The sequence below is a fragment of the Hydra vulgaris genome, chromosome 08 (genome assembly GCF_038396675.1).
Source record: "Hydra vulgaris chromosome 08, alternate assembly HydraT2T_AEP".
Taxonomy (NCBI): Eukaryota; Metazoa; Cnidaria; class Hydrozoa; order Anthoathecata; family Hydridae; genus Hydra; species Hydra vulgaris.
Window position 1 is genome coordinate 53,354,290 of NC_088927.1, and position 72,089 is coordinate 53,426,378.

Here is a 72,089-nt window from a genome sequence, read left to right on the forward strand (position 1 = left end):
CGTTCCGGACAGCCAACTGCAAATGAAGAGGATTGATTCTTGTCTTCTTGTTGTCGCGGGCAGCGTTACCAGCCTATTCTAATGTTTCAGCAGTAAGATATTCCATAACTGCAGCCAAATAAACTGGAGCCCTTGTACCAATACGATTTGTATAGTGTCGTTTGCGCAAAAACTGATGAATGCGTCCAACTGGAAACTGAAGGCCGGCTCTAGAGGATCGAGTTTTTGCTTTACCCTTAGTTTTTCCGCTTTTTTCACGCCCTGACATTTTTTATTTAGTTATAAAATAACCATATTTTTAGTTAAAAAAAACCGAAATGAAACCAATCAGTTCCAATAAATTGTTAAATTTGTTTGTTGCAATTTCTTTCGTTTTGTTTATAAACAAGCAAGTGGTCTCAAACTAATTTTTTTAAAAATCGAATTTTCAAATTATTTTTATTTCGAACTTTAACTTTTTTTTTGAACTCTTTTTGCTAGTTCAACGAAAAAAAAAACATTTTATTTTTAATTCGTTTTTATATTTTATTAAAATCAATCTTAAATCCTGAATCCAATTGTAAAAAATTATTTTATAAAAGGTCTCGAACTAAAACCAAAAAACAGCTTTTATCAAAATTGTGTTCATACACAGTGTTACAAAATGCAAATTAATTTAAACTTTGTGTGCCTCGAAAAACGTATAGTACATAAATGGGTATAGTACACAAAAACAAATTTTTGGGTATAGTAAACAAATAGGCGGTCGTATTGGTGTAAATCCTAAAATCAGACTATTTCGTCCGTGTGTGAAAAAGTGGTTTGAAGGAAAAATTAATTTGTTCTAAAGGCAAAAATAATATACAACTCTTAACCTTAAAAAAATTAAAAAAAAAAGAAGTTTTGTGCTCTAAATCCATTCATTCAAAATCGAAGTCACAAAAAAATTTTAATATACAAATAATTTCTAACAAAATATTTTTTATGAAAAAAAAGTACTTTTTTTTGTAATGAGTGTTATATGAACTGAAACATGTTTTGCCTCTTACAGGTATACGTACCGCAAAAACAACCGTACCGCAAAAACCACAATGTTGGCTTTTTTACATGCTATGTCACAAAGTGATCTAGCATGTAGAAAAAGATTCAGGATTCAAGAAACTTGATATATTATGATAGCTAATATGTCAGCCTTTAAATTAAAGCAGCTTTAGTGGTTTTATTTTTTGTTAAATACTTTGGTATTTGTACTAGAGTAAAAATTTCAAGTATAAAAGTGTGTAGTTTTTTTTGTTTTGTAGGAGCCAAGAAGCCGTATCAGATAGTAAGTTAGCAAAATATAGTTTTTCTATTACCTATGGATTATAACTAGATACTGAAAAAAGTTTCTTTTTCTAAAGTAGTTATAGATCTTTATAACACCCTCATAAAGAAAGGAAGTATTATTATTGTTTTTGAGGTACATTTTATAGAGTTCACTATGTTTTGAAATAAAAACAACAACAATAAATTACCATTGTACTTGATTTTTTTTAAAGAAAATAATATATATTTTTCTTAAAAACAATATTTGAACACAGCAGTAATAACACAGGCGTCTAAAATGGCTGCAGACTTTATTAAATTATTATAACAATAGGTTACTACAACAATGTTAAGATAACATAGATAAATAAAATAGTACTTTAACTGATTACTTTATTTCAAAAAAAGATTATTGATTGTCGTTGCATTCGTTATAATGGTCGTATATCCGATGTGGAAAAGTGCTGGTTTGCTGGTAAAAGCATAACCGGTTTAACATCATCAACTCAGCAACTCACTATGCTGTAAATTGAACGGAGAACATCAAGACAATTAGGACATTGCTTTAGGCTAAAAGCTTGACATTTCCTTTGTTTGCTACAACATTCAACTTTACATTTAATAAATTTTTTTTTAGTTTCTTCTTTCTTTCTTTTGGCTTACTTCTTATGCTATACCTATGTTATTTTTTTCTAACTCTATTTGATTAAAAAAGTTATCTTTAAACATTTTAGAGTACATTAGTCGCTTACAGATCAACCAATCAATCATTATATTTCCACCTTAATAACTGTATATAAAAAAACAAAAGTGAGGGACATTTACTAACAGTTACAAACTGATGATGCGTAAAGACCTACGATGGGATAAAAACAATTATTGTAAAAAATAAAAATAATAATAATAATAATAATGTTAACTAAAAACAATAATAATAAATACTAATAATATTAAATAAAAACAATAATAACAAAATAATAATAATAATAATAAATAATAATAATAACAATAAACAATAATAATAATAGATTGAATGAGGCAAATCATAACAGTTAGAGTAAATAAAATTAATTAATAGCAGTTAAAGTAGTAATAGTGGTTAGTAGGAAATAATAATAATATCTAAGATATGATAAGGCATATTGTATTGTTAGTAAGAAGAAGTATATTTTTTTAAATAATTTTTTATATACTTTTAATTTATACATTAAATTTAAATTTTTTGTATTTAATTAAAAATAAAATGTAATATTTAATGTGATAATATATTGTTAAATATATTAAAATGAAATTTTAATTTTTTATTTTTTAATTATGTTATTTCGATATATTTTAATCATTTTTTGTTTGTTTGTTGTTGTTATATATAAATATATAAACACATACCTACAAATACACCCATTCACACAAACATAAGTAACATACCTACAAATACACCCATATACATATACACACAAACATAAATAACACCCATACTCACAAATATAAATACAGTTATACATGCATATATACACACATATACACACACTCATACAACACATATGTACATATGCACAGATACATACACACACATATACTTATACATACTTACGTATGCATATATATATACACACATAATTAATATAAACAATCACATATATCATACACACATTTACTCTACAGAGATATACATATACATACACATATACTGATATATTTATTTTGTAGTTTCATTTGGTATTTGCCTGATAAAATCTTTTACTTGTTTAATAAAGATTTTTTTCTTTACTTGTTTGGTAGGTTTTTTAATTTCAATAGGTAGGGAGTTTCAGGAATGAATTGAACGACTTTTTATTGACGTGATGCCATACTTAAATGTCTGCTTTGATAAGATTGCTAAGTTGTTGTAAGATGCAGATTTAAGATTGTGGTTGTGGATATTAGCTGTAAACTTCAAATAATTTTTAAAGACCAATGGTTTATTTTGGTGTATGACGTCCCATGCGAAGGCACTGTTCAACAAGTAGATCATTTGATCTAATTTCATTATTTTTGTAATACTATAAATTACATCAGAGTCAAAATCATTTGGCTGAAAGTGGAATATTCTCAAAGACTTATTTTGTAGATTTATAAGATTCTTTTTATTTAAAGTATAATTCTGTTTCCATATCTGGCACCCGTAGATAAGGTATGACCCGAAAATGGCATACCAGATACATATAGAACATATCTAAATACTAAAAAACCATATAAAACCAGATTGTAAATACTAAAATAACAGATGCATACAGAACATATCTAAATATTAAAAAACAACTTTCAAGTAAAAATTTAGATTTTGCTCTAGGTTCAAACACTAAGTAAGTTTTAATAAATTCTTGCAATTATTATGTTCTAAAAATGTTATTGATTTTTAATACGTAAAAAACACGATGCAAATTTTGTTTAAAACACTGCAATGACATCTTTAATCAAGAGGTTACATAGAATCAAATATAATCATAGTAAAAAGCGAGAACACATGCAGGGGCCTGGGAAGCTTTTATAAACTGGGGGGGGCACACTTAAAAGGGCGCATTCCTTTGGTGTCCCCAAAAATAAATGTTTTATATATTTTTTTGGAATTATATATACTAAAATTACATATTATTATTTTGATTTGTTGAATAGAGAATATATGGTACCCATGTATATAGTATATTGTATATAGTATATAGTACCCATGTACTATAGAACATATTAGATTCTATATAAAATGAGAATACAAAAGGCTGATAATAACCAGAACTAGTTTATAATAGTATAAAATAGTTTAGGTTGTAGGTACATAAAACTGTATACACATGTAGTACTATAGTTCAAGTTCAAAATAAAGACACTAAAATTCGAATAAATTTGATCTATAAGGATGATACCTACAGAATTCTGTTGTCACTTTTTCAGGATCAAGTTGGTTTGCACAGTTTGAATAGATGTGTAACATTGCCAAATTATTCAGCCTCTGCTGTTTCTTCGTCGTTCTCAGAAAAGTTTTGAGTCTTCTCATTGTTGAAAATGCTCGTTCACTAACAGCATTTGTTGCTGGAGTAACTAGAATCAGCTTGAGCAATTTGACAACTTTAGAAATAAAAGATAATTGAGAAGAGGAAAACTGTGTGAGATGTGAGACAACATCACTGACATACCTTGGAATTTCATCAAACATTATTCTGTATAGCCCAAGTTGCACATTTAGTAAGTCCGTGTCAATATCTGAGTATGTCTTCTTTATCCATGCTATGGTATCTGTGACATCTTCGGAAAGCAAAAGTTTCTCCAGCTTTTTAAGTTGTTTCTGCCCTGCTTGATCAAAACGATATTTGATAGTGTCAACAGAAGAATCAATTACATTGTAGTATGTGGCACGATAGTACTGAATGGCTGTCTCAACATGATGATATGTGGAACTATAACCCTCATACCAATCCTCAATCAAAAAATCCTCATACCGTGCTGGCATCTTACTTTTTCTCGGAAGCTTGGGTTCCTCGAGGTCCGGGAAATCATAAGCATGCTTCTGAATTTTTTGCCACCACAAATTGAACCACTCCTCATTTCGCATATCCATGAGTATTTTGACAGTCAAAATTGCAATGTCCCTTACTTCAGAAGCAGACACACGTGTCTGTTGCAGGGTTTTAGATAAGTTGTCAGTAATCATAAAAATACGACAACTAAGATGTAGAGCAAAGAAAAAGTCAAACTTTTTCATTGTGGCTTGAATGCCAACGATTCTTAATCTTGTTTCAGAATCTATATTGTCTTCGAGGCAGATATTCCACAGCTGAAGAAGCAATGCATAATTTTTGCTTATTGACTTGCAACTTGATCCTTTCACAGTCCATCTAGTTGGACAAAGAATTCTAATACCCGGAATACCTGCTACATCAGACAATTCAGCTTTCAGTTTGCTTAATAAAGCATCTCGTTTTGGTGATTTTTTTATTAGTTTTGATATTTCATGAACAAAATCAAGGCAATCAGATAAAGTGGGATTTTCCTTTTTCTTGAAAACATCTTCCACAGCAAGGCTTAGAGAGTGACCATAACAGTGAGAGAACGGAGCAAGCCCTTCTGCTTTATCATTTAAACGCTTAACGACACCAGTTTTCAGTCCACTCATATTAGCTGCACCATCAAACGAAACACCTCGACAATTCTGGATGCCAATATTGCATCTTAAAAGGCTGTCCATTATAGTATTAAAAATAGTCTCTGCTTTGATATTCTCTATTTCATAGAATCCAATGAAATTTTCTGATACCTCAAGTTTGTCACCAACCAACCTCAAGCAAATTACCAATTGTTCCTTATTGTTGGTATCAACGCATTCGTCTGCCATAATGGCATACCAGATGCCATCCTTCACTTTTGATATAATTATGTCTCTGAGAATGATAGTGGACATTATTTTCAAGATTTCATTTTGTATTGTTTGAGTAACATACGCATTTCGTTTTTTTTCCAGCCAATCTGCAAACAGTGGATCATCTTTTGCCCGCAATAGACAGAGTCCATAAAAATTGCTAGTATCTTCAACTTTCCCTTGAATTGCTAGTCCATGAGAAAATAAAAATATAAGGTTTTCAATAATTTTTCATAGCATTTTCCGATTGTGGACTTTATGTTCTGATTGTTGACTGAATAATATTTCCCCCACATCTTGCTTAGATTTTGATGCATCAGACTCAACAGCGGTTCTATGGCATGCAGACAACTCATGATTTTTAAAAGCTTCAATACCTTTCTTCCAGTTAATAAATCCTTTTATGATGAACGACATATCAACTGAATAAGTTCCGATAAGTCTCTTCTCTTTATATTTAGACATGCACATGTGGCAAAGAACAGAATCATTGGCTTCATTATAACGAAGCCATGGAAAGATGAAAAACAAATGTTGTTGAAAACATCGTCTCTTGTCCTTACCAAAGGTTTTATATGGAAACTTGAATGATTGATCTGGTTGATTTTTAGGGCCTGAAAAACCTTGTACACACGGCGACTCGGGGAGTACTTCGGAAGAGGCCGAGGGTTGTTGCCAGACACCATCACCTTGAACACATTGCGACTAGAGGAAGGTTACGGAAGAAGCCGAGGGTTGTAGCACACCCTCATCTTGAACACACTGCGGCTCGGGGAATGCTACGGAAGAGGTCTAGGGTTGTAGCACAACCTAATCTTGAACACACTGCGACTCGGGGAATGCCTCGGAAGATGCCGAGGTTTGTAGCGAGAAATAATGAAGAATGTCTCTCGATTTAGATGCTTCTTTAGCTAACAACTATTATTTCCTTTTTTCACTTCTGCACCCGAAAGTTTGCGTTTTGGTGGCCTCTCTAGAATATAAATACAAATTTTAAATAATTAATTTGTTATTAAATGAAATGGGGTCACAAGTTCGAATACAACAACAGATTCAATTATTTTTTTAATTATAATTAAAAACATATTTATTTTTATTAAAATACATATGATGTATGTAATATTTAATATTTTGATTATATAAATAGGTATATACATAATCTATCAAAATAAATATTTTTTTAATATAGATTGCTTGGCTACCACTATATAATCTAAATGCTTGGCATGATAGCATATAGTAGTTACCTTTTTTTAAATAGTGACATTTAAAAAATAAAACTTAGTCAATATATAACATAATAAATATTTCTATTATATAATTATAATATATATAAAGAATTAAATCATTATTAGAAATTTTTTGCTTTAATATTTATATATATTGGAATTTTATATTACCTAATAACAAATAATTAAAATTTGATTATTCAATTCAACAAAACAATCTTGATTTATAAACAATAATTTCCATCTTAAAAAATTTCTTATTTTGAGCCAATTTTGGAAGGACTCTGATAAAAAAATAGAACAACATAATCTTTTGAAATATATGTTACTTCCGGGCATATCAGCATATGTACCAATTTTGGAATATATCGTTATAGTTATGTTGCCAAAACAAGAGACCGAATGGAATGGAAATTAACCTCGTCCAATATATCAATCATAATCTCTAAAATAATAATGTAAAGCGTTTCAAAAACTTACGTTTAAAAACTTCTCGTTTTTGTTCAAATTTGAAACAGCGCAATTTTTAAATAGATTATTTCCGTATTCGAAAATAAACTTATTTCGAATCGAATAATTTTTACTTTAGTGTGCTTGTGTGGTTTTTTCAGATAATCGGCTTTTTGGCGCCCTTTTGATAACAATATTACTTATTTACCGATAAGTAATATTGTTATCAAAACAATATTACTTATCGGTAAATACCTTGTTAATCAATTGTTACAAAATTTAACCAAGACAAGAAGACCAAAAAAAAAGTTAATACAAAAATATATATATATTTTTTTAAATAGATATATTTTAAACAATTTTTTATTAACAATTTAAAAAAAATTTTTTTTCCAGGGGCAATAATTATTAAAGGCACAACTAAAAAGGGCGCCATGATTTTTTTCTCGGGGGGCTCTGGCCCACCCGGGCCCCCCGGTTCCGAGGCCCATAACATGTATAGCCTATAAAATGTTATTTTAAAAACAACAATGTTGTTTTTAGGTATACCTATCTTGTGGTTTTTGTGGTGCATTGGGTATTTTCTCCAAGATTGAGTTAGCAGTAACTGGTTTTATTTAAAGCAGATCAAATAATATTAGGACACGCTAAATTTTAGCTTCATAGCTTCATAGCTGCAGAGATATTATTGATAAATTGAATGCGGTTTTTGGGGTACACATACAAAAAAAAACAAAAGTTAAGTTAACAATAACAACAAAACTATTTCTTAAAAATTAATCAAACTAGCTGGGAGGAACTTTAAGCAACTCTAAACACATTCAAAACAGTTTTTCTCAAAAGCAAATAATAAAAAAGTTATTGAGATTTATTTATTTGATGTTTTTGCGGTACATATACCTGTAACAAAAAAAGTTATATTAAAAACTTTTTGATTTTGTTTCTTTTTGTTGTATTGCAAATGTCGGAAGTTTAAAACAAATTAGAAAGAATTTTTTCTTAGAACAGTCGCATATTGACTCCTGTAGTTGGGCGAATCTTTATTGCTCGAATCTTTCTCATCTGAGTCTCTTCATCTAAAAGCTGTGCTGCACTTTTCATATATTCTAGTCAGCACTCGAGGGTTAGAACTTGGCTCGGAAGTTTTTTTCACAATTTTTTTGGAGTCATTTAATTTAGGGTTGATGCAAAGTTGTGTACACCACAATTTGACAATCCACTCTGACTTTGAACAATAAGGAGATTTTGAGCAGTTAAAACACATGCAGCCGGAATTCTCTCTCTACGTTTAGAAGCTCCTAAAAAAATTTTTTCGGTTTAGCTAAATTTTGTATTTTTGGGCAGTGTTAACTAATAAATAGTTATTAACTTTTGTCTTTCCAATGCAACAAATCAAACAGTCGCATGTTGACTCTTGTAGTTGGGCGAATCTTCCTTGCTCGAATCTTTCTCATCTGAATCTCTTCATCTAAAAGCTGTGCGGCACTTTTCATATATTCTAGTCAGCACTTGAGGGTTATATTGATTAGCAAAAAGTTTTTGTAAACGCTCAAACAAAAATCAGTCATCTTTCTGTTGGTTTTTCCTAAGCACAAAAAACATACAGAATTTCTCCATTCATCTTGATTCTTTAGTTTGTTTGGCATTTTGAGAGAATTAAGTAGCCAAATGTGTAAATAATATGTGTAAGTAAGCAAGATGCGGTAGTGATTTAGTGGTAGAGCACTTGCCTCATAAGCAAGGAGTTCCGAGTTCAATCCCCACCACGTTCCTGGTAGTACCGCGCCCAACTTGTTCTCCGCGCAACTGCATTGTTTGTTCAGGTTCGTGTTTTGGAGTTAAAGAGTTGAGAGAGGGTTGTAACCACAATTACAGTTGCCTCTTCGACTGTAGTGGCCTTCTCGGCTTTGGGGAGTTGAATTAACATTAAAAAAAAAAAGTGTTTCAAATTTGTAACTTACTGTGATTTAATCTACAGGGCCGACGACACCAGGGTAGCCGGGGGGCACGTGCCATACCCCTTTTTTTTAGAAAGTTCTAAATAAAGAAGACTTTTTCTTAAAATTGACAATTGTGCCCCCCTCACTTCGAAACCCGGGTCGTCGGCCCTGATCTAATAAAAAAACTAAATTCAAAGTAAACCACTAAAAGCAAATATAAAATCACGAAAGTCAAATATGAAGTAGTCACATATAAAGTCACAATAGTTAAATATAAATCAGAGCCGTTTTTTAAAATAACTTTAAACTTCAAATTAAAAAAAATTAAACTTGAAAGTATTGATTTTCATTGAAAAAAGATAATCAGTTTTTCTCTTTTATTAAAATAATATTAATACAGGATACACACTTTCAGTTATAAAAACTTATTGTCAACATGTGTCCTGTTTAAAAACTAAAACTTAAAACAGAAATTATATTTATCCGAAAATAACAAAAAGTATTAAAATTAGTAAAGTGTCAATGTGTGTTTTGGTGTTTCAATGTGGTTTTAAAAAAAAGTGGTTGTTTAGTTTTTTTTTTAATAACGTTAGTTCTGCCGTATTTCTAATGTCCGAAGGAAAAACTTGTGAAAAATTCAACAAAAAAAAGTTTCAACAACATTCCTTGCGGACGTGATAGTCTGATTTTGCGATTCATACCAATGTGACTGTCTATTTGTGCACCATACCCCAAACTGTTTTTCTCGGGACAGAAAGTTCAAATTAATTTACATTTTTTAATTCAGTGCACAACTTGTGACACTGAGTTAATTTTATGACACTGTGCAGTTTTTGTTTTACAGATCGATCTAAAATATTTTATTAAATGCTTACTTAATTAATAAATTAATTGTTTTCATCATAAACATTGATAAAATGAAAATAAAATAATTGCTTGAAAAAAATTGCTGATTATTATATTCTAAAAATCGAGGTAAAAGTTGTTTAGAAAACCAAAATTACGATTACGATGCCAAAGAAGATCAGATACAGGAAGTTTTTGTAATAAAGGGCATGAACAATCCACAGGTGTGCCGATTTTGCAGTTTTTTATATATTTGTAAAATGATGCTGAAATGCGCATATATTAAATCTGTGTATCTATTACACGGATTGATATCCAAGAGACTTTTGAGAACACCAATTGTTTTATTGGTTGCTTCTTTGGATGGTTTTAAGTTTTTCAAAAACTTGGATAATTTAATCCAAAGCCTCTATTTTTTTTAATGAATTTTTCAAAAATTCAAATCGGAGGTTTAAATTGGGTATTTGCTTTAAACAATTTTTCGTCAGTTTAGTTTAGTTCTTAAGTAACAAAATTATGTTTTCTACATTCAATCTCTATTTCTTTTCTCTCTAAAATGCAAATATAAGCTCAATTATATAACATAAGAATAAATTATATATAATAAAGATTATTATTTTTAAAAATAGTCACTTTCAATAATTATTTTTAAAGTTTTACAAAAGAATTAAAAACCTTAAGAAAAATTCCCATTTCAACTACTATCTTCTGTGAGTACCTCTGACAAACTCTTAACCTTTTCTAACAAAATTAAACAATTTAGTTTCTAAATAATTTCTAGTTTTCATTTTAGATATATTAGTTCTGCTTTGTTACTTATATTTTAAATTACAAAAGATAATAATTAGTATTTGAGACAAGAAAGTCTGTATAAATAGAAAGTCTATATAAGCAGTACCGATCTAAGGGTTACGCGAGTTAAGCGGCCGCTCTTGGCCTTGCGCTTAGGAAGAATTCTCGCAGCGAGGCCTTACTCTTATTGAAAATTAAGTAAAAGTTATGGTTTATTGAAAATAATATAATAAAAATATAGATGCATAAGATATCTATCTGATTACCCACCTAATATAATTAATTATTAATTAAAAAAAATTTGAACAAGATTCTCATTCGTACGAGATAGTAGCAATCAAAAAAATTCAAAACATCAACAACGGAAATAAACACTTTAATAATTTCTGTTTTATTGTGCTAATAAGATATATACATATTAAAAAGTTCACAACCCAGAGGTAACCCAATGTTTTAGGTTGGTAGCTCTCCTATCAAAGAACTTGAAGTTGGTGTACTGATGAGAGTTTATTTGGTTTGGTTTCACTTTTAAAATGCCACCAAAAATTCAGACATAAATATGTTACAACAAGAAATGCAAGATAAAAATAAGCAATTAGAAAAAAAAAATAGACGAGAAAATGGTTTGATAAAAAATTATGAAGGAAGAGGCAATGAAAAAAAAAATTATGATAAGACAAATCAAAAGATCTAAATAACTGGAGTGAAGTCGTAAAAAGAAAAGTTAAAACAAATCAAGGCATAAATAATATAATAAACACGGTTCTTTATGAGGAAAAAGAACTTAATAAAAAAAAAAAAATATTATTACACATGGTGTTAAATTAGTAGATCATTATAATTTTGACAAGTAAAAATCTGATGAAGATATGGTAAAAGATATTTTTGACACATTAAATGCAGACAAGGATAAAATAAAAAAAGTAATCAGACTCAAAACAAGAAACACGTCAAAAATACCATCTGTTATCATTGAGTTACACAATGCGTCAGACAAAATAAATCTATTAAAATCTGCATACATTAACAGAAACAAGATAAACAACGTATATTTTAACTCAGATATGACAGAATCTAAAAGAAATTATATTAAGGAGTTACGTAGTGAAGTTAAATTGTTGAATGCTAGCCTAAATCAAAGCAATGAATACTATTATACTATTATAAGAAATTTCAAAATTTTTTTTTTTTTTTTTTTTTTTTTTATAATTCACCTCCCCAAGGCCGAGAAGGCCACTACAGATGAAGAGGCTACTTGTGGTTATAACCCTCTCTCAACTCTTTAACTCCGAAACACGAACCTTGACGAACAAGGCCGCTGCGCGGAGAAACAAGTTGAGCGCGGTACTACCAGGGACGTGGCGGGAATCGAACTCGGAACCTCTCGCTCATGAAGCAAGCGCTCTACCACTATACCACTACCGCATAAATTAAAATTGTTAAACTCAAAAAAAACCAAAACAATAGCAATCATCATTTTATTTGTATTAACCTGCAGTATCGGCTGTTCCTTCAACAAATAATCCTGTATCTAGTTATGTTAACAAGTATTGTTATGCAAATCAGTACTAAAATATCATCAATGTTGTAAATATTCAAATGCGACTTTACTAAAAAAAAAAATTGATTTTTTTAATTAGATATAGCAGCGTATAATCCTGACAAAATTTATTGTAACTGAAACTTAGTTTAACTTATCAAGTACCATAAATGTAAACGGTTATAATGTTTTTTACAACAATCGATCAAAAGCTAACTCAACAAAATGTCACGGCGGAGGTGTAGCTATCTATGTTAAAAATAAGTACATTGCTTATACTTCTAATGACCTAGCATCTGAAGAAATGACAACTGAACAAGTCTGGTGTATAATTAAAACAGAAAATAAGAATATGTTAATTGGTAGCATATATCTTCCACCTGATACTAAAGTACTTACAAATCAAAAAATCAATAAAATAATATATATATATAGAGTAAAAAAAAATGTTGATTGCAACAAATACTCAGATTTACTTTTAGCCGGAGACTTCAATTACCCAGATATAAAATGAAATGATGATAATATCCAAACAGTGTTAAAGAATGATAGACAGGCGCAAATATTTTTAGACAATTTAAGTGACAACTTTTTGACTCAAAAAATAACAAAACCAACATTTAATTCAGGAACACTTTCAGAAGGCAATGCCTTAGATTTGATTTTAACTTATGCACCAGAGCGTATCCCGATCATAGATTATAATCCTCCGTTGAGCAGTTCAAATTATGCACATCAGATATTGATTTGGAATTACACTTTAAAAAAATCAATTACATTAAAAACTTCCTATGGGAAACCAAAGTTTAACAACGAAGCCGGAAATTATCAAGAAATCAACAATTAATTCCATAGTATAAAAAGGTCATATCTTTTCTTTACTAAAGGTGAGTGTTATAAAATCTTTGTGAATAAATATCACGAGTTATTTAACAGTTACATACCTAAAAAAGTCCATAAACACATTGCTTTAAAATCATAGATTGACAAAAAAATTAAGACTGAAATCAGACATAATACAACCTATTGGAACAACTTAATATCAAATAAATCCAATTCACCCATCTTGATTCAACAGTACAAAATACAAAGTACATTAGTTAAAAACTTGGTGAAGTGAAAACGTATTGAATACGAGAAAAGAATAAGTGAAACACAAAAAAAGATTCAAAATTATTTTACAGTTATGTTAATTAAAAAAAAAAGTTAAAGGAGGAATAGTTTTAATTTCTGATGACTGTAATAACACTGTAACAAATATTTATAGCAAATATTTTAAACAATAGTTTCACTTCAGTTTTAAAAATGAAGATAAGCATAACATACCAAATACGCCGCAGAAGACTAAAATTATTCTAGATAGATATAAACAATATAATAACTAGTTATACTATTGAAAATAAATCAAAAAATTTGATGTTTACAAAGCTGTTGGAGTAAATGGAATGAGCTCATACGTCTTAAGTAAATGTCATAGTACTCTCTGTGAACCATTGAGTTTAATATATATAAATTATTGACTGAGAAACAATTACCTGAACTCTGGAAATCAGCAAATATAACCCCAATTTTGAAAAAAGGTAATACGAACAATGCATCGAATTACAGGTCAATCTCATTGACCTCTATCCCATGTAAAGTTTTGGAATCAATCATTCGAGATAAAATGATGGATTATCTAACACAAAAAAGCTTATTAAAAGAAAATCAGCATGGACTCAGAAAAGATAAAAGCTGCGCAACAAATCTATTGTAAACTCTTAATATCATTACAGGTGCAATAAAAAATGGCTAAACAGTTGATATGTTATTTCTAAACTTTGAAAAAACCTTTGATAAAGTCCCACACTCTCGTTTGATCACTAAACTTCAATCATATGGTATCTTGATAAATTATCTAAAATAGATTGAAAACTTTTTAACGAACAGAAAACAGAGAGTATTCCACCATGACACTGTCTCAGATTGGTTTCCAGTTATCAGCGGTGTACCACAGGGATCACTTTTATAACCACTGTTTTTTTGATTTTCATTACCGATTTGTCAAAAAATTTACGCTGATGATAGTAAAATAATAAATATTATAAAAAATCCGAATGATTCAATAAGTCTTTAAAATGACATAAAAATGTTAATGGCATGGTCATCTATCTTACTCACAGTTTAATTATAAAAATCGCAAAGTTATGCAATATCGGGAAAAAAAATCCAAATGCTTCATTTATAATAAATGATATTGATTACAATTACAATTATACACTATGTAATACAAAAGCTGAACGTGATTTAGATATGATGGTTCAATCGGATCTAAAATGGCGCTCACAACTTGATTGAGTAACTAGCAAAGCAAACAGAATGTTAGGTATTGTAAAGAGAGCATCTAAATATTTAGATGTAAACATAGTAAAAGCGCTCTATACAACATTCATACGTCCACATCTTGAGTTTACGGTTCAGACACGGTCTCCATTTCTTCAACAAGACAGACAAAATTGAGATGATCCAAAAAGAGCAACCAAACTAGCACCTTCAATTAAAAATTACCCTATGTAGCTAGTTTAAATGTTACGCAAATAAAAACACTAGAATTACGTAGAATACGTGGAGATCTTATTCAACATTTTAAAATTCAACATGGCCATGATAAAATAAATTGGGTTACAAACAATTATCAAAGTACATCAAATGAAGTTTCGTATTTATAACAAATTTAAAATGAAAAAACCTTTTTGCAGAAATACCTTCAGATATCACTTTTTCCAATATCGAGTTGTAAATGCATGGAATTACTTACCATCTGAAATTGTGGAAGCTGCTTAAACAAATAGCTTCAAAAATAAACTAGAAAAATTTGAATTTTGCAGAAACTATTTGTTAAAACATAAACAAACAAAAAATGAGCTGTTACAGTACAGTACCTACTGTTATAGTACTTTACAAATGTTAACACCAGTTGTTACAGCTATGCCCAGGGGGACCGGGGATCCCTCCACCTTTTTTAAAGGACGTTTTTTTTTTTAAAAAAAAAAAAATTAGATAGGGAGGACTTTTTTACAAATTGATGATGGTGCCCCCCCTTCTTTCCCTTGACATCGAAACCCGTGTCGCCCCTGATACATTATTATTATTATTATTATTATTATTATTATTATTATTATTATTATTATTATTAATATTATTATTATTTATATTATTGTTATTATCATTATTATTATTATCGTTTGGAGCTATTGAAGCTATCCTCTTTGCAATGCATCGCAAATGGCGGACGCTTTTTTTTAACGAGTTTAAAATACTTTTTTGAAAAATAAAAAAAAATAAACTAATGAACCAGGAAATAGTAAAAATATTAATTAATAGATCAGGCATAATTTTTATTTAGTTTTTCAATAATAGAATCAATAAAATTAAGATTAAATAAACTATCCAAAAATTAGAAAAGAAAACGAACGATAAGAAAGAATATAAAATTCAAAAGTAAAGAAAAAAAAGTTTAAAAATAAATGAAAAAGAAAGAAAACATTGGAAACTTTGAAAAAGTTCAGTATACCAAGAGTTTTTATTGCTTTTATTTTTTAATATTTTGATGGTTATTTATTTTATATTATGATTTATTTTTAGTTAGTTTTATGTATTTATGCAGTTTTAGTTTAAGTTTATGATGTTATGTGATAATTTTTTCATTTCTTTAGTTTTTTAGTATAACTAGTTTTACTTATTCACAGTTAATCATTTACGGCCATATATATATATATATATATATATATATATATATATATATATATATATATATATATATATATATATATATATATATATATATATACATATATATATATACATATGTATATATATATATATATATATATATATATATATATATATATATAAATATATATATATATATATATATATAAATATACATATATATATATATATATATATACATATATGTATATATGTATAGTCATTTTTAACTTTATTTTAAAATAAACGTAACTTTAACTTATTGTAATTTATTCAGTGTTGTAATTTGTAACTTTAGTATATTTTTTCCCTTATCTCTTTTTTTTTACGTTTATTTTTTTTCTAGTATTTATTTGTGGTCCTTTTATATATATTTTTTTAATATTGTGGTTCGTTCTAAATGCAACTCAATTGATAATATAGTTTTTAACTATTTTATATCTTTACTAACATATTACGTATATAGTTTTTTTTTATGACTATAGATGTTATAATTATGTATTAATCATTGTTATGGCTTTAGTGACTGGTTTTAGTGAATTGAACTGATTTAAATTATGTCTAGAGAGTTTAAAAGTGGTTTTGAAAACAGAAGAAAAAGTAAAAACGTGAAGTTTTTAAAATCACAACAGGGCGCGCTAGTTAAATTTTTAACACAAGATGGAGCTGAACTTTAAGATCAAGATAGAGGATCGGCTGCTGTTGAGTGTTTGAGTATGGTGAGTAAGAGAAATAAATTACTTTTAGATCAATCCAAGTACAAGTAATGATAAAGAGCTAAATGATTTTTTGCCGCCTCATCCTTCTAATCCTCAAAACCATTCAATTTCTACTAGAGGAGTAGCATTTGAAGTTAAGTTTGTGCTGGAGCTGAAGGGATCGTTTCTGACATTAACAATTCAGTTGTGTTTCCTGTTTCGTTTTCAACTGCTGAATTTAATGAAATTATCCGAAATGGCTCTTTGCAAGTAACTTCTTTTAGTTTTCCTAAAAACTCATAAAAATTTTTTTTTCGCTAAGTATTTCAAAAGAGTGACGAGCTACGAAGAAGAGGTACAAAGGCAATTGCTTGAATACAGTAAAACTATTGACAAGGCGTTTTTTTTCAAATCCAAAACCATTTTACATGCCCTGCGCTAGCCACAGCCTCAACCTTTAAATTTATAACGTAGCAAAACGTTCCCGTAAATCTCTGACGTTTTTTGGTGATGGGCAAAAAATTTTGTGCGTTGTTTTCATTGCATGTTTGTCGTTTTTTTGCTGTTGTTAAAAAAAAAAAATTGTCGCCTGTACCAAAACTTAATTTTAGCAAATCCAAAACTCAATTTTACTAAAATCAAAACTTAATTTTGCAAAACTTAATTTTACCAATTCCATATGTAAATTTTACAAAACCAGTCTTAAACATATCAACAGTTTAACTTTTCTCTAAAACATGACTAAACTATTTTCTTTATAAATTTTACAAATGATCTCTCATCAGCAATTCCTGGCTTATAGTTTTTAATTTTCATTTATAACCCCGATAAAAGATAAACTCATAAACTTTCGTTTAGCAGTGTAAACCCGATATTTTGAGCGCCGAAGCAAATTTGTTTTATTATTGTTTTTTCACCAAATATTCTGATTTTGTCGGGTCTTCAATTCATTGCAAACTGTAATTCCATGGTAACGTTTGCGTGTTTCATAGTTAAAGTATTTTGTAATCGGCAACTATTTTTATTGTGTTTGTATGGTTTAATGTGTATTTGTTAATGTGTTTATACATGTTTTAATGTGAATTGTTGTGGTTCAGTGATTGTATATAAATTGTAGTAAGAACTTGTTAAAGATAAGTTGAATATATAGATAAAAGACAAATAGAAAACTAGTATTTTTATTGTTGTACTTTATGAAAGAATATTACACAAACTGTTATATAGAAGATTGCAAATTGCTTATATAGAAGATAAACATGTTATATAGAAAAACATAGCAATAACAGTTGCTTTATTTCTCAAGCAATAGGTAAAAATGTATTCAATTGCACGTATTTTTTATCCCAAATTAATCTTTATCCATAGTTTATGTTTAGCTTTTTGAAATTTAGATAATAACATTAATCGTGCAAATGATTTAGCTCTTTTTTTTTTTAAGTTTGTATAATTACTAAACTACTTGAAAACCAAAGTTGTAAATCTGATAATATTGTTAGTTAAAATGAATGTATGAAATTTTTTATTAATATTGTTTTTAAACTTTGAAGCTTGATTTCTCAATTGTATTTTTTTGTCTGACTGCGAACAACAAATCATTCATATCTTTTTAACCAGATATGCGGTTAACTTCAAATTTTTAGGGTTGTTTCTTTATAGATAGAACTGTAATACTTTGCTAGAACTAACTTTAAGCTTGTTTCTATTTGAATATATTTATATTTATTTTAGGATTTTGTATCGAAAATATCCTTTAAAATTGAAAGTGTCGCCATTTTAAAAATTAGTTTTTCTAGTAAACTTTTGTTTATTACATTATTATCTCTCAGTACTGTTTTAGCTTATATTGTCATAAAAAGGCGGAGAAAATGTTGTTTTCCTTTTCATTGATTTTTTTGCATTTTATGCTGAATAAAAAAGCAAATTAATTTTTTTTAAGCATTTTTAATTTATTTAGCATTATTTAGTCTTGCTACTACTTTTAACTTGCTACTACTTTTACCTTAAAATTATTTTTTTTTTAAAAAAAAACTGTTTACAAATCTATGTTTTGAATGTATAGTCGATATTACATTTTCACTTTGACAAATTCAAATACAAGATGTATTTCTTTAATTTTAATTTTTTGCAAAACTTAACTGTAGAAATTCTGCCTGAAGGTACACTAAATCAAACTTATTCTATGCTACATCTCAACAAAAATAAAAAAACACATATATGCAAACATCTCTTTTTGTTATTAAGAAATGCCTAAGAAGTACGTTGACAATCAATTTAATAGAGATCATGTCAGAGTTGGATTGGAACATGGCGAAATGGTTGTTAAAAAAAATGATGGAAGTGGTGACATAAATAATTATAATCTGAAGATATCGTGTTGCGAATTTACCCCTGTTCAAGAACCTCAAATAAAAAAAGTTGAGGAGCAGGTAATCCATATAAAAAGATGTTATTACAGTTAAAAACGCAAAAACAAACGAATAATTTTAGAATACTTTGTGATTATATAAAAATTCTTATCAACATTGAACATCATCTTACTTGGATTTTCTTGACGTTTAAATGTAGTCTGTTTTTTATACTTATAAACTTGATTTTTCCAAATTTATGCAGAAAATTGTAACGAACACAGAACTTTTTTTTTTTGAATTAATCCATAAACTTTTTTTTTGTTAAGAAGTTATCATACGTATCAAAGTTTAAATTGGTTCAGATAATTTCTAGATCTTTTAAAGTTTGATATTTTTATAATTTAGATTAATTTTTTACTATTTCATTGTTAATTTTTTTTTTAGTTTCATTTTCAATTAAGAACTTAATATTCTTATTTTTTTGTTTATAATGTTTTAAAGTATCTTGGATATATTTAAAACGTGCTGACTTTTTGTCTAAAGCAACGATTAATAGTTTGATATTATTATTTTTATTATACTGTCTTTGATAAAGGCGTTTAAAGTCCGATATATCTTTCTGAAAGCGTTTGTCTTGCTACTATGACTAAGCTCAATCTCCTTGTGAATATAATAGACAGAAACCTTTTGAATATTGGGGAAAAAAATTACTGAGAAAAGCATTTAGGATTTGGACGTTAGATAACATTTCACATACCATTTTAATGTAATTCTTTTAAGACTCTTAACTAACTGCACATAGCTTTCATTTTGTGATTACCCAGGAAGCTATGACCAACTGCAACAAAACTGTTCTTAGCCAATCTCTTTTTTCTATTCAAGAACTTGGCAAGCTCGTAATGTACTATGTCTTCTTGATCTATGGTTTGATAAAGAACCTTAACTTTGCACAGCTTTGTAATAGGATCTTGGATGTATTTGAAAGGTTTTTGTCTTTTTAGAACTTTTTGTCTTAAGCAATGACTAATAGTTTGATGAGGCATAACTTAATGTGTAGAGGTGGAGTGGAGCAGAGGGTGCACTTTCTGAGGTTCTGTCAGTCGCTCAATTTAAGTTTGCAAAAGAGTGAAAAGATTATCAAAAAAATATAATATAGTTGGAGGGGGAACTAAGTGAAATTTGTTTTTTTAAGTTCTTTGTAGTCTTTCAAAGTCTTTTTAGTAACATAAATTTTAACAAAATAACGCGTAACTACCATAATTTAAATTTAACCAGTCACAATCCGCTAAGCTTGGTCGAATCCATTCAAATTTGTTCGAATATTGATTTGGAAAATGAAATTTAAAGTGATCAAAATTTTGTCGCATGAGAATTATAGGGTTCAATCTGCACTTTTTTTATGTTGTAAAAACTTAACTTTCGATATTTAATTTTAAAATGTTTTAATGCTATTATTCTTTATAGTTATAAATTACAAGTCGTTTATGTTATTATGGTTTCATTATTAAAAAAATATTATTAATCATAGTATTTTTAAAATTGTTTGTTTTTATTATTAATTATTAATGAAAACTTTAATTGTTAGATTCTTTTAACATAAAAAAATGCAGATAGAACCCTATAATTCTCATGCGACGATTTGTCTAACTTGAATTTGAGTCAAATTCGAACTAGAAATTTAAATTCAAATTTATTCAAATTTTGACAAATTTCAACTTGTTCTTTTCAAATTTTGACGATTTAATATCGATATCATTAGAAATTAATATCAATATCATTAGAAATTAATATCAATATCATTAGAAGTTAATATCAATATCATTAGAAATTAATATCAATATCATTAGAAACTAATATTGATATCATTAGAAATTAATATTAGTATCATTAGAAATTAATATCAATATCATTAGAAATTAATATCAATATCATTAGAAATTAATATCAATATCATTAGAAATTAATATCAATATCATTAGAAACAAATATTGATATCATTAGAAATTAATATCAATATCGTTGGAAATTAATATCAATATCATTAGAAATTAATATCAATATCATTAGAAACTAATATTGATATCATTAGAAAATAATAACATTATAGTTAGAAAACTTTTTAATATAAAAATGTCATTTTAACTTTATATTCGTAAAATTTATAATCAAAAATTGCGCTCGAAAACATGAGCGTTGTCCGTTAAATGGAATTGGCAACAAACTATTTAAATACTAATGATGTGGCGGTGCTCAGTGATAAGACCATTAGGTCTTTTAATAAGTTTCTTAAAAAAATTGCATTGAAAAACTAGATAAAACAAAAAATTTTTTTTTTTTGTGTAAATTTTACAAAGTTTTCAACAAAATAAATCAATTTCAATGCTTTGAATATAAATGTTTGATGGGGTTCCATTTCTGAAGGTAAAAAGAAAAACTAGGACTAAAATCAAATTTGCTTTTTTTTTCTGTATTCGTTTTCTTGCCAAAACGATTTTCGGTTAAACCTTCTGCTAAGACGTTTTTTAAGTTTTTTCCTCATCAAAAACAAAAACGCTAATAAATCCTTGGAAAACAAAGGTTATTCTAAAATTTTCCAAAAAACAACAAATAGGCTTGTATAATAAGTTTATCAAAAAAAAAGATTTGAAAATGAAACCAAGTATAAAAACTATAAGCGTCTTTCTGAATCAACTTTTAGACGTTCTAAAAGAATATTATAACTCTGAACAGTTAAGTGAACACAAAAATGATATAAAAATGAAAAAGTAACTGGTAAAAAGAAGGTAATAAAAATAGCTTTCCAATCATCCTTAACTCAAATACTGAATTTATCACAGATTAGCCTTTAATTGCAGAACAATTTAATCAGTATTAAGTTAAGGGAAGGATGGGTAGGAGTGAGCCACTTTTTTTTAAATTGATTATATCAAGAAAACCAAAAGTGGAAAAAATATAGGATAAGGAGCCTAAGGTAGCGTAATATATTAGGTTTCTAATAGTAATACATGAAATATCAAAATATTTTCAGATTTTTAATAAGTTGAACAATAACGCAGGAGTTGCGAATGGTTCACTCCAACCCATTAATGGGCAGGAGTAAACCAAGCACATGGTAGAGTGAGCCATTACCTTTGATTACAAGAAAACTAAAATTAGATATTTTCTTTAACTAATTTATTGAAAATTAAGTATGTAACAAATACTTTATAATTAAACATAACATAGTTAAGTAATAATGTAACATAAATAACAATAAATTCTCCCATGACAAATGTTTATTTCCAATTATTAAGATATAATAAAAGTATCTATATGTAATGAAATTAGTATATTAGCATATAGTATATTGGCAATAAAAATAATATGTAGGAAATACTGATATAGTCAAACACAACCTAAAATTTGTAATGGCAATGCTGTCTTTTACTTGTTCCAGAAAAAGTTGGCCGATCTAGCATTAGTTAACATCTATTCTTGGGAAAGTCACAATTTCTGGTAAATTAGACAACTTAAAAATATCACCTTTGTTCCGAAGAAAACTAATTGTAACTACTTCTTTTACAGAGTTTATACATAATACCTTTCCAACATAAACCTTTTTTTTTTTTGCTGTTCTAAATTTAACCCATACAAAGTCATCTTCTTTAGGATGTATATCACAAGCACCCAAATCATCTTCTAGGATTATTAAACCTTTCTTATTTGTCAAATGTTCCAATACAGAATTGTCTTTTTTAAGTAATTTTTTTGTTAATATTCTGTAAATTTGCTCTAAATTCTTTTGTAAGTTTGACTAACTTATTATTGCAGAGCCTTTTCTCGATCCGATCTCTCTAAGGAGTGTCTGTGGCAATCATAGAGCGACCCTTCTTCCTTTCTTTTCTTTTACTTTTTTTTTCTCCAGATTTAGGAAAACCTGAATTGTTTAGGGCTGACAAAAGAATCTGATGATGTAGACAGATCAAACATTGCATCATTGGTAACTAGTTAGTTTGCATCTATAGTTAGCGGAGATGGCATTATTATTATATATATAATAGTAGAGGTAGTGGGGTCTGCATTTGATGAAACATGAGGGTTAAAAAAATTATCAGAAGTAATGCTTGCGTGATTTTTTATGCAAGTATTGTTGACATTAAAAGTTCTGTTTGTCACAGAGCTGCACATAAAGTTGATATCTGTAAACACGTTCCTGTCATAAGGAAATATACATGTCTTTTTAAAAGCAGCTATAATGTTAGAAGGTGTTATGGCTTTCAGAAAAGCAACCCCTACAGATGCAGCCACTTGGTAAATTGTAAATGTTTTTTCAGGATTGTGGAGCATCCATAAATAAGTTGCTGCATTATATGCAGTTTTAAATGGCCCCATAACTCCAATATCAAGTGATTGTAACTTGCGCATTATATGAGGCAGTAATGTCAAAATGGTGACTCATGCTCCTTTGTTAAATTTAACACTGGTATAGATATGTATAGAAATTGTCATATATTAATAATGATGGATTTTCTTTCGTACTAGACGAGAACTTGATAAAGTTATTCATAACATCTAAAAAAAGTTCTCGGTTTATCCAGCCTGTTTTACATGCGATTCCGAGAGATCCAGAAGGAGCTCCTGACAACATATGCTCCTTGAAATGCACTCTTGGAAAAATAATTACTGGTGTAAGATATTGTCCAGAAGCACTGATTATTATACCAGTTGTGACAAGGGTTCCTCTTTCAGCACTTGTGACTTTGCAGACACTCTTCACACCTTTCTTTGCAGAAACCTAAATATTTAGATGTTTTATGTAAGAAATCAATATGTCATGAAAAATATACTTATTATTGAAGATTAACATACCTTTTGTGGATTCTGCACGGTAATCTCTTTTTTTTTCATTGTGAACGTCAACGCGAACGGAGGTGTTTATGCAGTGTGGTTGTTTTGAAGTTTTAAATTATTATTTTTTTATATTCAAAATTTTTGATTGTATGGAATTATTTAAAAATGTATACATAAATATACTCGCATAAATATTCTTAAATAAAAACGTATTGGTATTTACCTTGTTAATGGATAAAAATAATAAAATGGATAAAAATAAAAATACTGATAAAAACGAAATGCAATCAAATACAGAAGCTACAGAAATATCTGTGAAATTAGTTCGTGAAATATTCTCTGAGATGTTTAAGAAACAACAAAAAGACATTCTTAAACTTATAAGTGGAAATTTAAAAATTGCAAATGACAGAATCGATGGACTTTTGAAAGAAATTAAAGAAATTAAAGAAACGTGCAAAGCTTTGCAAGCTGAAAGTAATTTGAGGAAATTTGAAATGGGAAAAATAAATGACAGACTCTCAAAATTAGAACAGACTTAAAAAGATATTGAAAACAGTATCACTTTTACACAAGATACACAGGAAGAAAAAATTAATAAAATTGAAGAAAAAATTGTTACAAAAGTAGCATTTAATGCGGAAGAAAAAAATAAGCTGCGACAACTGGAAGATCGACTGAGAAGAAATAATTTGCGTCTCGAAGGAATAGCAGAAAGTGAAAATGAAAGTTGGAATGCATCTGAAGAAAAAGTTCTTAATATCTTTGAAAACAATCTAAATGTAAGTGGTGTAGTTATTGAAAGGGCACATAGAACCGGAAAAACTGGGCTAAGCAAACCAAGATCAATCGTGATAAAACTCCTGAACTATAAAGATAAAATTAGCATATTAAAGAATTCAAAAAAGTTAAAAGGAACAGGAATATTTATAAATGAGGACTACTCCTTGGATACCCTAACCATACGGAAAAATTTCTTTGAAGAAATGCGAACTCACAGGAACAACGGTAAATATTCTGTTGTTATTTATGATAAATTAGTAGTTAAAGATTTTAAAAAATCACATAAGAATGCTTAAAGTATATTTATTTATTATATTTTTATGTCTTAAATAATATTCTTAGTTTTTATTGTTAAAATGACGGAAGCCAACAGTTTTAATGTTTTTGACATATCAGAAATGAAAAACGCACTAAACCGAATTAATGACGATGATAAAAACATGAACTTTTTTGACGAAATTTCAGTAGATACGACTTATTACAATGTTGACGATGTTAAACATGTTCTTAATTCTTCATCATCTTATTTTTCATTATTACATATAAACATCAGAAGCATAAATAAAAACTTTGAAAATTTAAAATTGATGTTAAATAATATAAGTAACAAGTTTAGTATTATCTGTCTGACAGAAACTTGGTGTCATCGAGACGCGATAAATTCTAACTTTCAATTATCAGGGTATAAACCTATTCATCAACCGAGAGAAAACGGCAATGGCGGGGGCGTATCTATTTTCGTCCAAAACTCATTGGTTTTTAAACATGTTGAAAACCTCAAAGTAAATGACGCTAATTGTGAGTCATTAATTATTGAAATAATTAATAAAACAAATAAAAATACATTTACAACTGCAATATATAGACCGCCAAACGGTAATTACAATCAATTTGAAAACCACTTAAACTATTTGCAACCAAAGCTTATTTAAAAAAATGTGTATTTATTAGGTGATTTTAATTTAAATTTATTGAATAATAAAGCTAATAACCAAGTCGTGAATTTTATAAATACACTTTTGCAATACAGCGTTTTTCCCATGATTAATAAGCCAACACGTGTGACTAAAACAACTGCATCTATTATCGATAATATTATTACTAATAATTACACAAGGACTAAAATCCAAAGTGGTATTATTAAAACAGATTTAACTGATCACTTTCCAGTTTTTCTGATAATAAATTCTGCAACCCTTGAGAATAAAATAAAAACAAAAACGGTATACGTAAGGAAAATAAATAATGAATCAATCGCCACGTTTCGTGATCTCTTACATGAAGTAAACTGGGAACTTTTAACTGATTGCAATGACGTTAATGATGGCTACAATTTTTTTATTCGCATGTTTACAAGACAATACGAAAAAGCCTTTCCAAAAATAAAAAAAATTGTTAATTCTAAAAATTTGTTAAGTCCGTGGATGACGAGAGGACTCATTAAGTCGTCAAAAAGAAAACAAAAACTTTACCAAAAATTTAAAAAAAAAAAGAACTACAAAAATGAAATCAAATACAAAAAATATAAAAATTCTTTTGAAAAATTAAAAAAGCAATATAAAAAAAATTACTACTCTTCGTTACTTAATAAAACATTTGGAAATGCAAGGAAAACATGGAATGTAATTAAAGAAATAACAGGAGTGGAAATTGTGAAAAGTGATAATCTTCCAAAAAGATTGCAAAGAGATGATAATAGAAGAGATGCTTTTGTTAATAAAGAAATTGCTGAAACATTTAATAGCTTTTTTATAAATATAGGAAAAAAGCTTGCCGGTGCAATTCCTGAGGGAAAAAAATCATTTAAATTTTTTTTGAAAAAATCTGATTCCTTCATGGAGGAGTCGGAGCTTTTAATTGATGAACTTCGACTAGCAATTAGTATGCTGAAAACAAATAAAAGTGCAGGTCTGAATGAAGTTAACCCTGATGTTGTAAAAGCGGTCTCAGATATTATAGAGAAACCTCTTTTTAAAATTTTTAATCTTTCCCTAAAAAACGGCATTTTTCCTGACCAACTAAAATTAGCAAAAATAATTCCGATATACAAAGGCGGTGATGACTCAATAAAATCTAACTACAGAACAATTTCCATACTTTCTTGTTTTTCCAAAATACTAGAGCGCATTATGCACAACAGACTGTACAATTATCTTGAAAAAAACAACATTCTTTATCATAAACAGTTTGGATTTCGCAACAACCATTCCACGGAACATGCAATAATTGATCTTGCCAACCAAATTTTAAATGGTTTTGATAACGACAGTTACACACTCGGAATTTTTCTAGATCTATCAAAAGCATTTGATACTGTCAACCACAAGATTCTAATTTATAAACTACACAGTTATGGAGTAGTTCACTCCAATTAAAAGTGGCTGCAATGTTATTTACAAAATCGTAAACAAGGAGTACCATATGACTTAACATGTTCCCCATTTGAATCAATAAATTGTGAGTTCCCCAAGGATCAATACTTGGACCCCTGCTGTTTTTAATTTATATTAATGATATTTATTTGTCCTCAAAAATACTTAATTATATTATTTTTGCTGATGACACAAATGTTTTCTTTTCTGACTCAAATTTAAAAAATATTTTTTATATTGTAAACACAGAATTAATATATCTTAATGAGTGGTTTGAAGCAAATAAACTTTCATTAAATATTGAAAAAACGAAATATATTTTGTTTGCTAAGTCATCTAAATCCGAGAACCTTCCACTCAAATTACCTGAACTAACAATTAACAATATTAAAATAAAAATAGTTTTTTCAATGAAAATACTAGGAATAATTTTCGATGAGAATTTAAGTTGGAAAAGTCAAATAAAGCAAGTCGAGAACAAAGTTTCAAAGACCCTGGGGATTATGTACAAGACAAAACATCTTTTAAATAATTTATGTTTAAAAAATTTATACTTTTCATTTATATATAGTCATATTAACTATTGTAATATTGCCTGGGCAAACAATCATTTATCTTTCCTAAAAATTATTTATACTAAACAAAAGCAAGCAAGTAAATTAGTTTTGGGCGCAAGTAGATACGAAAGTGCCGAGCCGTTACTCAAGGAAATAAATGCTCTAAATGTATACAAACTAAATATATACCATAACTTGTTATTTATGTTTAAACTTCAAAATGAAATGATTCCAAAATATTTTTTTAAAAGTTTCACTCGAATTAATCATAAATATGAAACAAGACATTCAATGAGTAATTACTACATCCCACTAACATCACTCAAAAAATCTGACTTCTCGACTATATGCCGGGGACCACGCTTGTGGAATTCGGTTCTTGACGAAAATATGAAAAAAATAAAATCTATTGCTACATTTAAAAGAACTATAAAAAAACACTTACTAAATTTAAACATTACGTACATTCTCTCATTTTTTTGAAAAAAAAAATCGAAATATTTTTGTATTTTTAATTTTTTATGTACTTTATTTAATTTTAATATTGTATTGAAGATGTATATGCATATGAAGCGAATTAAATTTTTTTTTGTTTGTTTATTGTCTTTAATATGTATACGAATATGTACAGATTTGTTATTTTTTATTTGTTATTTCATATTTTAACTTTATCTTAAATTTCTTCTTTTTTTAACTTTAAGTTCTTTTTTTTAACTTTAAGTTCTTCTTTAACCTTCTAAAATTTCTAACCAATTTTTTTTTTTTTTAAACTTAATAATTTCACTCTTTTATGTAATATTGGAAAATGTAAAATTTAATTGTATTTTTTTTTTTTTGTATTTCACAAAGGGGCTTGATGATAAGTCATTTTGACTTCTACTTGCCCCAGTCAGCTTGTAATTATATATATTTGTTTAAATTTATAGATAACATTGTAAAATGTGTAAAATGACGAAATAATGACAAAATATAATAGTTCCAGTTTCATCAAGGTTAAAAGTCCGAGTTCCATTCGCAAATGCTGGTGATCTAGAAAAAAGTTCTTTTAATTTATCAAAAAATATATTTACATTATGGGCATTAAATGATGTAGAGAGAGAACATCCTTCAGGTGTTCTAAGAGACAAATCTGGATGTTGCTTTCTAAAATTATTCATCCAATCAATACCTGCCATTGAGTCTTTGTGCCATCTCTATGGATTTTATTAATGGTTGCCATCTCAAAAGCTATACCCTGACATTCTTTAATTGGAAGGCCATATAACATTCTCGAACAAGTCAAAATATATACTTTAAATTTAATTCTGTAAATATTCTTTTAACATAATAGTTCGGGGTAAGTCTTGTATTTTCATCAAGCAAAAAATTTTTCCATTAACGAAGAAGCGTTGGATAGGATATTTTGAAAGTTATTGCAGTTTCTCTAATACTTTTTCTTTTTTGGATTAAATGTAATGCGTCTTTCATTTCTTTACTAGCCATTGCAGACGATTTTTTTATAATTTAACGAAGGATATATAATTTATATCATTGTTTTGACCTTGACTTGACCTAAGACATGAGGGGTCATATGGCATTTGAAGTTATTGAACTTTTTGTAGTGCAAAAATTGATGATTTTTTTGGCGTAAGGTATAGGGCTTAAGTACGGAAAATTTGCAGTGATATGGCACCAAAAAAGAGAGTATTTTTGGATCATATTAACTTTTAAATAACTTTTGAACTGTTATAACATTTGACTTGAATTTTTTCATATCGATTCACCAACTATAATAAAATAAGATACAAAAAAAAAATTTTGATCGTCGGGATTGCCCAGAAATTTCTATTTTACAGACTGTGGGTTTTTACTTATTTACTTAGTTTTGGTGTCATATTGACTCTTGAATAACTTTTGAACTGTTATTATTATTATTATTATTATTAATTTTTTGTTCATTTAACAATATTCTCTGGTAAAAATGTCGTTGGTACATAATATATGAAGAACACGGAAACTCGAAGAGAACCTTAAGATCCTGTCTCCGAGAACCGTTAAACAATACAAAAATTATAAACCAATTATTTCAAAAAAATATAAGATGAAAAGTAAATACCGTTTAAGAAAACCTTCATACAAATAAAATAAGGTACCTCAATTACAAAACACCGTTTAACAAAACAATAAAAAATAAAATAAAATATTTTAAATTAGTAAATACCGTTTAACAAAACCTTCATACAAATAAAATACTGGTTAACGAAACAATAAAAAATAAAAACAAATATTTTAAATTACATTCAGATAACACTTATAAAAGAGAAACAAGATCAAAATTTTTTAAAACTCTTTGGTTCCACAAATAAGCTCCACAATAAGATATAAGAGACCTTCCAAAACTTGTATGTGAATAATGTTGATAAATAAAATTGTCATTTCTTAGATCATATTTGTTTTTGGGCTTTATTGCATATAAATTTTGAAAAGGTATTGGAGCTAAGTTTATCTTACATTTAAATATATAGCAAAGAGTGTTAAAAACATTTAGTTGGTATATATTAAGATTACTCATTTTAAATAAAAGTGGTTTTGCATGAGTAAAACGATCTTTAAAATTTATTAGTCGTACTAGATGCTTCAGTTGCCGATAAAGAGGATCTAATTGACTTTTTCTAGCACTACCCTATGCGATATTTGAATAATTTAGATGGCGTTGAATAAGTGAGTAATAAAGTCGAACAAATGCGTCTCTATTTAGAAAACTTCTCGCTTTAAATAATACTCCAATATTTTTTGAAACTTTGTTGCGCAAGGTTTCAATATGATTTTTCCACGTAAGGTTTTCATCAATAAGAACACCAAGAAAAAGTAAAACTTTTGATTGTTTTATTTGAATATTATCTATATATATTTGAGGCATATCATTTGGCAAAAGATATTTTTTGGATTTTGGATGAAATAGAGTCCATTCAGTTTTTTCTATGTTAAATGATAACTTATTAGACTTAAACCGTTTTGAAATTTTATTTAGCTCTATGTTCATGTCATTTAATAGTGTTATAATATTATTGCTAGACAGAAAAAAGTTTGTGTCATCAGCAAACATTACTGTTTTTAAATTTGAGGCATTAAAAAGATCATTGATATAAATAAGAAAAAGAAGTGGTCCTAGTATAGACCCTTGGGGAACACCACATGTTATGCCTAGTAAATTTGTTGTAGAGGATACATCATTTTGCACATACTGTTTACGATCGCTTAAATAGCTCTTAAGTAATCTTAGAAAATTACCACATTTTTCTAGTTTTTTAATAATCTTTAAGAATCTCATGATTTAATAATTTTTAAAGAAATTTAATAATTTTCAAGAATCTCATGATTTATTGTATCGAAGGCTTTTGATAGATCTATGAACACTGCAAGAGTAAATTGTGATTTTTCAAACGAATCTGCAATATTTCTAGTCAGAAAAAGCACTGCGTGTTCAGTGGAATTATGTTTTTTAAACCCATATTGGGTTGTATTTAGTATTTTATTTTTAGAAAGATGATTATAAATTTTATTGTAAAGGATCCATTCAAAAATCTTTGAAAAACCAGAAAGTACAGAAATTGGACAAAAATTAGTTATATTTGAAAATCCCCCCCCCCTCCCCTTTAAATATTGGTGTAACTTTGGCTATCTTAAGTTGATCAGGAAATATACCTTGTTTAATTGAACAACTAAAGACCTGAAAGAGTATAGTTTTTATGATCTCGTAAGAACCGAATATAACATTACCATTTATTTGATCTGGGCCTATCGCTTTATTGGTTTTTAGCATTTTGTAAGCACATTTAAACTCTTTTATGGAAAGTTCAAAGTTATTAAGTATAGAATTTATCGGAAGATCAAAATCATTTATTGTTTTAGTTATAATTGGAATGTTTTTTGCTAAACTTGGACCAACAGTTACAAAAAAGTTATATATTTGATTTGCTATATCTGTAGGATTATATAAAAAATCACCATTGTTTTTAATAATTTTGGTAAGTTGCATGTTTTAATTTTTTGATTGCCAGTATTTTCATTAAAAATTTGCCATGTGCGTTTTGCATTCTTAAACTTCTCTAATAAGTTTGAGTAGTGTTATTTTTTTTTTTTTTTTTGACTTTTAAAAAGCTTTACATAATTTTTATAAATTTCCTTATTTTTATCTGTTTTTGACTTTAAATACTTTATATACAATTTTTGTTTAACTTTGGAAGACTTCCTGAGTTCTCTAGTAATCCTTAGTGTCTTTAAGCTTTTTTTGTTTAAGTTAACTTTGTATTGTGGAAAGTTTGAATCATAAACTTCATAGAATGTTCTAAAGAATGAGTTATAAACCACACTTGCTTTCGACGAAAAATTTATATGTTTCCAATGTAGTAATGATAGTTGTTCATTAAATAATGCAATATTTACTTCACTGAACCAGCGTTTTAGGATAACTTATTTTTTTATTTGTAATTGTTCAATATCAGTATTTATTGAAAGAAAGATAGAAAAATGATCTGAAACATCATTTTTAATTAACCTTTTTTAAGAGATTCTTTAAAAGTGTATGTTGTCATAATATTATCTATTAAACATACTGACTTTAAAGTTACTCTTGTTGGTTTATTAAGAAGCGGAATTGCACCGTTTTCAAATAAATCATTATAAAAACTATTAATTTTTGAATTTACATGATATTTTAATGCGTCTAAATTTATGTCACCAATTATGTAATTTAATTTTTTTTTTCTGTTGTACATTTTGTTATAATATCAGTAACTAAAAAAGATTTGAAACTATTTATCAGGCAACTAAAAATGTTCGTGCGGTTTTGCAGATCAATAAATAAATACACATAAAAACAGTTTTAATTTTTCAAGCTGGTATATTCCATTTTTATAAAAGACTTGAGTTTGGTAGCTAAAAAAATGAATTAACTCATTTTCGAGATCTTCTCTATTTCGAAAGTGTCGATTCCTCATATGATTATCCAGGGCCAAAGCGGTTTGTTTTTGGTGAAGAGCAACCGAAACTCTGTCCAATTGGGTTAAATATATCTCAGCAGTAACGGTTTGTCCACTTGGTAGCAACTCATAGTGAACGATACCTGCTGTAGTCCACCATACACACAGTAAAACCTTTTGTTGGTGAAAACAGAAAAGGTGTAGTATTCCACCAGGACAATGCCAGACCACACACCGCAAAAATCACGCGGGAAACTCTAGCACGTTTACAATAGGAGATTCTACCTCACCCTCCGTATTCACCACACCATGCGCTAAGCGACTATTACCTGTTTTTTGCTCTGGATAATCATATGAGGAATTGACACTTTCGAAATAGAGAAGATCTTAAAAATGAGTTAATTCAATTTTTTAGCTACCATACTCAAGACTTTTATTAAAATGGAATATACCAGCTTGTTTCGCGATGGGAGAAAGTTATTCTTGCTGAATGAGACTATTTTTCAGAATAAACTTTATTAAAATTGTTTTTATGTGTATTAATTTATGGATCTGCAAAACCGCACGAACTTCTTTGGTTGCCTGATATTTCACCAGATGGTGGGCGATAACAGCAACTTAAAAGTATATTTTTAGTATTTTTAGCTAAAATTTCAATTGTTAAAACCTCTTTATCAGCATCAGAAATACTCATGTCAGGCCTATTTATAAACCGCATTCCTTCACTTACATAAAAAAGAACTCCACTGCCATCGTTTTTTTGTTTTACGTGCTAAAGAAATAGGATTAAAACCTGGCAGGTGAAGATTCGAGTTAGATATAGCCTCGTCAGAACTACACCAAGTTTCTGTTAGGCATATAACGCTAATAATATTTAAAGTTTCCTCAATATTATTCTTAAAATTTTCAAAATTCTTTTTTAAACTTCTTATGTTAAAATGTCTCACACATTCAAGCGATCTCGCTTAAGAAATTCTTTTAGTCCATTGTTATAAAAATAAAAACAATTTATTAACAAAGCACCTGCTTTACTAAAATAAATTGAATCAGTTTCATTGTTTGTTGTTTGAAAAAAGTCAAAAGAACTAAACTCAAAATTATTTGTATGTTTTGAGTGCATTTTTTAGTTTTTAAAAATAGAAATAAAAGAATTTCGGTAAGAATTTAAGCTTAAGATAAATTTTAATGTTACATTCATTTAAAAATATCAAGTTAATAATTTGAAGAATAAAAAAAAATTAAAAATATCCCATAAAATATTAAGTATTAAAAATAAAAAAATTAATTTATACTTGGCGATTTTTTGCGTCAATTTTCTTATCTGCCCATTCACGAATGATAAGTTTGTAGTAGGAGATAAACGCATACTTTCCTTGTTTTCTTTCTCTTAACATTTTATCTCTTAAATCTTTTCGTATTTGAACAGTTTCGTAACAGAAATCCTCGTTGCTATAAATGTTCATTCGTTTAAGCCTTACAGATCTCTTCATTATATCAATCTTATCTTTATAGTTTAGGAGTTTTAAAATTATTGTTCTATTTTTTTTAGCATCTCTTGGTCCGGTTATATGATCTCGCTCAATTTTAACATTTTTGATTTCAAGCGTCTCCTCAAATAGTTTTAAAACTTTTAACTCACTTTCTTCCCAGCTTTCGTGTATTCTTCTCGTTTCTTTTATTCCAGTTATCCTTAAGTTATTTCTTCTCGATCGATTTTCTATTTCCCCTAACTTGTTGTTTATTTTATTTACAGCGCTTTTTTCTGACTACTTACTTTCTTTGTTTGCTCTTTTACTTTTTCAAATTTTGATGCGATTATTTCATCGTTTACATTAATAAATTTTTTAATATCATTTAACTTGTTTTCTAAGGACAATATCTTTTGATTAGATAGCTCCAAAGCTTTTGTTATACTAACAATTTTTGTTGATCTATTTATAACGTCTGTTTCAAGTTTATTAAATCTTTCGATAATAATTTTTAAATTAGCAGTCATAATTGCAATAAAACCTTTTTCTAATTCTTTTAATATCTTATGACTTTCTTCAACTATTGTGTTTTTTTGTTTTTCCAAAAGTAAGTTTATTAATTGTTCTATACTTTCCATTGTAAGATCAATTTTTAAATTTATTTATTTATTTTTTTTTTTTTTTATAAATTTTTTGTATTCATTTGCAAGAAGATAAAGCACGTCCGATCGCTTGCGTATATTGCCTATATGTATTACTACATTTGACTTGAAATTTTTCATATCGATTCACCACCTATAAGAAAATAGAATACCAAAATATTTTTATTTTTATTTAGTCGGGATTGTCCAAATTCGTCTATTTTACAGACTGTGGGTTTTAACTTATTTACTTCATAACTTATTTTACAGACTGTGGGTTTTAACTTATTTACGTCATATTGACTTTAGAATAACTTTTGAACCATTATTAAATTTGACTTTAAATTTTCCATAGTGATCCAACAAATATAAGAAAATAAAATACCCCAAAATTTTCTTCTTCAACTGACGAGATTTACCAGAATCATCTATTTTACAGACTGATGGTTTTCACTTATTTACTTAGTTTTGGAAAATAAAGTTTGGGGTTATATTATAATTACATAATTACAAATATGCATAAAATAATAATATTAAAATCCAAATCGTACATCATTTTGAAATTCTTGTATAATTTACAGACTGGTCAGTAAATTACTGCAACAGGGCATTGAAATCTGTCATAATTATTCAGAATTACCTATTTAACAGACCGAAGATCCTTCAATAAAGTTAAAATTTAATTTTTTTCGAACAGAAATGTCACACAATTGTCATCTAAGTCAAAGATAAGTTACTAACGTGTTTACGCATAGATCGCATATAATTAACACACAAGGATTATAAATCCTCTTGATCCGATTTTCGAACGGCTTGTTTTAAAGTTTAAAGAATTTTGTGAAAAGTTTGATACAAAAAAGTTCCTATAAGAATATCAAACAGTTAAAGCTAACGTATTTGACATAACTAGGTTTTGTGACCCGTTTCTGTATCCCCTTTTGCTCTTTAAATAAATGTTATCTTAATGAGAAAGTTTAATTAATTTATAGCCTTAAGTTTCCAAAACACATGAAGAAATGTTATGCAAATGTCATCTAAGTTACAGATTTCCCAGAGGGCATATGGCGTCAAAAATGACGTCTTTTAAATGTCTTTTAAACGTATTGAAGTCTTTTAAACGTCTTTTGAACGTTTTGGACCTCTTTTGAACGTTCAAAAGACGTCTTTTTTGGTCCGGTGCCCACTGGGTTAAAGAAGTTTGAAAATATAAAAATAGTTGCTGTTAAATAGACTTACCAAGATCCCGATTTTATTGGTCCGTACGGTCATATTACAAAGCACCGCGGAAATAAATTTAATTGAAAGTTCACGCCTCCTTCCTACGTCCTGGGCATGTATTGCGATGTCGCAAAACACTGCCCAGAGGTGGGGTTTGAACCATGAATCTTTTGTTTCTGAAGCAAGTGTACAACCACTGCGCCACGGCTTTGAAGTTACTTAATCAAACCGCAAACAATTTGTTGTCAGTAAAAACGATAACCAAAAGCACCTTCTAAATATTCCATCTGGTGTTACTTAAGGTTTTGTCTTGGGGCCAGTTTTGTACTTATTCTATATAAATGACTTATATAAAGCTTTAAGCTTAACGAGTAATATGTTTGCCGATAACAATTTTGATAAAAAATAATAATGATAATAAATAAACTTTTAAAAAATGATAATAAAGACTTTATTATCATTTTTTTAAAATTTTGACATTTTTAGACAGTTTTTTTTCCTCTTAATTTTTGTTGAGACAAATAAGGTAAATGATAGAACCAAAAACCTATTCCGACGTTTGGAGTTTTGTGTAAATTGATGACTGGAATATGACAAAATAAGTGTTTGTTCTGGTTTTCAAAACATTTTTTAAAACAAACTATTTTTTTAACTTATTGCCTGCTTAAACCAAAACCCTTAGTCGATGTATGTACACTCCTGTTTGAACACTCCTTGCATGTTTTACCTGTTTAAGTCAGCCTATGTGTGCACACTTCCTAATTTTTATAATAAATAAAATTTTATAAATAATATAACTTTATTATATTATTTATAAAATTTTAACTTATTAACAACTTTCATAGGCAATACAAATAAAACTAGAACTTTAAGCTTTAAAATATTACGTAGAAGTACAAACTAAAACATATGTGCATAAGAGGAATCGATCGAGCGGCAATGCAAAATTATAAAAACTTATCAGACCACACATTATACTACTGGTATTAAGTAAATTAAAAATCTATACTTGTTTTTTACGCTACGCAATTATTGAAAACAGTGATTTATTATCGGGTCATTTACACAAAATTTCAAACGTCGATCATTCAATCGATGAATATAATTCCACTTTAATAATTGCATATATATATACAATAGTGAGGGACATTTACAAACAGTTACAAACTAATGATGCGTTAAGACCTACGATGGTATAAAACAATTATTGTAAAATAGTAATAATAAAAAAATATAATTATATATATTATAAATAAATATTATATTATTATAAATAAATATATATATATATATATATAAAAATATAATTATATATATATATATAAATATAATTATATATATTATTATAAATAAATATATATATATATATATATATAAAAATATAATTATATATATATATATAAATATAATTATATATAATTAATATAATTATTAATAGTAATGATTATAGGTAATATAAGAGGCAATCATAACAAAGTAGTAAATTAAATTAATAACTAGTAATTAAATAGTAATAATAATAGTGGATTAACAGCAATAATAATAATATCAAAGGTATGGTAAGATAATATTGTATTATTAGTAAGAAGAAGACAAAATTGGTAGAAAGTTAAGTATATATTAGATTTTATGTTTTTTATTTATTTATTAGTTGTTTTTTTTTTTCAAACGTCGATAGGTTTTTGATCGAGTCATTTACCGACAAATAAAGCAACGCTTTTAAGGCGCACCAACGGAATAAATAAACTAAAGATTTAAAATACGTTACGTAGAAAAATAGTTACGTGCGTTACACATTTTTAATTATAAAAGAAATCCCATAGTGATAATAATAATAAAATGATTGTTAAAATTCCTAAATTTAATAATGTAAGACGACTTAATATAACTTTGAGCTAATAAAAGTTTTAGTTGTAGGAGATAAGAAATGTGTAGGAGATAAAAAATATGGACAAGTTTAAAGATGAAAGCACAACTAGATCGAAGATCTGAAGCATGAGGCTGTTTCGAATTTTACGAAGAAATACAGAGCTCTAAGTGCGAACTCTGTAAAAATATTTTTAAAACATCTGGCTTAACAACAACGGCTTTTATATATAAGACATATAAAAACATATAAGGTTATAAGTTATTTGAAAATGAAACTTGTAGATAAAGGTAAATTTAGTCTTACATTTAATAAGTATACTTCATTAAAAAACAGAAGATATATGAACTTAAATCTACATCAGAAGGAAGAATTCAATCGCTTGGAATGTTAAGAATCCGAGGCCAGCAACAAAATCCATTAAATTTATCAGTGATAAGCTTTATTCATTTGATTTAAATTTGGGCAAAGACATTGTAGCATCCATCAGTAACATCTGTTACTGATGGAGATAGCTTAATGAAAAAATTTGGTCAAGACACTACCAACGAACATCAAATGTATTACATCAACGCTATTTATCTATGTGTAATTGTGATGTGCTGTTTTCAAAAAATTTGATACAGATGGTTTTGATTATAACCCTGTTGATGGTTATATGGAAGCTATAGATTATGATCAAGGTTGTAGTAATGATGAACACTGGGACTGAAGTTTGGTGGTGATATTAAAACTGTTCATACATTTAGTGAAGATTATTTTCCATTATTGAAGCTTGAGAATCAAGGAACAGTTGCAAGAATAAAAAATTAATAAAGTTTGTTAGATCACCAGTGAACAATGGTAATTAACTTCAACAAAATGTAATTGAAAAGTTTGGAAAAGAAAAATCTTTTATTTGTGATTCAAGGAAAAGATGAAGCAGTACTTTTGATATGCTGCAACGCTTTTTAGAGGTGCAAACAGAAGTAAAAATAATGATTGGTATGAATACTGATTTTTCTCTAACTAAAAATAAGCTTGATGTCATTAATGAACTTTGCGTTGCTGTAAAAGCACTAAAAATGGCCAATAATGCTCTTTCAAAAGAATAAGCTGTTTTTTTGTTTTATGAAATTGTGATTGAATATACAAGAAAAAAATTTCATGTAGCTAATACACCTATAAGTCAACAGTATTATATAACAACCTATAAGTTAAAAATTTGAAAATAGAATGATTGAAAAAATAAACATTCATTTAATTCAACTTTTGCTTCTAAAAGTACTTTTCAAATCTAACTGCCTTAAATAAAGACGAAAAATTTGGCAACAATTATTTCAGCCAACTGACGATAGGTTTAATGTTGACAAGGAAGTAAATACTGATAGTATAATTAATAATGTCAAAAGTATTAAATTTGTATTGAATTTAGCTCAACAACTCAAACTTTTTATTGAACAATCATTGAAATGAGATTTGATCATCAGGAAATTAGAGCTAACCTTGTTTAAAAAGTGCTATTTTTAAAGCTAACAAAGCTAACAAAGCTAACAAAACTAACAAATCTAACAAAGCTAACAAAGCTAACAAAGCTAACAAAGCTAACAAAGCTAACAAAGCTAATAAAGCTAACAAAGCTAACAAAGCTAACAAAGCTAACAAAGCTAACAAAGCTAACAAAGCTAACAAAGCTAACAAAGCTAACAAATCTAACAAAGCTAACAAAGCTAACAAAGCTAACAAAGCTAACAAAGTTAACAAAGCTAACAAAGCTAATAAAGCTAACAAAGCTAACAAAGCTAACAAAGCTAACAAAGCTAACAAAGCTAACAAAGCTAACAAAGCTAACAAAGCTAACAAAGCTAACAAAGCTAACAAAGCTAACAAATCTAACAAAGCTAACAAAGCTAACAAAGCTAACAAAGCTAACAAAGTTAACAAAGCTAACAAAGCTAACAAAGCTAACAAAGCTAACAAAGCTAATAAAGCTAACAAAGCTAACAAAGCTAACAAAGCTAACAAAGCTAACAAAGCTAACAAAGCTAACAAAGCTAACAAAGCTAACAAAGCTAACAAAGCTAACAAAGCTAACAAAACTAACAAAGCTAACATAGCTAACAAAGCTAGGATCAAATATTTACATTTACTTTTTATAGCTCTTCTCCTACATAAGTAAAAGCCGAGAAATCTTTTTTCTAGTTTTAGACTGCAACTTTAATACGTTCGCTGCCGAGCTATTTTAAACAATGCTTTGTTTCTTTGCTAAGCCAAAATGTCTGCAACGATTAATTTTTGCGGAGGCTGTTTTTCGCGGTTTCGTTCTCATTGCCAAGGCTAGATATCAACATTTCAATAAATAAAATATTTTTAATCTAAAATAATTCTATAGTATTTTTATTCTGAGTATAACTGACAAAAAATAAGCACTACGAGTATACTCGTACTTTGGCAATGGAGAAGAAATTTTTTTCTCCAGTGCCAAAGTACGAGATTTACTCGTAACAACGTTATGAGTATAACTCATTGCGGTGACAACACCTTATCAAGATGTAATGGAGAACTTGAAAGTTGTAATTAAGAAACGTTAGATGTAATTTAGAAGATAAAAGTTGTAATTGAGAAATATTTATAATATAGACTATCAGAAAGAAGTTATTTGAATTTTTAATTTTGTTGCTTTATTTTACCTTGTAATATTAGGTTTGATCCTAATTTGACCAAAGTGGCCATATGGGTTGGTTTTCAATAAATAATAATATATTATCAATAAAATAAAAAAGTGATGAAAAAGGGATTTGTGGTTAGCGGTAACTCCATATCTTCCAAGGAAATTTAAATTTCCGCTAAGAACCCAATTGTACGCTGTCTTATATTTGACACCTAAAGTTTGCGCCAGAGTCTCAAAATGACGATTGGGTCGTCATTTCGCTGACCACATTCAATAACTCATTCGATGAAGATAAAACATAATGTTTTCTTTCAACTTATTCGGTTGTATGTATTTCATGTCTACAAATTGGACAAGGTGGTTCTGGTTGTTTCAACAGTGGATTTAAACAAATTTAGTGAAATAAATGCACGGATTCAATTTAATAACATACTTTCTGTTTGTAATGTATTGACAAATAACACAATGACCTTTCAATTCCATTACTGTATTAATGTATTGCTGATGCATACAAATGCTAAATTTGATATTATTAACTAATTAAAATGCATGTACAAGAAGATTTTTTATAATGACCTTTAAGCTTGCATTGGTAATTTGCAATAACAAATAATGTATTCTCATTTCCATATTACGATTTCTTAATTAGAACTTTTGTTTTTCCAATTACATATTGCGATTTTTTATTTACATGTTGGGTTTCTCAATTACATTTTAAAATTTGTTAATTACATTTTGTGGTTCTTAATTACATATTGTGACTTCTAAATTACATGTTGTATTTCTCAATTGCATCTTACTTTTTTTAATTACAATTTTCAAGTTCTCAATTACATCTTGAAATGGTATAGTAATGTAGCTTATTTAATGCAATATTGTTATGAACAGTGTTTCAATTTTTTTGCACATGCACATGCACATTGGGAGTATCATCGGTAAAAAAGGTAATTTATATTTTGTTTTCTTAATTCTAAATTGTTGTGTTTTTTAGACTACCCAGCAAGCACACCACGTTGAAACAACGTTGAAACGACGTTGAAACAACGTCAATCTCCTTGTGAATATAATAGACAGAAACCTTTTGAATATTGGGGAAAAAAATTACTGAGAAAAGCATTTAGGATTTGGACGTTAGATAACATTTCACATACCATTTTAATGTAATTCTTTTAAGACTCTTAACTAACTGCACATAGCTTTCATTTTGTGATTACCCAGGAAGCTATGACCAACTGCAACAAAACTGTTCTTAGCCAATCTCTTTTTTCTATTCAAGAACTTGGCAAGCTCGTAATGTACTATGTCTTCTTGATCTATGGTTTGATAAAGAACCTTAACTTTGCACAGCTTTGTAATAGGATCTTAGATGTATTTGAAAGGTTTTTGTCTTTTTAGAACTTTTTGTCTTAAGCAATGACTAATAGTTTGATGAGGCATAACTTAATGTGTAGAGGTGGAGTGGAGCAGAGGGTGCACTTTCTGAGGTTCTGTCAGTCGCTCAATTTAAGTTTGCAAAAGAGTGAAAAGATTATCAAAAAAATATAATATAGTTGGAGGGGGAACTAAGTGAAATTTGTTTTTTTAAGTTCTTTGTAGTCTTTCAAAGTCTTTTTAGTAACATAAATTTTAACAAAATAACGCGTAACTACCATAATTTAAATTTAACCAGTCACAATCCGCTAAGCTTGGTCGAATCCATTCAAATTTGTTCGAATATTGATTTGGAAAATGAAATTTAAAGTGATCAAAATTTTGTCGCATGAGAATTATAGGGTTCAATCTGCACTTTTTTTATGTTGTAAGAACTTAACTTTCGATATTTAATTTTAAAATGTTTTAATGCTATTATTCTTTATAGTTATAAATTACAAGTCGTTTATGTTATTATGGTTTCATTATTAAAAATATATTATTAATCATAGTATTTTTAAAATTGTTTGTTTTTATTATTAATTAATAATTAAAAATTTAATTGTTAGATTCTTTTAACATAAAAAAATGCAGATAGAACCCTATAATTCTCATGTGACGATTTGTCTAACTTGAATTTGAGTCAAATTCGAACTAGAAATTTAAATTCAAATTTATTCAAATTTTGACAAATTTAAACTTGTTCTTTTCAAATTTTGACGATTTAATATCGATATCATTAGAAATTAATATCAATATCATTAGAAATTAATATCAATATCATTAGAAGTTAATATCAATATCATTAGAAATTAATATCAATATCATTAGAAACTAATATTGATATCATTAGAAATTAATATTAGTATCATTAGAAATTAATATCAATATCATTAAAAATTAATATCAATATCATTAGAAATTAATATCAATATCGTTAGAAATTAATATCAATATCATTAGAAATTAATATCAATATCATTAGAAACTAATATTGATATCATTAGAAATTAATAACATTATAGTTAGAAAACTTTTTAATATAAAAATGTCATTTTAACTTTATATTCGTAAAATTTATAATCAAAAATTGCGCTCGAAAACATGAGCGTTGTCCGTTAAATGGAATTGGCAACAAACTATTTAAATACTAATGATGTGGCGGTGCTCAGTGATAAGACCATTAGGTCTTTTATAAAGTTTCTTAAAAAAATTGCATTGAAAAACTAGATAAAACAAAAAATTTATTTTTTTTTTGTAAATTTTACAAAGTTTTCAACAAAATAAATCAATTTCAATGCTTTGAATATAAATGTTTGATGGGGTTCCATTTCTGAAGGTAAAAATAAAAACTAGGACTAAAATCAAATTTGCTTTTTTTTTCTGTATTCGTTTTCTTGCCTAAACGATTTTTGGTTAAACCTTCTGCTAAGACGTTTTTTAAGTTTTTTCCTCATCAAAAACAAAAACGCTAATAAATCCTTGGAAAACAAAGGTTATTCTAAAATTTTCCAAAAAACAACAAATAGGCTTGTATAATAAGTTTATCAAAAAAAAAGATTTGAAAATGAAACCAAGTATAAAAACTATAAGCGTCTTTCTGAATCAACTTTTAGACGTTCTAAAAGAATATTATAACTCTGAACAGTTAAGTGAACACAAAAATGATACAAAAATGAAGAAGTAACTGGTAAAAAGAAGGTAATAAAAATAGCTTTCCAATCATCCTTAACTCAAATACTGAATTTATCACAGATAAGCCTTTAATTGGAGAACAATTTAATCAGTATTAAGTTAAGGGAAGGATGGGTAGGAGTGAGCCACTTTTTTTTAAATTGATTATATCAAGAAAACCAAAAGTGGAAAAAATATAGGATAAGGAGCCTAAGGTAGCGTAATATATTAGGTTTCTAATAGTAATACATGAAATATCAAAATATTTTCAGATTTTTAATAAGTTGAACAATAACGCAGGAGTTGCGAATGGTTCACTCCAACCCATTAATGGGCAGGAGTAAACCAAGCACATGGTAGAGTGAGCCATTACCTTTGATTACAAGAAAACTAAAATTAGATATTTTCTTTAACTAATTTATTGAAAATTAAGTATGTAACAAATACTTTATAATTAAACATAACATAGTTAAGTAATAATGTAACATAAATAACAATAAATTCTCCCATGACAAATGTTTATTTCCAATTATTAAGATATAATAAAAGTATCTATATGTAATGAAATTAGTATATTAGCATATAGTATATTGGCAATAAAAATAATATGTAGGAAATACTGATATAGTCAAACACAACCTAAAATTTGTAATGGCAATGCTGTCTTTTACTTGTTCCAGAAAAAGTTGGCCGATCTAGCATTAGTTAACATCTATTCTTGGGAAAGTCACAATATCTGGTAAATTAGACAACTTAAAAATATCACCTTTGTTCCGAAGAAAACTAATTGTAACTACTTCTTTTACAGAGTTTATACATAATACCTTTCCAACATAAACCTTTTTTTTTTTTGCTGTTCTAAATTTAACCCATACAAAGTCATCTTCTTTAGGATGTATATCACAAGCACCCAAATCATCTTCTAGGATTATTAAACCTTTCTTATTTGTCAAATGTTCCAATACAGAATCGTCTTTTTTAAGTAATTTTTTTGTTAATATTCTGTAAATTTGCTCTAAATTCTTTTGTAAGTTTGACTAACTTATTATTGCAGAGCCTTTTCTCGATCTGATCTCTCTAAGGAGTGTCTGTGGCAATCATAGAGCGACCCTTCTTCCTTTCTTTTCTTTTACTTTTTTTTTCTCCAGATTTAGGAAAACCTGAATTGTTTAGGGCTGACAAAAGAATCTGATGATGTAGACAGATCAAACATTGCATCATTGGTAACTAGTTTGTTTGCATCTATAGTTAGCGGAGATGGCATTATTATTATATATATAATAGTAGAGGTAGTGGGGTCTGCATTTGATGAAACATGAGGGTTAAAAAAATTATCAGAAGTAATGCTTGCGTGATTTTTTTATGCAAGTATTGTTGACATTAAAAGTTCTTTTTGTCACAGAGCTGCACATAAAGTTGATATCTGTAAACACGTTCCTGTCATAAGGAAATACACATGTCTTTTTAAAAGCAGCTATAATGTTAGAAGGTGTTATGGCTTTCAGAAAAGCAACCCCTACAGATGCAGCCACTTGGTAAATTGTAAATGTTTTTTCAGGATTGTGGAGCATCCATAAATCAGTTGCTGCATTATATGCAGTTTTAAATGGCCCCATAACTCCAACATCAAGTGATTGTAACTTGCGCATTATATGAGGCAGTAATGTCAAAATGGTGACTCATGCTCCTTTGTTAAATTTAACACTGGTTTAGATATGTATAGAAATTGTCATATATTAATAATGATGGATTTTCTTTCGTACTAGACGAGAACTTGATAAAGTTATTCATAACATCTAAAAAAAGTTCTCGGTTTATCCAGCCTGTTTTACATGCGATTCCGAGAGATCCAGAAGAAGCTCCTGACAACATATGCTCCTTGAAATGCACTCTTGGAAAAATAATTACTGGTGTAAGATATTGTCCAGAAGCACTGATTATTATACCAGTTGTGACAAGGGTTCCTCTTTCAGCACTTGTGACTTTGCAGACACTCTTCACACCTTTCTTTGCAGAAACCTAAATATTTAGATGTTTTATGTAAGAAATAAATATGTCATGAAAAATATACTTATTATTGAAGATTAACATACCTTTTGTGGATTCTGCACGGTAATCTCTTTTTTTTTCATTGTGAACGTCAACGCGAACGGAGGTGTTTATGCAGTGTGGTTGTTTTGAAGTTTTAAATTATTATTTTTTTATATTCAAAATTTTTGATTGTATGGAATTATTTAAAAATGTATACATAAATATACTCGCATAAATATTCTTAAATAAAAACGTATTGGTATTTACCTTGTTAATGGATAAAAATAATAAAATGGATAAAAATAAAAATACTGATAAAAACGAAATGCAATCAAATACAGAAGCTACAGAAATATCTGTGAAATTAGTTCGTGAAATATTCTCTGAGATGTTTAAGAAACAACAAAAAGACATTCTTAAACTTATAAGTGGAAATTTAAAAATTGCAAATGACAGAATCGATGGACTTTTGAAAGAAATTAAAGAAATTAAAGAAATGTGCAAAGCTTTGCAAGCTGAAAGTAATTTGAGGAAATTTGAAATATGAAAAATAAATGACAGACTCTCAAAATTAGAACAGACTTAAAAAGATATTGAAAACAGTATCACTTTTACACAAGATACACAGGAAGAAAAAATTAATAAAATTGAAGAAAAAATTGTTACAAAAGTAGCATTTAATGCGGAAGAAAAAAATAAGCTGCGACAACTGGAAGATCGACTGAGAAGAAATAATTTGCGTCTCGAAGGAATAGCAGAAAGTGAAAATGAAAGTTGGAATGCATCTGAAGAAAAAGTTCTTAATATCTTTGAAAACAATCTAAATGTAAGTGGCGTAGTTATTGAAAGGGCACATAGAACCGGAAAAACTGGGCTAAGCAAACCAAGATCAATCGTGATAAAACTCCTGAACTATAAAGATAAAATTAGCATATTAAAGAATTCAAAAAAGTTAAAAGGAACAGGAATATTTATAAATGAGGACTACTCCTTGGATACCCTAACCATACGGAAAAATTTCTTTGAAGAAATGCGAACTCACAGGAACAACGGTAAATATTCTGTTGTTATTTATGATAAATTAGTAGTTAAAGATTTTAAAAAATCACATAAGAATGCTTAAAGTATATTTATTTATTATATTTTTATGTCTTAAATAATATTCTTAGTTTTTATTGTTAAAATGACGGAAGCCAACAGTTTTAATGTTTTTGACATATCAGAAATGAAAAACGCACTAAACCGAATTAATGACGATGATAAAAACATGAACTTTTTTGACGAAATTTCAGTAGATACGACTTATTACAATGTTGACGATGTTAAACATGTTCTTAATTCTTCATCATCTTATTTTTCATTATTACATATAAACATCAGAAGCATAAATAAAAACTTTGAAAATTTAAAATTGATGTTAAATAATATAAGTAACAAGTTTAGTATTATCTGTCTGACAGAAACTTGGTGTCATCGAGACGCGATAAATTCTAACTTTCAATTATCAGGGTATAAACCTATTCATCAACCGAGAGAAAACGGCAATGGCGGGGGCGTATCTATTTTCGTCCAAAACTCATTGGTTTTTAAACATGTTGAAAACCTCAAAGTAAATGACGCTAATTGTGAGTCATTAATTATTGAAATAATTAATAAAACAATAAAAATACATTTATAACTGCAATATATAGACCGCCAAACGGTAATTACAATCAATTTGAAAACCACTTAAACTATTTGCAACCAAAGCTTATTAAAAAAAATGTGTACTTATTAGGTGATTTTAATTTAAATTTATTGAATAATAAAGCTAATAACCAAGTCGTGAATTTTATAAATACACTTTTGCAATACAGCGTTTTTCCCATGATTAATAAGCCAACACGTGTGACTAAAACAACTGCATCTATTATCGATAATATTATTACTAATAATTACACAAGGACTAAAATCCAAAGTGGTATTATTTAAACAGATTTAACTGATCACTTTCCAGTTTTTCTGATAATAAATTCTGCAACCCTTGAGAATAAAATAAAAACAAAAACGGTATACGTAAGGAAAATAAATAATGAATCAATCGCCACGTTTCGTGATCTCTTACATGAAGTAAACTGGGAACTTTTAACTGATTGCAATGACGTTAATGATGGCTACAATTTTTTTATTCGCATGTTTACAAGACAATACGAAAAAGCCTTTCCAAAAATAAAAAAAATTGTTAATTCTAAAAATTTGTTAAGTCCGTGGATGACGAGAGGACTCATTAAGTCGTCAAAAAGAAAACAAAAACTTTACCAAAAATTTAAAAAAAAAAAGAACTACAAAAATGAAATCAAATACAAAAAATATAAAAATTCTTTTGAAAAATTAAAAAAGCAATCCAAAAAAAATTACTACTCTTCGTTACTTAATAAAACATTTGGAAATGCAAGGAAAACATGGAATGTAATTAAAGAAATAACAGGAGTGGAAATTGTGAAAAGTGATAATCTTCCAAAAAGATTGCAAAGAGATGATAATAGAGGAGATGCTTTTGTTAATAAAGAAATTGCTGAAACATTTAATAGCTTTTTTATAAATATAGGAAAAAAGCTTGCCGGTGCAATTCCTGAGGAAAAAAAATCATTTAAATTTTTTTTGAAAAAATCTGATTCCTTCATGGAGGAGTCGGAGCTTTTAATTGATGAACTTCGACTAGCAATTAGTATGCTGAAAACAAATAAAAGTGCAGGTCTGGATGAAGTTAACCCTGATGTTGTAAAAGCGGTCTCAGATATTATAGAGAAACCTCTTTTTAAAATTTTTAATCTTTCCCTAAAAAACGGCATTTTTCCTGACCAACTAAAATTAGCAAAAATAATTCCGATATACAAAGGCGGTGATGACTCAATAAAATCTAACTACAGACCAATTTCCATACTTTCTTGTTTTTCCAAAATACTAGAGCGCATTATGCACAACAGACTGTACAATTATCTTGAAAAAAACAACATTCTTTATCATAAACAGTTTGGATTTCGCAACAACCATTCCACGGAACATGCAATAATTGATCTTGCCAACCAAATTTTAAATGGTTTTGATAACGACAGTTACACACTCGGAATTTTTCTAGATCTATCAAAAGCATTTGATACTGTCAACCACAAGATTCTAATTTATAAACTACACAGTTATGGAGTAGTTCACTCCAATTAAAAGTGGCTGCAATGTTATTTACAAAATCGTAAACAAGGAGTACCATATGACTTAACATGTTCCCCATTTGAATCAATAAATTGCGGAGTTCCCCAAGGATCAATACTTGGACCCCTGCTGTTTTTAATTTATATTAATGATATTTATTTGTCCTCAAAAATACTTAATTATATTATTTTTGCTGATGACACAAATGTTTTCTTTTCTGACTCAAATTTAAAAAATATTTTTTATATTGTAAACACAGAATTAATATATCTTAATGAGTGGTTTGAAGCAAATAAACTTTCATTAAATATTGAAAAAACGAAATATATTTTGTTTGCTAAGTCATCTAAATCCGAGAACCTTCCACTCAAATTACCTGAACTAACAATTAACAATATTAAAATAAAAATAGTTTTTTCAATGAAAATACTAGGAATAATTTTCGATGAGAATTTAAATTGGAAAAGTCAAATAAAGCTAGTCGAGAATAAAGTTTCAAAGACCCTGGGGATTATGTACAAGACAAAACATCTTTTAAATAATTTATGTTTAAAAAATTTATACTTTTCATTTATACATAGTCATATTAACTATTGTAATATTGCCTGGGCAAACAATCATTTATCTTTCCTAAAAATTATTTATACTAAACAAAAGCAAGCAAGTAAATTAGTTTTGGGCGCAAGTAGATATGAAAGTGCCGAGCCGTTACTCAAGGAAATAAATGCTCTAAATGTATACAAACTAAATATATACCATAACTTGTTATTTATGTTTAAACTTCAAAATGAAATGATTCCAAAATATTTTTTTAAAAATTTCACTCGAATTAATCATAAATATGAAACAAGACATTCAATGAGTAATTACTACATCCCACTAACATCACTCAAAAAATCTGACTTCTCGACTATATGCCGGGGACCACGCTTGTGGAATTCGGTTCTTGACGAAAATATGAAAAAAATAAAATCTATTGCTACATTTAAAAGAACTATAAAAAAACACTTACTAAATTTAAACATTACGTACATTCTCTCATTTTTTTGAAAAAAAAAATCGAAATAGTTTTGTATTTTTAATTTTTTATGTACTTTATTTAATTTTAATATTGTATTGAATATGTATATGCATATGAAGCGAATTAAATTTTTTTTTGTTTGTTTATTGTCTTTAATATGTATACGAATATGTACAGATTTGTAATTTTTTATTTGTTATTTCATATTTTAACTTTATCTTAAATTTCTTCTTTTTTTAACTTTAAGTTCTTTTTTTTAACTTTAAGTTCTTCTTTAACCTTCTAAAATTTCTAACCAATTTTTTTTTTTTTTAAACTTAATAATTTCACTCTTTTATGTAATATTGGAAAATGTAAAATTTAATTGTATTTTTTTTTTTTTGTATTTCACAAAGGGGCTTGATGATAAGTCATTTTGACTTCTACTTGCCCCAATCAGCTTGTAATTATATATATTTGTTTAAATTTATAGATAACATTGTAAAATGTGTAAAATGACGAAATAATGACGAAATATAATAGTTCCAGTTTCATCAAGGTTAAAAGTCCGAGTTCCATTCGCAAATGCTGGTGATCTAGAAAAAAGTTCTTTTAATTTATCAAAAAATATATTTACATTATGGGCATTAAATGATGTAGAGAGAGAACATCCTTCAGGTGTTCTAAGAGACAAATCTGGATGTTGCTTTCTAAAATTATTCATCCAATCAATACCTGCCATTGAGTCTTTGTGCCATCTCTATGGATTTTATTAATGGTTGCCATCTCAAAAGCTATACCCTGACATTCTTTAATTGGAAGGCCATATAACATTCTCGAACAAGTCAAAATATATACTTTAAATTTAATTCTGTAAATATTCTTTTAACATAATAGTTCGGGGTAAGTCTTGTATTTTCATCAAGCAAAAAATTTTTCCATTAACGAAGAAGCGTTGGATAGGATATTTTGAAAGTTATTGCAGTTTCTCTAATACTTTTTCTTTTTTGGATTAAATGTAATGCGTCTTTCATTTCTTTACTAGCCATTGCAGACGATTTTTTTATAATTTAACGAAGGATATATAATTTATATCATTGTTTTGACCTTGACTTGACTTAAAACATGAGGGGTCATTTGGCATTTGAAGTTATTGAACTTTTTGTAGTGCAAAATTGATGATTTTTTTGGCGTAAGGTATAGGGCTTAAGTACGGAAAATTTGCAGTGATATGGCACCAAAAAAGAGAGTATTTTTGGATCATATTAACTTTTAAATAACTTTTGAACTGTTATTACATTTGACTTGAATTTTTTCATATCGATTCACCAACTATAATAAAATAAGATACAAAAAAAAAATTTTGATCGTCGGGATTGCCCAGAAATTTCTATTTTACAGACTGTGGGTTTTTACTTATTTACTTAGTTTTGGTGTCATATTGACTCTTGAATAACTTTTGAACTGTTATTATTATTATTATTATTATTTTTTTGTTCATTTAACAATATTCTCTGGTAAAAATGTCGTTGGTACATAATATATGAAGAACACGGAAACTCGAAGAGAACCTTAAGATCCTGTCTCCGAGAACCGTTAAACAATACAAAAATTATAAACCAATTATTTCAAAAAAATATAAAATGAAAAGTAAATACCGTTTAAGAAAACCTTCATACAAATAAAATAAGGTACCTCAATTACAAAACACCGTTTAACAAAACAATAAAAAATAAAATAAAATATTTTAAATTAGTAAATACCGTTTAACAAAACCTTCATACAAATAAAATACTGGTTAACAAAACAATAAAAAATAAAAACAAATATTTTAAATTACATTCAGATAACACTTATAAAAGAGAAACGAGATCAAAATTTTTTAAAACTCTTTGGTTCCACAAATAAGCTCCACAATAAGATATAAGAGACCTTCCAAAACTTGTATGTGAATAATGTTGATAAATAAAATTGTCATTTCTTAGATCATATTTGTTTTTGGGCTTTATTGCATATAAATTTTGAAAAGGTATTGGAGCTAAGTTTATCTTACATTTAAATATATAGCAAAGAGTGTTAAAAACATTTAGTTGGTATATATTAAGATTACTCATTTTAAATAAAAGTGGTTTTGCATGAGTAAAACGATCTTTAAAATTTATTAGTCGTACTAGATGCTTCAGTTGCCGATAAAGAGGATCTAATTGACTTTTTCTAGCACTAACCCATGCGATATCTGAATAATTTAGATGGCGTTGAATAAGTGAGTAATAAAGTCGAACAAATGCGTCTCTATTTAGAAAACTTCTCGCTTTAAATAATACTCCAATATTTTTTGAAACTTTGTTGCGCAAGGTTTCAATATGATTTTTCCACGTAAGGTTTTCATCAATAAGAACACCAAGAAAAAGTAAAACTTTTGATTGTTTTATTTGAATATTATCTATATATATTTGAGGCATATCATTTGGCAAAAGATATTTTTTGGATTTTGGATGAAATAGAGTCCATTTAGTTTTTTCTATGTTAAATGATAACTTATTAGACTTAAACCGTTTTGAAATTTTATTTAGCTCTATGTTCATGTCATTTAATAGTGTTATAATATTATTGCTAGACAGAAAAAAGTTTGTGTCATCAGCAAACATTACTGTTTTTAAATTTGAGGCATTAAAAAGATCATTGACATAAATAAGAAAAAGAAGTGGTCCTAGTATAGACCCTTGGGGAACACCACATGTTATGTCTAGTAAATTTGTTGTAGAGGATACATCAATTTGCACATACTGTTTACGATCGCTTAAATAGCTCTTAAGTAATTTTAGAAAATTACCACATTTTTCTAGTTTTTTAATAATCTTTAAGAATCTCATGATTTAATAATTTTTAAAGAAATTTAACAATTTTCAAGAATCTCATGATTTATTGTATCGAAGGCTTTTGATAGATCTATGAACACTGCAAGAGTAAATTGTGATTTTTCAAACGAATCTGCAATATTTCTAGTCAGAAAAAGCACTGCGTGTTCAGTGGAATTATGTTTTTTAAACCCATATTGGGTTGTATTTAGTATTTTATTTTTAGAAAGATGATTATAAATTTTATTGTAAAGGATCCATTCAAAAATCTTTGAAAAACCAGAAAGTACAGAAATTGGACAAAAATTAGTTATATTTGAAAATCCCCCCCCCCCTCCCATTAAATATTGGTGTAACTTTGGCTATCTTTAGTTGATCAGGAAATATACCTTGTTTAATTGAACAACTAAAGACCTGAAAGAGTATAGTTTTTATGATCTCGTAAGAACCGAATATAACATTACCATTTATTTGATCTGGGCCTATCGCTTTATTGGTTTTTAGCATTTTGTAAGCACATTCAAACTCTTTTATGGAAAGTTCAAAGTTATTAAGTATAGAATTTATCGGAAGATCAAAATCATTTATTGTTTTAGTTATAATTCGAATATTTTTTGCTAAACTTGGACCAACAGTTACAAAAAAGTTATATATTTGATTTGCTATATCTGTAGGATTATATAAAAAATCACCATTGTTTTTAATAATTTTGGTAAGTTGCATGTTTTAATTTTTTGATTGCCAGTATTTTCATTAAAAATTTGCCATGTGCGTTTTGCATTCTTAAACTTCTCTAATAAGTTTGAGTAGTGTTATTTTTTTTTTTTTTTTGACTTTTAAAAAGCTTTACATAATTTTTATAAATTTCCTTATTTTTATCTGTTTTTGACTTTAAATACTTTATATACAATTTTTGTTTAACTTTGGAAGACTTCCTGAGTTCTCTAGTAATCCTTAGTGTCTTTAAGCTTTTTTTGTTTAAGTTAACTTTGTATTGTGGAAAGTTTGAATCATAAACTTCATAGAATGTTCTAAAGAATGAGTTATAAACCACACTTGCTTTCGACGAAAAATTTATATGTTTCCAATGTAGTAATGATAGTTGTTCATTAAATAATGCAATATTTACTTCACTGAACCAGCGTTTTAGGATAACTTATTTTTTTATTTTTAATTGTTCAATATCAGTATTTATTGAAAGAAAGATAGAAAAATGATCTGAAACATCATTTTTAATTAACCTTTTTTAAGAGATTCTTTAAAAGTGTATGTTGTCATAATATTATCTATTAAACATACTGACTTTAAAGTTACTCTTGTTGGTTTATTAAGAAGCGGAATTGCACCGTTTTCAAATAAATCATTATAAAAACTATTAATTTTTGAATTTACATGATATTTTAATGCGTCTAAATTTATGTCACCAATTATGTAATTTAATTTTTTTTTCTGTTGTACATTTTGTTATAATATCAGTAACTAAAAAAGATTTGAAACTATTTATCAGGCAACTAAAAATGTTCGTGCGGTTTTGCAGATCAATAAATAAATACACATAAAAACAGTTTTAATTTTTCAAGCTGGTATATTCCATTTTTATAAAAGACTTGAGTTTGGTCGCTAAAAAAATGAATTAACTCATTTTCGAGATCTTCTCTATTTCGAAAGTGTCGATTCCTCATATGATTATCCAGGGCCAAAGCGGTTTGTTTTTGGTGAAGAGCAACCGAAACTCTGTCCAATTGGGTTGAATATATCTCAGCAGTAATGGTTTGTCCACTTGGTAGCAACTCATAGTGAACGATACCTGCTGTAGTCCACCATACACACAGTAAAACCTTTTGTTGGTGAAAACAGAAAAGGTGTAGTATTCCACCAGGACAATGCCAGACCACACACCGCAAAAATCACGCGGGAAACTCTAGCACGTTTACAATAGGAGATTCTACCTCACCCTCCGTATTCACCACACCATGCGCTAAGCGACTATTACCTGTTTTTTGCTCTGGATAATCATATGAGGAATTGACACTTTCGAAATAGAGAAGATCTTAAAAATGAGTTAATTCAATTTTTTAGCTACCATACTCAAGACTTTTATTAAAATGGATTATACCAGCTTGTTTCGCGATGGGAGAAAGTTATTCTTGCTGAATGAGACTATTTTTCAGAATAAACTTTATTAAAATTGTTTTTATGTGTATTAATTTATGGATCTGCAAAACCGCACGAACTTCTTTGGTTGCCTGATATTTCACCAGATGGTGGGCGATAACAGCAACTTAAAAGTATATTTTTAGTATTTTTAGCTAAAATTTCAATTGTTAAAACCTCTTTATCAGCATCAGAAATACTCATGTCAGGCCTATTTATAAACCGCGTTCCTTCACTTACATAAAAAAGTACTCCACTGCCATCGTTTTTTTGTTTTACGTGCTAAAGAAATAGGATTAAAACCTGGCAGGTGAAGATTCGAGATAGATATAGCCTCGTCAGAACTACACCAAGTTTCTGTTAGGCATATAACGCTAATAATATTTAAAGTTTCCTCAATATTATTCTTAAAATTTTCAAAATTCTTTTTTAAACTTCTTATGTTAAAATGTCTCACGCATTCAAGCGATCTCGCTTAAGAAATTCTTTTAGTCCATTGTTATAAAAATAAAAACAATTTATTAACAAAGCACCTGCTTTACTAAAATAAATTGAATCAGTTTCATTGTTTGTTGTTTGAAAAAAGTCAAAAGAACTAAACTCAAAATTATTTGTATGTTTTGAGTGCATTTTTTAGTTTTTAAAAATAGAAATAAAAGAATTTCGGTAAGAATTTAAGCTTAAGATAAATTTTAATGTTACATTCATTTAAAAATATCAAGTTAATAATTTGAAGAATAAAAAAAAATTAAAAATATCCCATAAAATATTAAGTATTAAAAATAAAAAAATTAATTTATACTTGGCGATTTTTTGCGTCAATTTTCTTATCTGCCCATTCACGAATGATAAGTTTGTAGTAGGAGATAAACGCATACTTTCCTTGTTTTCTTTCTCTTAACATTTTATCTCTTAAATCTTTTCGTATTTGAACAGTTTCGTAACAGAAATCCTCGTTGCTATAAATGTTCATTCGTTTAAGCCTTACAGATCTCTTCATTATATCAATCTTATCTTTATAGTTTAGGAGTTTTAAAATTATTGTTCTATTTTTTTTAGCATCTCTTGGTCCGGTTATATGATCTCGCTCAATTTTAACATTTTTGATTTCAAGCGTCTCCTCAAATAGTTTTAAAACTTTTAACTCACTTTCTTCCCAGCTTTCGTGTATTCTTCTCGTTTCTTTTATTCCAGTTATCCTTAAGTTATTTCTTCTCGATCGATTTTCTATTTCCCTTAACTTGTTGTTTATTTTATTTACAGCGCTTTTTTCTGACTACTTACTTTCTTTGTTTGCTCTTTTACTTTTTCAAATTTTGATGCGATTATTTCATCGTTTACATTAATAAATTTTTTAATATCATTTAACTTGTTTTCTAAGGACAATATCTTTTGATTAGATAGCTCCAAAGCTTTTTTTATACTAACAATTTTTATTGATCTGTTTATAACGTCTGTTTCAAGTTTATTAAATCTTTCGGTAATAATTTTTAAATTAGCAGTCGTAATTGCAGTAAAACTTTTTTCTAATTCTTTTAATAGCTTATGACTTTCTTCAACTATTGTGTTTTTTTGTTTTTCCAAAATTAAGTTTATTAATTGTTCTATACTTTCCATTGTAAGATCAATTTTTAAATTTATTTATTTATTATTTTTTTTTTTTATAAATTTTTTGTATTCATTTGCAAGAAGATAAAGCACGTCCGATCGCTTGCGTATATTGCGTATATGTATTACTACATTTGACTTGAAATTTTTCATATCGATTCACCACCTATAAGAAAATAAAATACCATAATATTTTTATTTTTATTCAGTCGGGATTGTCCAAATTCGTCTATTTTACAGACTGTGGGTTTTAACTTATTTACTTCATAACTTATTTTACAGACTGTGGGTTTTAACTTATTTACGTCATATTGACTTTAGAATAACTTTTGAACCATTATTAAATTTGACTTTAAATTTTCCATAGTGATCCAACAAATATAAGAAAATAAAATACCCCAAAATTTTCTTCTTCAACTGACGAGATTTACCAGAATCATCTATTTTACAGACTGATGGTTTTCACTTATTTACTTAGTTTTGGAAAATAAAGTTTGGGGTTATATTATAATTACATAATTACAAATATGCATAAAATAATAATATTAAAATCCAAATCGTACATCATTTTGAAATTCTTGTATAATTTACAGGCTGGTCAGTAAATTACTGCAACAGGGCATTGAAATCTGTCATAATTATTCAGAATTACCTATTTAACAGACAGAAGATCCTTCAATAAAGTTAAAATTTAATTGTTAATGAAAATAACTTACAGAAAACGAACTTTCCGAAATTTGGAGTACTTACAACTGCAATAGGCAGGTAAAACAGCAGAAACTATATCTAAAAATGTTAAAATATTATTATTAGAAACACAGATACACAATAACGTGTTAAAAATATTTTGTTAATTCATTTTAAAAATATATAGATTAAAAATATTTAAAACTAAATAAGTATACAAAAAGAAACTTACTCTTTAAGATTAGTTATGTGAACCGATGAAACGCCTAAGATAAAAAAAATGAAAATAACATAAAAAATGTATTCATTCTAAAACTTATTTCTTGGCTTTTAGTGAATGATTAGAAGTAGCAAGTTTCAGTAACGAAACAAACTAATAACTATTTTTAACAATAGACAACACCAAGAAAGTAAGCCAAGTTGTCTATCGACACAAAACATCACAACAATAACATATAATAATAACAATAAATAAAAGACCCTGTGACACTAAACGCTCCTAATTCACACTAGTGTAACTAAGTAATGGGTTAACTTTTAATCCATTACTTAGTGACACTAGTGTGAATTAGGAGCGTTTTTCCTAATGATATACTAAGATATAATAGTCAAGCGTAAATATGTTTTTACGCTGAAATCAAAACTTTTTTAACGTGAAGTATTAGTGACCCGCGGTTCAATCCTGCCCGTGAAGAAATGGCTCATTCCTCCCCAAGCTGTGCAACTGGATTAAAACATTAAATGTGAAATAAGTACGTGGTTTATGCATGTAAAATACTTTGTTCTAAAAACTGCATTGTTTACAATTAAATTTTCAACCTCTATCTAATGTCCCGATACAGCCGGTATGCTCATAAAAGAAGTTTCAAAAAATACAAAAAATTTACTTTTGCACAGAAAAGAGTAGGATGACGACGTAAACGGAGACACCCGCACCAAGAAGCGGTGAAAAATTTGGATTGTGTTAACATCAATTTGTATGTAAGTACTTGGTGAAAATTTTGAGTCTTTTTATTTTCCCGTTTTAGCTGTAAGATCAACGATTCACTCCTACACTTGGCTCACTCCTACCTATCCTCCCCTATGTAAGTTCTAACAAAAAAAGAGAAACCACAAATTCAAATCCTTTTTAAATTCTAACTATATCAATGTAATGAATAATAATAAACTTACGGAAAAAATACTATTAGATGCAACTTTTTTATAAAAACCTAAAAAAGATTTAGAATATGATGATATGAGTAGTCGTGAAAAATAAATCAAATATATAACTATTCCACTATTGCACATATTTAATCTTTAAACAAGGTGTTTGTCCTGAAAACCAAAAATGGTAAAAGCTGTACCAATTTTTAAATCTTTTGATGTTTCAAGCGTTGTAAACTATAGACCGATTTCTATTCCTCCTTGTTTCTTTTCAAAAAAGAAATAATATTCTTTATATTTAACAATCGGATTTAAGTCAAGACATTCCGCTGACCACGCAACTATTTATTTAATTTATGACATACTTAAAGCACTTGATGAAAAAAAATATATAGTAGGAGTTTTCAGAGATTCCAGCAAAGCATTTGATAAATTAAAACATTACGGATTAAAAAACTCAATCATAGCTTGATCTATAATTTACATCGTATGATGAAGAAAAATTAAAATTAATGACAATCATGTTTAATGTTCTTCAAAGATCAATACTTGAACCACTACTCATTATCGTTTATATAAACAACTTAAATAAGTTTTTTCTAATATTTTAACTTCAATTTTATTCGCCGATGACACATACTAGTTTTACTCTAATAGTAGTGTAGACCGGGGAAATGCTGACACACGAGGCAAATCCGACACCCTGCTCTGTAGTTGTAATTTGTGAGTAAAGCGCTGTTGTATAGTGCTGCTACCTGGCGGAAAACACTAAAACTAACGCTCAGTAAGTTTTATGCGAGTGCGCCTACTGCTTGTTTTGCTATAAATAAATAATTAGTTTTTGAAGTTTTCCATGTTAAAACTGACTCCTGGATGAACTGAGGTAAGATTCTAATTGTTAGTATTACTAAAAAACCACTTAGTTAGCTAGAAAATATATATTAAAACCTTTATTTTGGCAAAGTCGTTTTAGGATTTGGAGCTAGCAGTAGTTTGTATGGTTAGGTTTCCGCCATCTTGTTCCACCGGGGTAACACCGACACACCACCACAGGGCAATGCCGAAAGGTGTCGGTATTGCCCCATTATTTATAAAATATTTAAGGTGGTCCGATAGTAGAAAATATCGAAAAAATCATTTTTTTAAAAATTACAAATTCTGAAATTTCAAATATTTTGTATTCCGAATATATACAAATCATTATAATAAATTATATTTCAAATACTCTAAAATTGTAAGTTTTGTAACAATGTTATAGTTTTTTCTAAGCGACACTCGTACAGCTTTTGGATTTATCATTTTATGGGCATTTGAAAAAAGCATTTAACATGCAGTGTGAAAGATTCTTAAGAGATAACCGCTTCCAGAAAATAATAGTGAACAACATTGCTTCCATCTTTAATGAAGCATAGGGGAGAGTGACCTAAAACGGGCATCTTTTCAAAAAATGATAGAATCAGCTATCTGTAACCAACCGAAAATTACAAACAAAGTATTTTTCAGGAAATTCAATCTATGCTCTACAATTTAACATCAAAAAAATAAAGGTGTGTCTATGCCTTTCATTAGGAAATAACCGTTGAACAAAGAGATGCTAGGGGCCCGTTTCACCCTTGAGGTAGCCTAAAATGGGCCCCTTATTTAATTTCTGAATAAGACCTTATTATTAAACAAAAATTGACTGTAATTTATTGATGGTACATAATCTTCTGTTGATTGTTCACATTAAAATTTGAGACTCTGAGTAAACTCAACTGAGGCAAAATGTACAATGTGCCTAAATTGAAGTGACAACTCTCGAACTAATCTTGTGCAAATTAAAAGAAAATATGTTTAATTTTAAAAAATATCAAAAAATATAATTAACATAAGTGCTTTTTATAATTGCAATAAACATAAATACAATATTTAGCTCAACAAAAATTAAAAGTGGTCTTTTCAAATATATTTAAAAAAACGAAACCTTAGTTTTATTTATTACTTATAGCGGTAAAGATTAGTTATCTTTATTGTTCAAATCTTCAGCACATAACACTGCTTTTTTTATTGGGTTTTTTATTTTTATTAGTTTCTTTGATGAAGTGTGGTCTTTTTTTGGCTTTCGTAATTTTTCTTTTCTTTTGCTCTTTTGATTTCTGTTAATAACATTCGGTTTTCTTTTAATAACATTTTTATTGTCTTTATATTTTGCTTTTCTTCCAAATCATATTTGTATGGACTGCTTGTCAAAACAGCAGTAAGCCCTTGTGCTGATGATTTTTTTTTTCGAGGAGTAATAAACTTTGGAATAGGAGAAACTTTTTTCAAGGGAAAATATTGGTTTTTATTTGATACTGTTGGTGGAACAACTGGCTCTGAAAAATTGAGACTTTGTGTCAGAACGTGATTAACAACTGGTGTTACAACTTTTGAAGCCTGAAGCTCAATGAGCAGATCCTCATTTTGAGCAATGTCTAGAATCTGCTGTGGCAAGATTAATGTTTGACCAGGAACATCTTCTAACGTTATTTTTTTATTGAGCAACTGCAGAGGAACATCAGTTGAAAGTGCTTAGGCAAAATCATTGTCTGTAAAAACATTTCGATTTATCAGGAAAATGCCAGTCTTAACGAAACCATTAACAGCAATGATAGCAGATACTGCTCGAAAATAGCTATTTTTAAACAGTTCGGCTATTTGATAAGTTGTTACAACTCGTCCAGGATGATTTCTCAGCCAATTTTCAACCACTTGTGCATAATAAGTCATTAAAGGCTTCATAAAAGCTACATCTAAAGGTTGAAGTCTATGGCTACAATGTGGTGGAAGACACAATAAAATAACGTTATTTTGACGAGCTAGATTAATTACTTTTAGATTTGAAGTATGAGTTTTATGCCCATCTAATATTAGCAAAACAGGTTCATGCTCTGTTGGGTTAGTATGCTTTACAAAGTGCATGAACCAAGTAACAAATATATCACTTTGCATCCAACCTGATGGGTGACAAACATCAATTGAACTGGGCGGTGCAGCATCCATTAGTTCAGATTTCATGTGAACTCTTGGAAAAACAAAAAGAGGTGGCACAAAATTGCCTGAAGCACTCATGCAGATTTCCACTGTAACCAACTGCCCATGCTCAGCAGAAGTTAGGCATCTAATCTGTTTTTTTCCACGAATAGCAACAACTTTTGATGGCTTATTTGGAACAGTAGTAATGCCTGTTTCATCAACATTATAATCACAATCTGGAAAAAAAGTGATGCTTTTCCTGCAACGCTTGCAATAAATCAAAAAACTTTCCGACACTGGCTTGATTAAAGCCCTGTGCTCTTGCTGCAGAAGTTGGCTCTGGTGGTCTTACAGATAATTGAGGGTGTCGAGTCATAAATCCATGAAACCAATTAGCACCAGCTTGTTCACTTTTTGAACTGAACCTTTTATGAAGATTGTTAAGTTTAGCAAACTGGTAGGCAACTTTACGCAAAACTTGAGGTGTTAAACCAAAAAGCATAGCTTCCATTTGCTTGATATGAGTCACCACCCAGCAAGCACAACCATACGGGACCCACACGGGAACGATCTGGGATGTCAAACGGGAACCGTACGGGATTTGGCCGCGGGATCTACACGGGAACCATATGGGCAGAATAAAAAAAAACAAAAAACTTTTCGGCTGCTTTTTTCTTTAGCCCGAATTGACCCCAGATTTCTCCCAGATGTGTTTAAAATAGATTTAATTTATAGATTTTTTTTTTTTTTGATTTGTTTATAATTTTTATTGTTTATAATTTATATTTTTTAGAGTTTGTTAACAAACTCTAAAATAATGTAAATTATAAACAATCATTATAAATAAGTATTGATATTTTAATGTTTGGTTCATTCTTAATAATTTAAATGACCATTTAAATTGTGTCAAAGTTATTATGTAGATAAGTTGTAATGGAAAAGTTTCACACACAAGGACATACATAAGTATACTTATGTATGTCCTTGTGTTTTAAACTTTTCCATTACAACTTATATAAATAATAACTTTGACACAATTTAAATGGTCATTTAAATTATTAAGAATGAACCAAACATTAAAATATCAATACTTATTTATAATGATTGTTTATAATTTACATTATTTTAGAGTTTGTTAACAAACTCTAAAAAATATAAATTATAAACAATAAAAATTATAAACAAATCAAAAAAAAAAAAAATCTATAAATTAAATCTATTTTAAACACATCTGGGAGAAATCTGGGGTCAATTCGGGCTAAAGAAAAAAGCAGCCGAAAAGTTTTTTGTTTTTTTTTATTCTGCCCATATGGTTCCCGTGTAGATCCCGCGGCCAAATCCCGTACGGTTCCCGTTTGACATCCCAGATCGTTCCCGTGTGGGTCCCGTATGGTTGTGCTTGCTGGGCAGCTTATTTTCCATTTCAATAGAAAACACACATTTTACTGATCCAAGTGATTTCAACGAGGCTTGTACAAAGTTCAAATTAAGTCTACACTTTCTTTGCAAGGTACATTGAACTGCTTGCATGCTTTTTTTAATCCCATTTCTTTCTTTCTTACAGCCTCAAAGCTGATGACATAGACCTCTCACTCCAAAACTGCCTTTTTGTTTTTCTTACATATTTCCCATATCTAAAACAAGAGGAATTGATAGAAAAAAGCTTATAAAATCAGTCCAATTCAATCAAACTATAAAAAAACGTCTTAGGATGTACATTTTACACTAAAACTTTTTTGTAACTATTTATAACTCTCTATATATTGTAATTATATTTAATATAATTACAATATATAGAGAGCTATATATAATCTTGTAATTATATATTACAAACTCTTTAAAAATATAATTAAAAAGACACAAAGTATAAAATAACATTTAGATTCAGTTCAATATTATATATTTAAATAATATGTATACATTTTATTTAATAAGGATTGATAAAAAATATTGCCAAATCTATAATTAAGTAAGATTTACATATTTTCACAAAAATTACAAATTATAATCAATATTCAAATATATATGTAAATAAATGACATGAATAAAAAATTTTTAAAAATACAAATACATAGCTGTTGCTTTAAATTACAATAAAAAATAGCAAAGGAAGTCGTTGCAAATACCTTTTTGAAATAAAAATATTTATGAAACCCGTTACTACATTTATAATATTGCCAATTTATTCTTTATTTAACTGACACTAAGCTGAAATATTTTGCCGTAAAATCTTGCTAATTGCACGGAGGAAATGGGCCCCGGGGCCAATTTCAACCGGTTTGGAGTGTGTTATTGATATTTAGTGAAAAACATAAATTGTTAGGCTATTCTCATAAAAATCTTGTGCCAATAAAAAGATAACATGTTAAAGTTTTAAAAAGTATCAAAATAACACAATAAACAAAAGTGTTTTTTACGATCATAGTAAAAAATATTTAGCTCAAAAAAAATTTCAAAAGTACTACTTTCAAATATTCCTTTTGCCAGAAGATAACAATGAAAAAAACTATTTTACGGATGGTTTTCTTAAACGTTTATAGTCTGCTGCACAATATTTTACAGTTAAATTTATAACAATTATTGTCCAAGCAAGAGATTTGATAGGGCCCATCTCACCTTAAGGACCCGTTTTAGACCACTTTCCCCTACATGAATGTCGCAAAAATGGAGAAAGGGGTTTCATGATTTGCTGAATCCGGTATTTTCCCTTACAATCCAGAAAAGTTCAGTGATGTGGATTTTATCTGCGAGAACACGAATCAAGAACCAGTCATAATCGACCACGAAAATGTTGATGAATCACCCAACATGGAATCTATTCAAGATATCAATCTGTCGCTATGTACCCAGAAACCACCAATGAATCGGCTACTGAAACTCAAAAGCATTCAGGGCATCAGAAGGTTGTGCGTAAGAAAATTGCTTGCTTGAATTTAACAGGGATTTATGCTAACCAAAAAGCTTGTTCTTCAAAGCAGAACACAGTTCTAAAAGCTGTTCCAAAACTCTCCCAAAGCCCAACATGTTTCAAAGAAACTCTGGGATATTTTTCACCCCTTCTATCTTTGTCAACAGATAATAAAGATGATCGCAATAACAGAAAGCGAAACTCCATAATTATGACAGGAAATCAATGAAAGCAGTTTTGAAAGAAGCTAAAAAGAAAAGATATTAAAGTTGTAAAAGCCAAGCTTAGACTAGAAAAACTTATGGACAAACCTATGGTTATACCTAAAGTCAAACTTAAACTCTTGAAGAATAGGTCTAGCAATGTTAGAAAAATCGTGAAAACTAAAATAAACACCCATCCTAAAAACAAGTCAGCAGCTAAAAGAAAAACAACAAAGAAGAAGTGTCAAAGACAAATTTTTTTTGAAAAATCAACTTCTGAGAAAAATATTGATGAAAAACTATGTGATGATGACGAGCTTGACTACGGGAATGATTTATTTTCAAAGGACACTGAGATGTGTCTAGTTTGTGGTGAATATGGAAAAAAAACTAAACTCTGGTATCGTTGTGTTTATTGTGGAAAATGGGCACATGCAGATTGTAGCGGTTATGATTCCCCTAAAAACTATATTTGTGACTTTTGCCCTACTCATTAATCATTGATTTGAAAAAGATTTTTTTTGTATCTCACAGAGTTAACATGTCTTAATTTGTTAATATCAATTATATACGACGTTTATTTACTCTATGTAACAATAAAACATGTTTGGTAAAATAATTGTCTTATTAATTACTAATGTCGGTATTACCCCAAAGTGGTTTCACAATTACCTTGGTGGCTTGGGAAATACCGACACCGTGCTTTTAAAACATTACATATTAATTTGATGCAGGAAATTAGGACAAATCTTTAGGTACTTTCCCAAAATCGTAACTAACTTAGAAAAAGTTATTCAAATTAAATTGTATTAGGTGTCGGCATTCCCTTGGTCTACCCTAAAATCGATCTCTTATTTAAAACAGTCAATAAGGAACTCACAAATTTAACTGATTGGTTTATGTCAAATAAACCATCCTTAAATTTAGGTAAAATTAGATACACTCTTTTTCATACACTCCACACAAAAAAACTATTCTCTTAAAACTTTCCATATTGATAATTGTCATATAAAAAGAGACGGCTTTTGCGCGTACTTAGGAGTGTTTCTAGACCAAAATTTTTCGTAGCGAGAACACATAAGTACAATATAAAATAAAATATAAAAATATATTTCCTTATTATGAAAGGCTAAAAGATTTTCAAACCAAAACCGTTTATTTAAAGATATTTAACGAAAAATTATTTTTATAATTTTTTATTTTAAATCAACTCTTTTATTTAATTTTTCTTCGTACAGCGTAAGGTTTTTATTGTCTTTTAATAAATTGTGTCAGCCTTTTTTATTTTTTGCTTTTGTTAATTTAAACTAAATATCAGGTAATTTTTGACGGTACTAAAAAAAAATTATATCTTATAAAATAATTGCTGGCAATGTAAAAATACGGGGCTTAGTGATAAGACTACTAATGTCTTCTTTTTATCCCGGCCATGCAAATATGTATACATTTTGATATGGTAGCAGTATTTAAATTGCAAAATATATATAAACAAACAAACCAACAAAAAAAGATTCTCTTCAGCATTCTACTTTGCTTCATTTTTATTGATCTTTGCGTAGGTCTTCATTCTCCGTCAAGTTGAGGTACCTGTTCATTTCTAACTGTATAATGGCTGAATAAAAACAGTGACTAGGTGGGCTTGCTCGATTGATAAGACCTTATTCCAGCTCTAAAGAAATATGATTATTAAATAAAATGATTTCCTATTTCAAAAAGCAAATTTTCTCAATTTTTTTAAATTCCACTTTCCTAATTTTATCTTCATTGTCAAGTTCTCCTCATCAACATCCTCAAGAATTCATTGGTTGAAGTCCTGGGCTGGCCCAATTTTAGTCTTCTTGATCATCAGCATAATCATTTCCCTGTAAGTCGCATTTTCATATTGGGAAATGTGAGTTCTTTGTAAAATGGGTGGAGAATTGCTCCATAACCATAGGTCTGGTTTGTGGGACCAAAAACAAGCTTTATGGAGCATTTTTTTGGTCCCACAAACCGGGAATCTCATTTCTAACGTTGACTTTAGAGTTTTAGAAAACACTTTGGTCTCTTTGCGGTTTGATGACGTATTAAGTTTAGAACTCAGGTGTTCTTCAATGTTGAAAAGTTTCGACACCACATGGCAGATGGCAGGTTGTTACTCAGAGTAAAAATATACACAAATATATAAAAAAAGCCATCTCTTTAATCTTGACAAGTAAATTAATAATGACAACAATTTGTAAAAAATAATTAAATTTTTTTATTATTCATAAAATTTTGAATTATTAGGAAAAAAGAATTTTAACAATTTTTAGTTCTGAATATAAATTAAATTTAATAAAAAATACTCGTTCAAAGACTTAATCATTATCAGGCTAGATTTTGAGCAGGTCTTAACATTTATTATTCAAAAAAAATTGTATAATAAATTGTAAATCAAAAATTTGTCAACTTCCAATTAAAATCAATTGGAAAAATTTGGTTTAACACTTTTGTCAAACTCGGTTATAAAAAATGTGTTTTGTGTGCAGATTTTTTTTTTTTTAAACCAATGTTATAACCAAGTTTGATTATATGTTTCAAATATAAAAGTAAAAGCGTTCAAACAAATGAATTAATTACTAATTTTACTAGATGAATCATCCTTTCATTGATTGTTCATCCTGACAAACTCTGTTCTGATCCTTTATTGGTTAATGCTACTTTTACGGATTCTGGATAACAGTTTAAATTACAACTTAAATGCATCAACAGCGTTACTTTAAGGATGCTTAGCCACTCACACACCACAAGAATAACCAACTTGCAATTTTTTGTTATTTCACCAATTTTATTTTATTTTTAACAGACTATTCGATGTTATTCATTTGATGTTATTGCCTTCACAATAAAGTATTGACAAAATCCCATTACTAATGTAATAACCAAATTTTCTAAAAACGGCTAACTTTCAACGACCACAAATCAATTGTAAATGACACTCTAACAGCATTATCTTTGAGATCTGTTACAATCTTGTTGATTTCTGTCTTCTTTACTAATGAATAATAAAGAGGAAGCTTTGATCTAACTATAATTCAGGCTGACTTCACATGAAGCTTTGGACCCAAGTATTTGACAAAGTCTTCAAAAGTTGTCTCATTGATATGGTCGAAGGCAAGATTACTAAGTTATTAAGTTTTGTAGATTTGACTTTAGTTAGCTTTTAAATACTTGACACAGCAGTTAGTGTTTTGTCACAGGCTCTCATTTTATGATTTTTCGTTTAATATTTTTAACCAGTTTTGCATTTGGGTTGACATTCGGAAAATACCCTATTTAATGTAAATTTTTCAGTTTGCTATAGAGCCGTTTAAACTTTTTCTGTAGAAATTAGATATTTTTTTATTATTACCAGTTCATGTAATTTCAAATCTTTTCTTGCATCTGTGAAAATCACAACTCAAAGTTTAAACAGTAAATAAGTTTTCTTTACAATTTATTAAGACAAGGTTTACCACTACACAGATTTTTAAAAAATTCAAATAAAATAAGAAGAATTTAAAGCAAATGTTTGCTTCACAAACCTTATACTGTTCTTCTTTATATACTATATGATATCTAATGGATATTGACTTACCTGTGATCTTAGTAATAAAGACCTGTGATCTAAATAATGAAGGTAAAGATAGTGATAATGATTTTGATTTAAAACACTAGGGATTAATTTTTATGGTGAGATTATATCACCATGATTGGTTGCAATTTGGACATTTATAAAAAAAGTTTTCTTAAAAATCATTTTATTAAATGTAATAATTTTTTTTATAATGATGCTTACATAATTAGTTCTTTTTTGTGGAAGGGTGTAGTTTTACTTCTCTTTAGTTTTTGCTATGTCTGCTGAGCATTAGTTTTTACTGTGTCGAGTAAAGAGTCTGTGAAACCGAATTCAAAAACAAGGCAAAATCCTACTCATTCACAACAAGCTTTAGACAAGTAGTTTAAATGCAGTAGATCCTTTGTTCAAAGAGTATTCAAAATGAAAAATCTGAAAGCATATTAAAAGAAAAGAATACCAAAAAAATCGCTTGATGGAGAAACCAAGGCAATTGGACGAGCTAAACTTAATTACGAAAATAAATTTATGCATTTTAGAAGACAATGAAACATACTGTAAAAAAGATCACTCGATGCTTCAAGGTGATCAATTCTATTTTAAGCCAAAACGTTATAAAGCTTCTGACAAATTTAAGTGCATTTGAATTAAAAACTTGCTCCCAAGATCCTAGTATGGCAGACTATATGCAGTTGTGGTTTTAAAAGCTCTTCTTTTATAACAAACCAACCTTTGAAATCAGATCTATATGGGACTGAATACTTGAAAAAACGACTTTTTCTTGTTTTAATTAAAAAGCACAATCTTATTTTAGCCAAAGATTGGCATCAATTATTCCAAAAAAGTAGTGCAGTGTTATGAAAATATTGAAGTCAATTTTGTTTATGCTTGTTTCTCTTTGCTAAAAGAGAAACAAGTCTCTTTTACTAATTTATTTCTGCTCTTTAAAAACATTAACACTCTTTTTGTAGAATAAACTAACATATTTGACATTTAATTCTGAATTTGTTGTTTCAGGCAGACAGGCGTTACGAATTTATTTAACACAGATATGCTTAATATTTATGCGTAGTTTGATTAATACTTAATACAAAAATTTTTTTTTCTGTGACGATAATGACTAATTCGTTGTAATTTAGTCTGTATCTAAGTTTTCTATAAGCATAACCTGTTTACTTTCGGAACGTTTTTCCAGTAAAGGAATAAATTTAACTTTTTATTTACATATTTGTTACCGTCATAATTACTTATTAATATTGTTTTATGATTAATATTGTTATATGGTTTCTATTATAATTTAACGAGTGTTTACCTTAGAAGCTCGAACTGTTTGTAAATATCCATGAAATGTAAAAACTTTTATTTCAGAATATTTTGTTATTACAGTTTTTGTTTAAACTTTAATAATAAAATATTCTGAAAAAATTCACATTTTTCCAATTTTAGTAAATATTAGTAAAAGGGGTAAACAAAGGTAAAATTAAAACTAAATGATAAAAACGCGGGATATAGAATATAACTTTACCTGAGTGGTTAAGGACGGTTTTTACAAAAAAGTTTATTGTTTTTAAATCTCTACAATATCGCTAATTTTTATATTTATTATATAAAAAAATGTTTTCGTTCGAAAAAACATTATGAACAGTATTAAAAGAAAACCGAAAATTTTTTTTTCATAATAAAAAACTTTTTGACATACCCCTGTTTAATATAAGTTATAAACAAGAACGCTGGAAAGTATGGCGAGTTAAAACTTTTCCTTGTTAAGCGAAACAAACAAATTGAAATGTTTTAAAGAACATCTCGTTCAACCTAAAGTATTTAAAGATTTTAAGTTAACTCAAAATTTTAACAGTGAAAAATTAAAAAATATTTAAGTTTAAGATATATTCCGCAGTTAAAAACTTAAGTAATATTTCGCTGTTAAAAATATACAACTTTTAAAGGAAATAAAAAAGTAAAGTTTTTATTTCACCACGTTCCAAAAGATTCTGATTTTTTTTTTCAAACGATTCTTATCGAAATAGCTCCTTTTATAAGGGGGCTATTTTGACAAGAATTTTTGAACGATCCTTATCAAAATAGCTTCTTTTATGGGAGAAGCAATAATGACCGTTGATTTGGAATATTTTGTTTGGAACCTGGTAAAATAGAAATTTTACTTTTCGATTTTTTATAGCCCTTAAGAATAGCGTACTTTACAGATTTGTCCTTAAGTACATTGATACACAATGGGAATCCCGAAATGCAAATTTAAAATAATGTTATGGACGTACGACCATAACTTTATTATTTATTTAATTATTTGAAATATTGCATCAAAAGCAAGAACCTTTTTTTAAATTTCAAACGTCAATTTAACATATTTAAATCTGTTCGATTAAGCTATTTAAACTGACTTCAGACACAAACCAAATAAGGAGATAGTGAAGTATAAAAAAGCTTCTTGGTATTTCTTTGTTATATATTTTAAATGTTTTAAAAATTTTCCCTAAATATTTTTATTTACAACAAAATTTACAAATAAATTATAGTTTTTTTAATTTGTAAAGCTGTGTGTGAGTACGTGGGCGTGTGTGGGCGCATATCAACGTAACTAAAACTATTGAGGATTTGATTTTCTTTTATTTTTATGAGAAAAAAAAATCAAACCCACAATGTCCTAAATCATGAAAAAAACGTTTTTATAACTAAATGTATCCATCTTCTTCATCTATCCCTTCTTCTGGATCTTTATCTATTTCTTTGTCTTTAGTTGGTTTTAATGCAATTCCATGTTCTGTATATACTTTTTGATCATGCCCTATTGAAATAACTTTTTCAAGTTTTATGGAAGGACAGCACTTGCGAAAATCTTCCATTAAATGGTATGCCTAATAAATATTTTAGAAGTTTATTGAAAGAAAAAAAAACAAACAAAACATTCTCAACATTACCAAACATCTACAAAAGAAAAACGAGATTAACAAAAATAACTTTTCCCACAACAATATTATGATGTGTATGTCAATAATATTATTAACAAGTCATAAAAAATAATCTAGAATAATGACAATAACTCCAGCATCGTCACCTATAACATTAGGAACATTACAACTTCTACAAAACGATGCAGTATAAAATTAACAACAAAAAACACTTAATAAAATAATATTTTTACTTTTTTATAGTTACGAATATTAATGTAATGCTCTATTAAGAAAGCGTAAATATGTTTAACTTGTATTGCTACATTAACATCCGGATCTTCTAAAATTCAATTCACAAGAGCTGACGGTTTCATCAGGAGTGCTCGAATACTCTCTAAAAAACGCTATTTTTAGTTTTGACAACACAACCAAATCATAGCCATCTTGTCATCTGATGTTTTTTGATTGAAAAACATTTTCATTAATTGTAGTTTTTTGCTGAACAACTGAAGTATTTAAAAATTTTGAGGTTCTTATTTATTTTAATCCTATAAAATAATAATTATAGCTGTTATGCCAATACATTGTTTTTTAGTGCTAAATATTATTGGGTGACTTAACTTACTTTAGTGTTTGTAGTTTTGTAATACTTATGATTTCATCACATTCATATTGAAATATTGATTGCAAATTAAAATATTGCTTGCAAATTAATGTTTAATTTCTTAAGTTGAGTTTAATTTGGTATCATTTAATTTTAGCTTGTTGCTGAAAATGAGTGAAAAGATAAGTTCTTCAAATTTTACTTTGACACGTAATCGAACTGCAATATGGTTGATTGGTCAACCTGAGAAGAACCTACCAAACAATGTCCTTCCAACAATGGTTTATGTGTTTAGGACGTTTTTAGGACGTTTAGGACCGTCCAGTGCAAAAGCAACATCTAATGGTTTAGCTCACATCTGGAAAAAAGCCAGAATTCCAATGACTTACCAGCCTCATATTGTACCAAAAGAGAAAGCACGTACCAAAAGAGAAAGCACGTGTTGATGAGTATAATTTAGTTAAAAAGAATAAAGGAAGAGCTAGTAAGTCACAGAGAGAAAGATTTTAGTATCAAATTAGATTT

The 72,089-nt window shown here is 28.2% G+C and overlaps 2 protein-coding genes across 2 annotated transcripts; one reads left to right on the top strand and one right to left on the bottom strand.

The window, feature by feature from the left end:
• Positions 1 to 4,144: 4,144 nt before the first annotated feature.
• On the bottom strand, positions 4,145 to 8,843 carry LOC136083434 (uncharacterized). The gene is made up of 4 exons (XM_065802834.1): positions 8,720 to 8,843; positions 8,577 to 8,648; positions 6,588 to 6,644; positions 4,145 to 5,859 (listed from the first exon to the last, which is right to left on the bottom strand). Exons 1-4 carry the CDS (start codon positions 8,841 to 8,843, stop codon positions 4,145 to 4,147), a joined length of 1,968 nt encoding a protein of 655 aa, XP_065658906.1.
• Positions 8,844 to 64,572: 55,729 nt separating this feature from the next.
• LOC136083435 (uncharacterized) lies at positions 64,573 to 64,971 on the top strand. Its single transcript, XM_065802835.1, has one exon. The coding sequence runs from the start codon at positions 64,573 to 64,575 to the stop codon at positions 64,969 to 64,971; it is 399 nt and encodes a 132-aa protein (XP_065658907.1).
• The last annotated feature ends 7,118 nt before the right edge of the window (positions 64,972 to 72,089 follow it).

What these genes read in the sequence shown, in the direction of transcription:
- LOC136083434 (XM_065802834.1), bottom strand. Translation starts at nt 8,843, where the DNA reads ATGAAAAGTGCCGCACAGCTTTTAGATGAAGAGATTCAGATGAGAAAG. An exon ending in GTTGCATTGGAAAGACAAAA is followed by an intron (nt 8,649 to 8,719) that starts GTTAATAACTAT and finishes AAATTTTTTTAG; the next exon opens with GAGCTTCTAAACGTAGAGAG. An exon ending in AAATCTCCTTATTGTTCAAA is followed by an intron (nt 6,645 to 8,576) that starts GTCAGAGTGGAT and finishes TTTATATTCTAG; the next exon opens with AGAGGCCACCAAAACGCAAA.
- LOC136083435 (XM_065802835.1), top strand. Translation starts at nt 64,573, where the DNA reads ATGGACAAACCTATGGTTATACCTAAAGTCAAACTTAAACTCTTGAAG.